Here is a 72,089-nt window from a genome sequence, read left to right on the forward strand (position 1 = left end):
CTAAGGACCACTGAAGACCACAGTATCAAAGATGTGGACAATAAAAATTATGATTATGAAGTTCCACACACATTTCTACACGAAATATATTGTAACCTATGCAATTGTTAAAAACCTTACATGACCCCTACCAAAATCAAGGTGAACAGGTATCAACAGAACTCCACAATGCTTACAAAAACTATGGTTCGCCCGTGGCATCAGGTTACTTTCTTTGGTTCCAGCATTGCCTTCCTGAAGTTTGAGCTGGCTCTACTACATTAAACCATAACAAACTACCAAACAAACTGACTGTGCAGGAGCGAGTTCTGAACTGCTCTCATTTGCTCGTTTTCTCCTTCATAAGCTCTCTGAGACTGCAGATGTGTGTGCAATTTGCGTTTATGTGAGTGTGTGTGTGTGGGTGTGCGAATGAGTGTGTGTCTGTGTGCCTACTGCTAACAAAGGCCTTAATGCCCGAAAGCTTTAATCTTTTTATTGTGCCTATCACGACTCAGCCTCTCCGCTATATGGTGAGTGGCAACTTTTCTTCTCTGGTACTGTTTCATTCCATCCTGGATTTTCCATTGTTTGATTTTTGTCGTCAGAGATTCACAGTGCCATATAAATATTCCGTGCAGTGGCAGCTTCAAACTATATTAATGTACTTGTTCTTCATTTTACTTTTCTGTTAGTCATTCCATGCTTTACATTGAGCAAACATTTGCGTATGTATAACTATAAGCTATTATCGAGTATTTGTGGGAATAAATATCTTGTTTTCTCCATTACCCACAAGGTGATCCAGTCTTTTGGGCTACAAAATCAGCAGTCTTCCTTCACATGACTTTTGTTTGTTGGATTACTTGAAGAGTGAAGTTTACAGTGAAATGCCAACAATGTGTGGTAACATGCATGATTCGGTGTTTCACTAATACATGTCAGCACATCGAAACACTTCTCAGGTGTGTCAAACCATTCCATGTGCAGATAAATAAGTGCATTGAAGTGGGCAGCTACGTTTTTGAGGCCTCACTGTGAAATAATTCTTACAAACAAGCATCCTCTTGGTGAGTCATGAGAGGATACACCTTGAATGAGCAGTGTATTGCTGAGAGGAGATGCCTCAAACAAGCTTTTTCAGAATTACTGGAAATATCTAAATTTCTGTTTTTGGTCCAATACATTTTTCTCAGATAATACCGTTTTGGAGCTCTATTCTGTTATTTGTCGAGCACAGAGCCATTTGTCATCCAACAACAAGAGTGTTACATAAAAAAAAGTTGCGTATTTTTGCCTGTGGAATCTGAATCTGCAATAAAAATGGCATGTTCATATTTAAGTATTCGAAGTCGTCCTCACCAAATAACATTTTTAAAGATATTGAACACATATTTTCCCATCTTTTAATCTGATGCATGTTTTTGGGTATATAGTTGTTTAAAAATAAAAAAACCGCACACTATGTGTATTTTACCAAATGAAATTCGTCATAAGTAATCCATTAACTCTGGAGAAAAACAGAGATGTCCACACTCACGAATCTAGAGGAAAAAAATCGCCTTTATTACTTATTATTAAAGATTTCATTAGCACAGAAAGGATTTCAGTATGTGCAAACAAAAATTTTTGATCATCTGTCCAGTAACACTAAGTGTCTGACAGGTAATAAAGCAAGTTTTAAATCAAACCTACAACCACTGCTTTACGACAACTGATTCTATTCCATAGACGATTTTTTATCTAAACCTGGTAACTTGGAAGAAACTTAGATTGATGTGTAAGTACATTAGTTTATCTGAAAGATATTATGTTCATAAATTTTAAATTAGGCCACTGTGGAATTTATAAAATTGTAAATGGCCAGGCATAGCCATTTACCAAAAAGTAATCATGTATACATCTCCTTTAAACTGACTTCCATATCATTTCAATAAAAAATAAATCGTTCAAATTTTTTGTGGAACATATAATTAACTGAGAGAGATTTGTTGTGGTTCTTGCATACATAATTATTGTTAGCACTTTTTGAGAATCAGGGGAGTAATGAGACCTATTGATAGTTATTAATGTCCATCTTACTGTTCATGCTATTGAAGAAAAGAGCTGCAATAGGCACAAACGAAGTTCTTGCAAGGTAGTTCCGCATGAGCAGCAACAATATTTGGGTAGATGCAAAAGCAGTATTGTGGGTGAAAGATCCATAGGGCAATACACGTTACTGAGCACATTAACAGGTTGTGTATATCACGAATTCCTACATGACAAATTGCCCATGTTACTGTAGAAGTTTACCATTGCAGAAAGATGATGGTTGTGGTTTATGCACAATGGAGCACCAGCTTATTTACTACACCTCATACGAGAGATAAAGGTACTGAGCAATGAATAGATTGAAGAGACCCATAGCATGACCTCCCCATGTGCTTTACCTTGGTCTCATAGATATATGGCTATGGCAACAAATCAAGGCTATGCTGTATTTCACATCTATTGACAATGTGCTTACAATAGAGGAACAAATGTCCAATGCAAGTGGTAAAATCTGAGGATCCCCAGTTGTGTTTGCATATGTTTTTGAATCTTTGAGGTAACCTGGAGCATGTGTAGGAACAAGTGGTTATCATATGGAGAATCTTCTACAGTGTCAGCAGATAGTTAGTTATCTCAGATGGCAAATCTCAACATGTGTTTGTTTCTAGACATATGTGTACAGAACTCCTTTTTCCAATGTCGACCAACTCTATCCCCTGTAAGGATATTGAAGACTTGCTTCTGTATAAATAAAATCATATAAAACCAATGATGTGAATATTGAATGAATTCAAAGCACAGATTAGACAAGAATTAGAGAAGTGAAACTTTTTCCATTATATTTCATGAAAGTACCTTTCTAGGATGGATAGTGTCACATTTTTAATGCAGTACACTGAAGATGCAAATTAAGAGTGTCATTTAACTGCAGTCATCTGGACATACACAGTTTAAAATCTTTGCACATGTCAATGTGCAGTTATCTTTTGGAATGGGACTGACAGCTTCCATTTGCAGTTTCTGATTCAAATGGAGCCATCAATGAACTTACTAAAATAGTCATTCACACCAGACATGGGCCATATAATAATGATTTAGTGAACAATTGTCTGACAAAATCGTTCATAGCCACCATTTTTGACAACGTATCAGAAACAATGAGGGAGAATGCAGTATTTGCTAATTTCTCACTGCCAAGTGGTGGTATATTCACCTTCATAGGTCCCCACATGTCAAATTTGGCACCTCGGGCTCTGGTAATAGAGAGTGGCTGCTGTGTTGAGGTGGTACTGCTGTTTGTCCATTGACAGTCAGTATGAACTGTTTACTTTTCTGGGTACTTTGAGAGGTGTTGCTAGCCCTGTGTTGTCTAATGATGCCCATAACACCAACTGCTTTTTGTGACATGTGAGCTTCCTCCATTCAGTGATTGTGATGAACTCTGCTATCCTGTTTGATGAACTTCAACACTCTGCATTCGCCATGGAATGTATGTAGCTGAATGTGGTAAGCCCAGATTTGGGAGACGTTGTCGTATCACAAGCATTTGCTAGGCTCTTTTTAACTGGTAAATTTGGTTCAGGTGTCACCTACATTGGCAGATAATTGATGATGATATCATCATCAAGCTCTGAATTTGGCTTTTGACTGTCCTGACTAGCTCTCAACCTCTGTTTTGATGCTGGACTGAATGGAGTCGTGGTCAAGTGTTTCAGTGGCTGAAGCTGTAGAAAGCTATGGGCCAATGTGTCAGACTATGGTGTGTGGTATCCCTTACATGGTAAGTAACTTCTCCGGCGACTGGATAATAGCTTGTAATAAGGTGGCTGTCATCCAAGCAGCATACTGAAAGTCAGAGAGTACATCTACAATTGTCAACCACACTACTTTCACAAATGGGCCTGCAAGGTACAGGTATATAGACATCCACTTCTATAGGCATTCTAGTGTGTGTCCTGGAAAGTACAACGATAGTGGCGACTCCTGTTTTCAGGCAGAAGAAGTGCAATTCAGGACTACCTGCTATTCGTAAAAGTCCATTTGTGGCCAATAATCGTGTCACCTTGAGAGGACCTTCATACAACACATCCCCCACATTGCTGTTAGAGCAACTGGAGCATCTGCTATAGGAGATCGTTGGGAAAGTACACCTTGCATTTCGACTTCTGTCGACAACAGGGTGACACTGATACCAAGAACCGGACGTTGGTAGAGTGACAAATGTTTGTGAGTGCTGGGATGTTCCTGCAGCAAACTCTCGGTTCCCAAGGCTTGACATTTTCCACTACTGCTATCCCATCATCAATTCTAGGCATTTTCTTTTGTATCTTGAAGATTCAGTTCACTCAGTGTTTCTTCAATACCTAAAATTTGCCCACACAACTGAGTACTCAATCTATTTGACCAACTTTGACGATAGAGATTTCATCTCTGACAATAGAGATGTCCCATGGATATGTATTTGTTGATCAATAAACTTGTTCTGGTGTTATCAGATTACTATATTACTTCCTGAATGAAGTGTAAGCATTACTTTATTATAAACAATGGACTAATTACTTATTAGTACCAATTCACACTGGCTATCACGTCACATCGAAATATTCCACAATGCATTTCAAATAGTGGCATTTACGAACCAATAGGTCACGTCACGTCACGTCATGTCACGTTATGTCACGTCGCGATTTCTCGGGACATTGTCTGCTGAGATCGAAGGTTAACCTTTTTTCGCCCAGATCACCCAAGTTTTAGTTGTTGATTTCTGTTTTCGTGTCTTCTTAGTTTTTATTTTTTATTATTGTGCTTTTTTTCATGGCAAACAGCAATTGTCCCGTAACTACTGGGATATTTTTCCACTGAGTGTTCTTCCGCAATATAGGTCAGATCTGCAAGCGAAAATTATTATGTATTCTCAGTAACATAACACAGCTGTTGGTCCTACTGTATATAAGTAAGAAGAAAAATTGACGAATCGATTTTTGAAATAACATTTTAAGTGAAAAAGTTAGATCTAATGAAGGAGGAATGTACAGTTGTTTATTGTGTTATTAATTTCACAACAAAACAACATGATGGATAAAATAAACAGACTCTACGTATTCTAAATATTGTTTCATGTTTTTGTGTGTATATACAGGGTGATTATAATTAAAGTTAAACTTCCAAACCGCTGTAGAAATAACACAGCTGGTCAAATGACGTCAAATTGCAATGGAATATTATCGGAGAAGGAGGAAAACGTATAACAGAAGAAAAAAAATACTGTGAAAACTGATCAATAGATGGCACTGTATGTGTCGAATATGTAAATAAAAACACCTGTCATGTGCACGACCCCTTGAAGTTGGTATGAACACGTCTGGTTTACTGCTTTTCCTCCTTTCTCGTGTGCAACGTTTTCCCTGACTGTCTCAATGCAGGATCGCCCTCTGCTTGTAAAGCTGTGTTACAAGAATGCCGACTGTGCACACGTCGCTCTGCAGAAGTTCTGGACACTGAATGGTTTGAAAAAAGGCTTGGTCCGATGAATGCAGTGAGTCTGGAGAAAAAGATTTGGAAATTCGAAACGATGGGTTCTTTTGGTGTGCAACATCATAGAGGGAGGAAACGAATTGATTCGACGTCAGTGGAAGCAGTGACCACAGCAATGTAGGAGGAGACAAGTGGTGGTGTGCAAACGTGTAGTGAGTGGAGAATTGAACAAACACTGGACATACCCATGAGCATGGTACATAAAATCCTATGAAGCATTCTTCCTTCCTATCCATTAAAAATTACCCATGTTCACGAGCTGCTTCCTGTTGACCTGCCAGCAAGAGAGACCTTTGAATTAGAATTTCTTGCTCAAATGGAAGTGGACAATGATTGGCCATGGAAGATTTTGTGGACAGACAAAGCCCACTGCCATGAGACAGGATATACCAGTACACAGAATTGTCGAATATGGGCACAGAAAATCCACACACAAAACAACCAGTACCACACTGTTTGGTGTGGGTTTATGGCATCATAGGGCCATGTTTTTTCGAAGAGACAGGTGCGTCCAGTCCTGTTACCTGTTCTGCCACTGGTAAGCACTATGAGTGTCTTTTGCGCAACCAAGTCATTCCAGCTCTCTAACAGCGTGATTGTGTGGATGGGATCATTTTTAAGCAAGATCGCACACCTCCGCAAATTGCAAATCCAGTTAAGCATCTGCTGAAGCGCCATTTCGGAAATGCTAGAATTATCAGCCACCATTTCCCTGCAGCCAGGCTGTCCCAATCACCTGATCTTAATCTGTGTGACTTCTGGTTGTGGTGCTATCTGAAAAATGTTGTGTTCAGTGTTACAATGGCAAACTTAGCTGCATTGAAGGCACACATTCTGAACGTGACACCCAAAACTTTTCGATCAGTTGTGGAACATGCTGTTTCTCGAGAATGCAGGCTTTCTCGGCGAATCTTGATGATGAAATCTTCTCAGGTTTCTGTTTCTCGATTTCAACTAGTTGCAGAAAACGGTGGACAACATATTTCACATGTCTTGCGCCAGTCACATGGAAATTAATAATCCGATTTGATTTTGACTGATACTTTTTATACGGTTTTTAGCCTCAGGACAATTAAAAACCGGTGTGAGTGATGCCTTTTATGCGGTTTTTGGTCTCAAGACAATTAAAAACTGATTTCTCCCATCCGATGTGATATGACCTTGCTATGGTGGCTGGGCTTACTTAGCTAACAGTATCAAACCTGTACATCCGTGCACACTGAGTACTGCAGTTTGTTTAATGTCAAGCGTACACGTTAGGCATTGTTGTATGATTCATTTGTCGGCCACTATTAAATTATGATGCTTACAGCGCCATCTGTTGTTACATTTTGTAACTATTTATTTTTCTTCTGCCATACGTTTTCCCTCTTCTCCGATAATATTCCGTTGACTGGTGGTGTTATTTCTACAGCGGTTTGAAAGTTTAACTTTAATTAATAATCATCCTGTACTTTCGATGGCAATTAAAGATCGAAGTTTTGAAGTGAAGTAAGAATATGCATTAAGCCGGGTTCACACAGGCAACAAATGTGTCGCCACAGCGAGTGGCATATTGGGGTTGCATTGCAGTTGCATGTGTGAGCTCCCAGGTTTTAGTGGTGCAACTTCAGAGACACAACTTTTGTCATTACACAAAAAGTTAAGCTTGGTTGAACTTTGATGCGCCACTTTCCTAACGGCACTGTTCCCTGGTGACAGTATTTCTAGACAGGAGTATTCTGTCGAAGTTATCGTGGTGTAATTGCTGTTGCACACCATTCGATTTCAATGTTTTTATTTATTTCTAAAAAAAAGTGAAAACAATGGTTGGCAGGTACACATTTGCAGCTTCTAGAACTTCACGATTGGCAACCTATGTCTGATTTTCAGCAGCAGCAGTGTGTGTGTGTGTGTGTGTGTGTGTGTGTGTGTGTGTGTGTGTGTGTGTGTGTGTGTGTGCAAATAAATTACATAACCCATAGTCTTAAAAGATGAATAAGGAAACTTAATATATTTAACCATAAAAGCGTGTCGTATAAACTTCGTAATTTGTGAGACCAAGCATTGTATAAATTTTGCATTATACGCAGGAAATAGTTCCAGAGTGTGATGTGGTAGTTGTGATACTAAAGTGCCTATATCAATGGATATAATAAGGATCTAAAGTCTTGGAAGACTGGCGTGTCTGCCGATGATACCTGCCAGCTGTCGGTTATTTTGCCATTGCAGACAGCATTTTCTTCTCTGAATATTATTTTGTTATAAATGTGTTTGTTTTCTCTGATTTATTCCTGAGCGAAATCTATTTTCGGATCTAACATTTAGGTTTCGTCTTCCTTGTATTTAACAGTCATCCTAGCTCTAAGGGCATAACCTCCACTACAACATTCATACTCGCTCATTTGATTTCAGTTGACACCACCCGCAGAATTTGTTGCGTCCCATGTAGACGGTAGCTTACGATGCCACTACAGCAAGTCACAAGCTGTGTCGCCACGTTAGATGCGTGTGTGAACAAAGCTTTATGAAGTTTGCTTTTTCCATTAATAAACTTTATCGTTGTTAGTTCCATAATTTCGATACTATACTCCGGATTTTGTATCCCGTGTGGCAATCTACACGTTGAATTTCACCGTTCAGTAGTAGGCTAAGCGAACTGACGTGATGGACAGCGTGAATACACCCTGACGTGGCGCTTCCGTGGCTGATAGCCAGTGTGAATTTTTCCACTTTTTTCCTCTAGTGGAAAACACAGCTGGGGGCCCTCAACCATTTATATCTTTGCTACCGACTGCATATACATAATCTTTAGCGCATAGTGATGGTATGTCAGCGCTCAGCATAGAAATGTTTGGTTATGTTTACGGAGGACGGAAACTGTGTGTTGCGTAGAATAAACCGCGGAGTCTAACGTCCAGACATGGTATGAGTAAAAGGACACATCATCATTTAGTAGTGTTATGTACAAGATTCGATAATAGCTCCAAAAAAACTGAATTTGTGGCTTGTCAAATGAATGTTCTTCCCGTGCTTGAAACTAGGAAAGTATTGTTAAATCATCTTGCAGCGAAAGTATGGCCTTTGTGTCATTCTAAATCATTAGGCAGAGAAATTGCATCTCGTATAGCTTTCAGCTTAACAGATAACGAAATTTTGCACCTTCTCGAAAATGAAAGACAGCTTGAAGAAGCCGTTGGAAGGTCACTGACATCCGTGTAAGTAAAATAATAGAGTTCATTGTACAAGATACATTCTCCACAGAGGTTTAGTGTGTTCAAAAATTTTCTAATATGTCATCTTTCCATGTTCAGCTGTCCAGAAGACAAGAAACACGTACTCGGAGAAAAACTGTTTGCTGCTGTTGCAAGTGTAGAAACAGAACTATGTGCACAAGTCACAGGGATGCTTCTAGAGCTAGATTTCAAAACCGTAGAGTTTCTCCTGAATGAACCAGATGCCTTGACAGCAGCTGTAAAGAAAGCAAGGAATGAATATTTGCTGTACACTCAGGTGATCTAGCTATGAATAGAATTCAGTATGTTTTAGGTTATTAATACTACAGTTCCTTGGATACACCTTTTAGTTTCTCAACAATCAATTTATTTAGTGCACTGCTTGCACTAGAAAGTAAAATTACAGAGAAACAAATTTGACTAACTAGTATTTACCTGCAGGAAGCAAAATTCCGTTACTTCAGATAGACACCTTTGGGAATGAAAACATTGATTTTAGTTTTTGGAACTATTAGTTCCTGCCTCACGGAGGAAAGATGAATAGGTTATGGACAGGAAAAACGGGCAGATCACTCAGCTTCCAGGATGAGAGGATCCCACAACCTGCTGTGTTAGACACTCTCACCTCCCCCTTAAGCTTTGTTTCTATTCCACCTCACGGTGGGTTAGTATCCCACACCCTACATTCCTAGTGATATAGTGTTGCTTTCTAAGTTTCTCATCTTTCATCCCTGCTGAGTGAACTAGGATTAGTGTTCTCCTTTTTAATTGTGTCTATTGACAGGGCTGGAATTTTGCCTCTTGAAAGTAATTCCTGGCTGGCCATTTTATGGTTTTTGAAATTTGAGGCTTCTAAACTGAATTTTGTTTTTGATGCAGTTAAAGTAACCAGTGTATTATGTACAATTTACAGGAAGGAAGAGTGAATGTTTTCGATCAGCAAATGTCATTGGCCTGAGCTGGTGATGGTGTCTTGTTGGTGCTACCTCCTTGACATTCACATAGTCTCAATCAATCCTTGAATCTCTCTGCTTACCAGAACTTACTATTAACAATATATTTATCAGTAATGTTCTAGTTAGATTCTATTAGTAATACACACATCACAAAAAGTTTTGCACCACCTCAGTTCCGAGAGTTCCGGAACCTGTACTGAAAATTGGAATAGAGGTCAACATAAACATCATTTCCGCCCTTTTTATTGCTCGTGAAAACCACACATTGCATGTTGTACCACCATTCAGTGAGACCTTCAGAGGTGGTGGTACGTCTAATACCCAGTAGCACATCCTCTTGCATTGATGCATGTCTTTATTCGTCATGGCGTACTATCAACAAGTTCATCAAGGCACTGTTGGTCCAGATTGTCCCACTCCTCAACGGCAATTCGGCGTAGATCCCTCAGTGGGTTGGTGAGTCACGTCGCCCATAAATAGCCCTTGTCAATCTATCCCAGGCATGTTCAGTAAGGTTCATGTCTGGAGAGCATGGTGGCCTCTCTAGGCAAGCGATGCCATTATCCTGAAGGAAGTCCTTCACAAGATGTGGACTATGGGGTTGTGAATTGTCATTCATGAAGACGAATGCCTCATCAATATGCTGCCAATATGGTTGCAGTATCTGTCGGAAGATGGCATTCAAGTATCGTACAGCCATTACAGCGCCTTCCATGGCCACCAGTGGCGTATGTCGGCCCCACCTAATGCCACCTCAAAACAGCAGGGAACCTCCACTTTGCTGCACTTGTGGACAATGTGTTTAAGGCGTCCAGCCTGACGGGGTTGCCTCCAAACACTTCTCCGACGATTGTCTGGTTGAAGGCATATGCGACACTTGTCTGTGAAAAGAATGTGAGGCCAATCCTGAGAGTCTGTACCGCGCAGCATGGTGTCGTGGCTGCTAAGATGGACCTCGCCATGGACGTTGGGAGTGAAGTTGCGCATCATGCTGCCTATTGCGCACAGTTTGAGTTGTAACATGACGTCCTCTGGTTGCACGAAGAGCATTATTCAACATGGTGGCGTTGCTGTCAGGGTTCCTCCGAGCCATAATCCATAGGTAGCGGTCATCCACTGCAGTAGTAGCCCTTGGGCAGCTTGAGCGAGGCATGTCATTGACAGTTCCTGTCACTCTGTATCTCCTCCATGTCCGAACAACATTGCTTTGGTTCAGTCTTAGATGCCTGGACACTTCCCTTCTTCAGTGCCCTTCCTGGCACAAAGTAACAATGCTGTATTTGACCGTCTAGGCATGGTTGAACTACAGACAACAAAACCCAAGTACCTCTTTCCTGGTGGAATGACTGGAATTGATCGGCTGTTGGACCCCCTCCATCTAATATGTGCTGCTTATGCATGGTTGTTTACATCTTTGGGCGGGTTTAGTGACATCTCTGAACAGTCAAAGGGACTGTGTCTGTGATACAATATCCACAGTCAATGTCTATCTTCAGGAGTTCTGGGAACCAGGGTGATGCAAAACTTTTTTTTATATGTGTATTTTGAAAGTGCAGTAATACATTCCATTCTGTGATTTTGTTGTGACTGTGAGAGTGTAAATCACAAACTGGTTAGCTAGCTATAATGTGAGCTGTTAACAGAAGACATGGTTGGTGCAGTATGATGTGGATATGGTGCTTTTTGTATTTCAAAAGATAGTTAAGAAAATAGAGTGACTGTGACAAGCAACATCAGACTAAGCTAATGCAGTGATAGAAACAACTTTACAGAGGAAATTGCTTGGAGGCCATGATGTTGATAAAGGCGTGAAAATACAAAAAACACGATGAAACAATTACATATACAGGAAAAGTGTGGCGTCTCTTGCCCAGTAGTGAAACATTTGAAAAAAAAATTATGTATTTTGTAGGACACTCTGAACAGTTTGAATAGCTGTCACTATCCATCTACCCGTAACACCATGTCACTTTCTTGCAACCAACATACTCTGAAGTTTGGTGTCTACCTGTCTGCTTTGACCAGTGACGTAACTGTGTTGTCTTGTGTGACATCTTGGTGGTGCGGTGAATCTGAAATGGATTGTGTTTGCAGAGAGCATGTCGGAGTCTGTAGTGGTGATCTCTTGTGTGGGATGTTTATGTTTCTAAATGCTTTTGTGAGTGCCATTTATGGTTCATTGGACTTCGCAAGTGGGATAAAGTGTGTTAATGGACTCTTTGGATATTTTGATTGTGGTGGTAAACTGACCTGTAATGCAGCCAGAGGCCTAGGTTAGGTTGGACAATGACAGTTTGTTTGTGAGTTGACATAGTTAATGAATGTGAAAGTGGAAAATCTGGTTATAGCAACAAATTGACCTGTAGCAAGGCTTAAAGTTTATGCCCACACTATAGTGGAAGATTTTTGTATGGGTTTATTAATCGATTATTTGGGTCAATGGAAGTGTCCGATTCCACCCGTCTGCTTTGACCCACGATGTAAGGGTGTTGTGGTATCTGATGTCATTATGATGCAGAGTTTGAGTTGGTTGTGTTTCTAGATGTCGTCTTGTTATGTTTGATGGCGTCCTCTCTCTCTCTCTCTCTCTCTCTCTCTCTCTCTCTCTCTCTCTCTCTCTCTCTCTCTCTCTCTCTCTGTGTGTGTGTGTGTGTGTGTGTGTGTGTGTGTGTGTGTGTGTGTGTGTGAGAGAGAGAGATATGGACGGCCGAAATTTGTTGGTGGTAAGTAATTGTTTTTTTGGGTCTATTTTTCTTGAGTTGTAATGTTTTGTGTATTTATTGTGTACTGAATATGTTTTAATTTACGTAGGGATGTTTGAGTTTTTAATTTTTGAGGTGTTGTGGTTTTGTTTTTGTTTTTCGTAGTTGTAGGTGTTGGTTTTGTCGTACCAGTAATTATAGTTGACCTATATAGGTCACGGGAAATGACCGATTCCAATTTTCGTATTTTTATATGTAGGTATAGGTGTTTTGGTACCATCAGTAGTGGTCAAGGGAAATGTCTGATTCTAATTTCCTGTTTTTTGCTGTAGGCATTGATGTTTTGGTATCGTCAGCTGCCGTTGACCTCTATAGGTCAAGGGAAGTGTCCGATTCCTGTAAATTTATTTATTTTGTATTTATTTTATTTTATTTATTATTATTATTTTTTTTTTTAATCGTGGTGTGTGTGTTTTTACAGGGGTAAAGTGAAATTTCTGAGACCAGATTTGTTTCTCCAGATTTCTTGTTATTGTTGTTTTGTTGGTAGTGTTTGCTTTATTTTTTGCATTACTATTTGCTTGTGTTGTCTTCATTGTTAGGACTGCCATACGTACTCATTTTACAGGTGTCCTTGCACTACTTCTCTGATGGGTTCATAGTTTGATTAATTCGCTCTTGCTACACTCCACTGTTAGCAATTCCCCAACACCAACTCTTCTCGCTACAAGCTTTCATCATTTAACACTTGTTTCATTACAGCTGTACAAATCTCTGTCTCTCAGTTCATTACTCATAGAGGATAATCATTTTAAAAATGAAACACACTGATCCACCAATAATTTTTGATAATTGCTCTTGCCTTCATCTTCTGAGACCTTTCTTTCAATAGTAATTGCTGTGATTTTTCAAGATTGAAATGATGAAAAGCTTTTACTAAACAAATTTAAATAATTTAGAAGTGAAGGAGACCACTTACACCAGCACCACTACACTGTGCCAGCTGTACACATATTGCATGGGTTGCTTTTTGGTGGGTAAACTAGGATGGGGTTGGGGCACTGGAAGATGAGTTGGCTCAAAGGAGGCAGCAGATTTGCAGCCCTGGTATTATTATTATTATTATTTATTTATTTATTTATTTTTTTACTCTAGCTTGACAGAGGATGTATTCCAAAAGCTAGCTAGTTTCTTTTTCTTTTTCATGTTCCTGTTGATGACTCGAATTCTGGTATTCAGTGAGTAGTCTCCTCTACTCCTAAATTAATTACATTCTACCAGAACTCTCCTAACATTTTATTACACTTGTGTATTCATGTCAGAAACGTATTCATGGTTTGTGAAGTGGAACTGTCAGCTACTTCAAACACTTTTACTTTCATTACTGGGAGAATACCTTTGTTGCATAATTAGTTAACAATTTGTTATTTTTATTATCTCCTTTTCTCGGTGACTATTAACTTCATTTTAATTTCAATTTCTGCATCATCAAAATAAGTGCTACATATAATCGGCACATATGCGACAGCATGCTTACCAATATGTTCCAAAATGCCACACATAAAAACAGGATTTTCTGGTGTTCATACCTCAGGGTCTGTTGGTGATAGAAAGGTAGGGGTCAAGTGTTTTGGATTTGGGCTAGGGACCATTCACATACTCAACACTAGGATTGTCTTAGTGTCGCTATCCTAGAGTACAAGGTCGAAGTATGAATATTACACACTTCCTCCTTCTTAGGTATTGAAGCAAATTGGTTGGTTCTTTTTGCATTTGATGTGATAACGGTGGGCTTGATGGGACTTATCGAGGTAGCATTAGTTCATGGATGGTTCCTCAGAAAATCCCCCCCCCCCCCAAAAAAAGGATTTGTTTACTACATTTTCACCATCATCAGTGGACCAAAACCCAGCTGAGGATTCGAAACTGGCTATGCACAGCCAGTGGTTGAAATTTTTGTGGTATACTCCCAAGGTCCTAATCTTTAACACCCTTCAAAATTTTCTTGCTATATTTATTCCTTTCCCACATACAGGGCTTCAAAGTTACGCAGCTCATACACACAAAATATACCTATAGAAATTAAATAGATTATTGATGACGGGTATACCCACTATAAACATATTCTCAATTTGAATATAATGAATTTTCTTGAGACCAAGAAGCTTTCATCCGTGAATTAGCATTGTTTTAGAGAGCATTGCTCGTGTGAAACTCAGCTTTCTCTTTTCTCACCTGACATACTGCAAACTATGGATGAAGGGCAACAAGCAACTTCCACATTTCTAGATTTCTGGAAAGCATTTGACACAGGGCCCTGTTACAGGCTCTTAAAGATGGTACGATAATATGGAACAGGTTCACAGATATGTGAGTGGACTGAAGACTTCTTAAGTTATAGAACCTAGTATGTTGTTCTCGACAGTGAGTGTTCATCAGAGATAAGAGTATCATCAGGAGTGCCCCAGGCAAGTGTGATAGGAACGCTATTATCTCAATATAAATAAATGATTTTCTGGACAGGGTGGGCAGCAATCTGCAGTTGTTTGCTGATGGTGCTGTGACATACGGTAAAGTGTTGAAATTGACTGACTGTAGGAGGATACAAGATGACTTAAATAAAATTTCTAGTTGGCGAGGTGAATGACAGATATCTCTAAATGGAGAAAAAAACAGTAACTTAACGTGTAGAAGTAGGAAAAACAAACCCTTAATGTTCGGCTACAGCATTAGTAGTGTCCTGCTTGACACATCATTTAAATATCTGGGTGCAATGTTTGTAAAGTGATATGAAATGGAATGAGCAGGTGCGGAGTGTGACAGGAAAGGTGAGTGGTTGACTTTGGTTTATTGGGAGAACTTAAGGAAAGTGTGGTTCATCTATAAAGGAGACTGCATGTAGGATGCTAATGCGACCTATTCTTGAGTACTGCTCAAGTGTTTGTGATCTGTACCAGGTCAGATAAAGGAAGACACTGAAGCTATTCAGAGGTGGGCTGCTAGATTTGTTACTGGTAGGTTCGAATAACACACAAGTGTTTGGAGATGCTTCAGGAAATCAACTGTGAAGGCCTCATTCTTTTTTAGGAACACTATTGAGAAAATTTAGAAAAGTGGCTTTTGAAGCCAACTGCAGAACGATTCTTTTGCCTCCAGCACACATTGTGTGTAAGGACCACGAAGATATGATATGAGAAATTAGGACTTATATGGGGGCATGTAGATAGTAGTTTCTCCCTTGTTCTGTGTATGAGTGGAACAGGAAAGGAAATGACTGGTAGCGGTATGGGATACCCTCTGCTATGCACCATAAGGTGGATTGCGAGGTATCGATGTAGATGTAGAAACTTGAGTTAATGTAATTGATGTGCATACAAGTGAATAAATGAATGATGCATTTTCATACTTTCACGGGTAGTTCCGGAGAAATTTTCACAATTTTTCAACATTAGCTGCAACCACATCCCACTCGTGTATTCCAAGATGGCTATGAATAGCAAATGGCTCTAATTTTTACGTTATATTCCTAAGATTCCAGTCTCAAACCATCGTGGAAATTTTGTAGATATGTTTATCCATTTGGGAGATGCCGAGTTTGAGTTACCCTATGTGTGCACGTACAATCTTGACAGTGACAACGAGTGAAAGAGGGATAATGACAGTGAGAAGAGACAGCAGCAGTGGAAGGAATGAATGAGATAGTAACTGTAAGAGAGAACAAGAGGGAGACAGTAACAGTGAGAGGAGGCATTATTATTATTATTATTATTATTATTATTATTATTATTAGTAGTAGTAGTAGTAGTAGTAGTAGTAAGACAGAATGAACATGACTGGGTGTCAGACAGGAGATAGTAACAGCTGGAGCACAAAAAGAAATAATGAGTTGGGTCGAATGAATGAGTAACAATGAGCAACTGGGAGTGGTTGGGCAGGAGAGACTTACAGCAATGGACTAGTGGGTGTGAGCGAGTTATAGTTATGGCAGCTTGTGAGAGTGAGAGGTGAGTTACATGTTAAGAATAACTCGAATATGTTGGGCATGACAATATTTTTGCAAAAATTTTTAAAGGCAGTGAGGAAGGTAGAATGAGGCAGCTGGTACCCACTTTTCAAAGCCTATGAATAAAGAGTAGCATTATCACCTTTTTTGTGCTCCGATAGCATTATTCTGCTGGTCATTACGTATGTGTGTGTTATATGCATATGCAAATTATTTGTAATATGTTTGATGCACTTGATATTTGTTGTTTTTGGGATGAGTAAAAATCATTTTATTATTTTTTGTTTCATTTTCAGAGCACAGGACCAGTTAATGATGATAATAAAAGTGATGAAATAGGAGAAGCCTTATATGATCTGGTAATCAAGGACTATCCAGATGAAGTGCTGGCAGCACGCTTAACAGGGATGATACTTGAGCTTGATGTTAAATATGTGAGACAACTTGTTAGAAATCCTGATGATTTAAGAGAGAAGCTCTTGGTGGCACATAAAGCTTTGGAAAAAGCAGAAGAAAGTATAACTGCTTAGGGTGCACAATGGCATCACCAGAACATCAGGAACTGGCTCTTTTTATTAAATCAGTACATCATTCTCTCAGAAGGCAATGCAGAAAATTAGGTCATGAACAAGCATGGAAGTACCACTGTAATCAGAAGAATATTTTAAAAAAATATGCATCAGTTATGCATACACTAGCTACCAAATTTTGGGAGCAGTCAAATGACCCACTTGTGAATGGTTCCAGCAACAGGATCCAATGGGTTGTTACAATGTGCATGAACTATTTTCTGAATGGTGGCAGGGTGGAAGAATTTATCAAAGAGGTTAAAAAACAAAGTTGTTATACAGAAAATACATCAAAATCATCATTAATATGCAAAAGCTCAGTTTTCAATGTTTCACCTGAAAAAAGCATGGAGAAACTGAAGTTATTGGATGTAGGAAGCTGCTATAACCCATTTAGTCAGTTCTCAGTGTTTCAAGTTGTCCCTATTGATCTGGCACCGGCCACCCCTGATGTATGGCAATGTGACTTCTTGAATGCAAAGATTTCTGATTACGGTCACAAATCTCTAACAGTTCAACAAATCTTAACTCAAGGAGAAATACCAGCAAATTTTTTTGATGTTGTAGTTTTCTCCTTATTCTTAGAATACATACCTTGTCCGCAGGAGAGATATAAATGTTGTCAGAAAGCATACACAGCACTTCGACCTGAAGGCCTGCTCTTTATTATTACGCCAGATTCAAGGCATGCAACAGCAAATGCACCTATAATGAAACATTGGAGAATTGTTTTGGGCAAAATGGGGTTTCATAGAATATATTATGAAAAACTGACCCATTTGCACTGTATGGCCTATAGAAAAAGCATTGATCACAATATTCCACTGAAGTGGGCTCAGAAAGTTGCAGTGAAACTGCCAGATTCTCTTCCTATTGAAGATAATGTCTTGTATATTCCTCAAGACAATAACTCTTATGAATCTGAAGAAAGTGATAATTCTGATGAGACTCTTCCTCAGTTAGAGAGAAATGACCAAGACAATGCACTAATGGCAGAAATGTTTTCAGAATTGCCGAGTTATGAAACTTAGAATTCTGAAATTTTAATAGTGACTGTAAATGGAAGAATAAAGAATGAAGAGCTTGAATATTTTTGTCTTTGTAGTTTCACATTTGGAAGCAATATGGAAGACTGGAATGTGTGCCTCCCATTCTGTTCTTTCTGAAATTGTTTTGTATAAATACAATAGTTTCATTAATAGTATGAATGTCTCAGGCATATTTTGTGTCTTTGTATTAAAGCATATTGTTTCAGAGTTCATAAAAACCGTTTTTGAAATGATAATTTTATTCTTTTAAAAACATGTTGTTGTTATATACAAAGACTTATTAAAATATGTTTGCCATAATTATGAGCTTTCCATATCATTTGACTGTAAGAAAGACTGCTATTGACACTTCTTCCATACATCTACAAACTAAACAAGAGTAATCAAAAAGTAATGGAAATATTTGTTTTCATAAAGAATCTTTATTTATTCATCAGAATCAACTTTGTCCCCATCAAAGTAATCCCTTTAGGAAGGAACTCATAATGCACTGTCCCATTGTAATCAAAGAAAACAGTGAGGAGAACCTTCACATGTCATTGATCTTGTAAAATTTTTTCGGTCTCGGCTCTTCAGGCAATTTCCATTGGGACAATTGGGCCTTGGTTTCGACATCATACCCATGTTTTATCACCTGTTATGATCTTCTTTAGAAGTTGTGGATCATTGTCGATGTTGTTCATAAATCCCCAGCAACGTCTATGTGACATTGCTTTTAGTCAAAATCAATAATTTTGGAACAAACGTTTGCTGCACTTTATTCCATTTTTCATGCAAAAGTTAATGCAAATTGTTTGATCCGTCTTAAAATTCGCCAAGTATTCGAAAATACATGTTGACTGTCAACAATTAATTAAATATTCAAAACAGATGAAAATGCAAACACATGTCACGAACATGTGAAAAAAAAACACCTGAAAATTGGATGTATAAAGCCCACAAAACAAAAAATTCCCATTACTTTTCAATCACACCTCCTACAAGGGCTCATGCAAATTTCTTTTAAGAGCTACTGTATTGGATGAACTGCTAAACATAAATACAGCAACAACTCAAAAAAATAGCTATTATTTGTTATGACACAATGTTATTACAGGTGTTCACTGATATTAGTGAAAACTGCAATGCCAAGGAGGATACATGCTTAATACCACAAAAAATTATACAAATGATCATGATTACAAAACTGTACACGATTTGTTGTTGAGAATTCAATCCATGTCTCACAATCAGAATTCTGAGACATCATAATATGGAAAGAAAGAGAGCCTATATATGTTCCTAAGGACTCATCCTCACCAAAGTTTATATTTAAATCCATAAAACATCAACTATGGTTGTTGAAGGAATGTGAATATTAAATTATTATTCTGCTCTATTCAGCTCACAATTTGATACTGCATTCTTTGACTTCCTGCATGCATACTCTGCAAACCCTGAGAATTGCATGGCAGATGGTACTTAACATGTTAGGGATTATTTCTGTTCCAATTGCACATGAAGAGCGAAGAGTGACTGCTTAAAAGCCTCCTTTTGTGTTGTAATAAGTCTACTGTTATATTCACTTTCTGTTTGGGAGCAATATGTAGGAGGATGAATTTCTGTAGATTCTTCACTTAATACTGGTTCTTGAAACACTGTATGTAGGCTTTTGTGGGATAATTGGCATCTGTCTTCAATATCGGTCAATACAAGGTTTTCAACATTTCCGTGATACTCTCCCAAAAGCCAAACAAAAGTGTGACCATTTTTGCTGCCTTTCTTTGTAAATGTCGAATAGCACTGTTAGTCCAGCACAACAGGACAAGACACTAAGATAGGAAACACATGTGGCTCGTAAGCAGTCTCCTTTATGAATTTCATTTTCCCAGCATCCTGCCAATGGACTGAAGACTGCCACCTGCCTTACCTATGGCTCAGCCTGAGAGACCATTCCATTTCATATCCCTACAAATCTTACACCCAGCTATTATTTACTTATTCTGATCCTAGCTCATTGATGTTGTAGTTGTAAGGTAATATTGTTCTTCATTTTATGAATTCCACAATTTCACATTTCTCAATATTTAAAACAAGCTGCCAAACTGTTCACCACTTTGAAATCTCCCTGGATAGTTGTGCAGTTTTTTTTCCAGCAAGGACATCATTATAGACAACTGCATCGTCAGCAAAAAGTCTGAGGTGACTACTACTGTTGTCTGCAAGGCTATTAATATACAACATTAACAGCTAGGGTCCCAACACACTTCTGTGGGGCATGCCTGAAGTTACTTCTTCCTCTGCCGATGACATATCATCCAAGATAACATGCTGTATGCTCCCAACCAAGAAATGTAGCTACTTCATCGAAACATCATGAAATTTTGGTATCTTCATGGAAGGTTGTTCAGTGGGCCATTTTTAGTGGCCAAATAACCGAAACATATCACCACATGTTAAGATAGGAACTTTACATTCAGAATTTTATTCTTAACTTTGATGCTTGACGAACGAGATCTGGGTTTTTATTTCGTAATAACTTGACACATTTTGCTTCCAACTTTTCTTTTCTTCAGGCACAAGACAAAGTTACAGACAGCTTCACAGCCATAGCTAGTCTCAACCACACACAAAATGAGACCCAGTTATCGATAATAATTACTATGACTCCATGTCCTACCTATTTATAAGATCTGCCTCTCAGCTTATTATGGTATATTGTTGTTTGGATTAAACACGCTTGCGTTTTTTTATTTTTTCACCAAATTACTGTATTTACTATATCATAAGACATCTAGCTTCTTGAATGAAATTTTCAGTCTGCAGCAGTGTGTAAGCTGATATGAAACTTCCTGACAGATTAAAACTGAGACTCAAACTCAAGACCCTTGCCAGATGAGATACTGGCAGCAGCAAAACTGTGAGGATGGGTCGTAAGGCATGCTTGGGTAACTCAGTCAATAGAGCACTTGCCTGCGAAAGGCTAAGGTCTCAAGTTCGATTCTCAGTTTGGCATACAGCTTTTATCTGCCAGGAAGTTTTATATCGGCACACACTTTGCTGCAAAGTGAAAATTTCATTCTGGAAACAACCCCCAGACTATGGCTAGGAGTGCTAGTCCTGCAACTTTCGCGAAAGAGCTGGGTGGTTTGGAAGGTAGGAGATAAGGTACTGGCGGAAGTAAAGCTGTGTGGATGGGTCATGAGTCATGCTTGGATAGCTTGGTTGGTAGAGCAAAATGCAAAGGTCTCATGTTTGAATTCGATCTGGCACACAGTTTTAATCTGTCAGGAAATTTCATCTATTTTTTTGTTTTTTGGTTATAATTAATATTTTGTTGTGATAAACATTATTATTAAATTTATTACATTTTTTTGAAAAGATATGAAGTATTTTATTAATACCATTCTTTGACAGTCACCCAAATGATTTCAATTATATAACATTGATTAGAATACAAAATTAATTTTGCTTTTCATGTTATTATTAGTTAACTTAAAATTGTTTCATAGTAAGACTTGGTATGGCATGAAAGGAAAGAAATACTGCATCCATGTAGTTGGTGTGATGCATAGCTTTCATGATTTTGTCTGAGAAAACCACAAGTTGGGTTTTGTGTGATTGAAGTTTTCAAAATTCTTGCTGGTTGGCATGGAGGAGGTCATTGAATCTGAGATTACATTTTAACTCGGAATGAGGTTGCAGCCATGGAGGTAGCGGGCATACTGGATGCTGTGTTCAAATCTTTGTCTGCACAATCCAGATATGTCTTGAGTGCTGTATGGTGCTGTGCACATTCATGTCATATTGCCACTAGCATCGTATTCCATGCTGAACTGAGTTCATGTACTTTCTCCCTGTTGCGGAGTTTCTTGTGAATTCATATTTGTATGGAATAATGTTGGGATGGATGGTTGCTCAGCATAGTGCCTTGGTGTTCTGAGTCAAAAGTGTGGTCTTCCTTTAAGGTATGCTCTGGTACCTCTGATTACTCCAAAGACCCAGTCATACATGCCCTTTGTACTCCTCAGCGTTTCAAGGTACAGCACTACATTTGCCTGACATACTGGTAGCCACATTCAAGAGAGATGCTTTATATCCCAGGTAAGTTCAGTTTCAGTGGATTTTTGCAGAGCTGAGATACTCTTTCATTTTAGGCAGTGGTCAGAAGATGGTTATTATGGTACGTTTTATTTTTCGAGCAGTCCCACCGTTTTGGTTGAGAGCAGTCCCAAGCAAGAAAGGAAACTGAATGTCGTGTCTATTTCCTTCTCATCTCAGTTTGCTGCATCTTTTCTTTTCTTGAACTCCCTACTAATCTATGCTTCACTGGACACATTTTAATGAAACACTTTGTGAAGGTGCTCAGTTCATCTCAGAGGATTTCCTTGTTCAGATGATACATAATCTATGTACCAGGATGATTAGCACTGTCTGCAATTGTTATGGATGGTGGCATATCACTGCATGCAGGTACAGGTCACTGTGGGTCTCCGTCCTAAATAGTGTATGGCCTGATATACCATCTCCCTTCTCATTTATTAGTATATCCACAAAGGGGAGATAACTATTCTTCTCTGTTCCCATAGTGAATGCAATGTTTTGATGGATGCCATTAAGGTGGTCCAGAAACTCAACCAAAACCTGTCTGCCATGCTCTCACACCACTTAACTATCATTGACATATAGGAAGTAGTGTTTGAGTTTTTGACAAGTGTTCCATGTAGAGACCTGAAATCATAGGAGCCACTTGGGATCAAATGGCTACACCATCCATCTCTTCACAAAAGTGTCCATTGTACTTGAAGTAAATTGTTGTCAGTGCATATTCAAAATGTTTAACTATTTGCAGATCAAAATGTTGAATAAGAGGTGCCAAGGAGTCGTGTAGATGTACTTTCATGAAGAGTGATGTAACATTATAGATTGCAAGCAGGTCATCCATTTGGAACAATATAATGAAAAGGATACCTGGTGTAGAAGTACAAAACCAGAATTTCTCTATAAATGGTGCTAGCTTTCAGTATAGGGCCCGTGAGACCACGTCTGCAGTGCCATCTGCTTCCCGTGATGGCTGATGACGAATATCAGTGCACAGTAACTCAAGTTCCATACATTGGTATCTGTTTCAAACCTGTAAACATGTCGAGTTTTATGCCTGTGAACTACGATTTGCAGACAGCATTGGTTTTTTGTCATCAGTTGAATAAAACTGTTGCAGAATCGCATCAAATGCTTGTCAAAGCTTTCGGTGAACATATTCTTGAGAAAACAGTGTTTCGAGTGGTTCAAAAAATTCAAAAGTGGTGATTTTGATGTGAGAAATGACGAGTGCAGGAAACAAACAAAAAAAGTTTGAAGACAATGAATTGCAGACCTTATTGGATGAAGATGATCCTCAAACTCAACAGGAACTCACAGAACAATCAAATGTGACACAGAAAGCCATTTCTCTTTGGTTGGAAGCTGTGGGAAAATGAATGAATGACAGCAAGCAACTTGAAAGACCACTTGTGAAATGCTGCTCGCTAGATACAAAAGAAAGTCACTTTTCCATCAAATAGTGACAGGTGATGAAAAATGGATCCTAAACATTGTAAATCATGGATGAATCCAAGCAAACCATCGACATCCACTGCAAGACCAAATCACTTTGGAAAGAAGACAATGCTCTCTGTTCGGTCGGGTCAGAAGGGTGTCATCTGTTATGAGTTGCTAAAACCTGGTGAAACCATTTACACTGATTGCTACCAACAGTAAATGATCAATTTAAATCAAGCATTACGAGAAAAATGACCAGAATATGGAGAAAGGTAACACAAAGTCATATTACTCGATGATAAGGCCCCATCATCACACACAGCGAAACGGGTCAGGGAAATGATCCAGGCATTCAGTTCGGAAATGTTAGGGCATGCAGTTTATTCTCCTCACTTGGCTCCGTCCAATTATCATCTACTTGCATCACTGGGAAACGCTCTCGCTGAACAATGCTTTAATTCACATGAAAATGTACAAAAATGTCTCACTGACTGATTTGCTTCAAAAGAAGAATTTTTTTTTTTTTGCTTGGCGTTCACAGCCTGCTGGAGAGGTGGGAGAAGTGTATAAACAGCAATGGAGATTATTGTGAATAAAATATTGTTTATCAGTTTCAAACAAAAGATGTCTAATTATTGCAACCAAATTCCGGTTTCATACTTCTACACCTGGTAGTTGCTACTCACCGTATAGCAGAGAGACTGAGTCACAGAAAGGCACAGCAAAAAGACTGTTGGAAAGTTATTCTGACTCCAGCTGCTAGAGACTGTGTGTGTGTGTGTGTGTGTGTGTGTGTGTGTGTGTGTGTCGCGCGTGCGGTCTATTTTTGACAAGGCCTTGTTGGCTCAAAGCTAACTTTGTAACAGCCTTTTTGTTGTGCTTTTCTGAGACTCGGCAAATCCACTATATGGTGAGTAGCAGCTATCCTTTTCGTTATATTGTTACATTCCATTCTGGATTTTCCACTGTTTGATTTCATCCATTTGTAGTCACATATCGTTAGTACTTGCCTGAAATCAGCCAATTTCTTCGTGTAGTGAGCGCAATGTCCCACAAGAGATTTCAGAAGTATCACCTGATATTTGGCCAGTCCATAAGTGTCGAGACAGTGGTGTCAAGTATTCATTACAAACAGATCACTTTCTTGTGGACTTTGGGAAGTCCTTACAGGTATGGTGTCACTGGCACCCTAGGATACAGGAGCTTCTTAACTTCCTCTGGTACTGGCTCTTTAACAGAGCACCATTTTCCAGGTCATTATTAAGGTTGGATCCTTTGTGTGGAATTACCACACCCAGTGAAATCGAAGATCAACCAGATATTATGATGAGCAGGCATGATCAAAGCGAAGGAGCATATATGCTTCACAGGGAAAGAGGTGGACAAAAATGTGTGTGTCTTATATGCCACCTGCATATGACAAGGGCATGACAAGCACACATTTGGGTTGGACTGAACCCCTTACAACAGAGCAAGGTTCACAAATGATGTGCTGCTGCAAAACAGCTTTGCAAATTTGATAGACTGTCAGGAGCTCCCCTGAATAATAAGGATGCAAATAACACTAGAGCTACTGTAAATTTGACAGAGGAAATACTAGGTTGAGCTATTACTTCAGCCCATGAAGAGGGGTGTTCTTGGCACCCATCTCAAGGACCATACTCAAATCCGACATTGTTGGGGGGCATGGAGAAAGCTGTTCAAGGTCCACCAAAGGAAGAGCCAGAGGAGATCAGGTAGGAAACCTGCAGGGTCGTTGGCAAGTCCCAACTTCAGACATCCAAAAGTGAACATGACTGCTGTGGAATGGGAGGCTCTCCGAATACTGAGGGATGATGCTGACACTAAGGTCCTTCCAGCAGAGAAAGGGAAAGCAACAATACTGACATGTATCAACTACTACCACCATAAAACTGGCTCAGTTTTGCTGCAGCACCCAGCTTACAAGAAGCTCAACAAGGACCCGACTTGTATGATGACCAGGAAAATGGTTGCTCTATTGAAGAGCTCAAATCTACCAGAGGAACTGAAAAGGTGGCTGTATCCCAGGGTGCCAGTGCACACCTGTACGGACTTCCGAAAGTCCACAATGAAGGTGTGCCTCTGTAGCCAATACTTGACACCTTTAAATCACATTATTATGGACTCGCCAAACATCCTGTTGCATTTCTAAAACCCTTCTGGAACACTGCAGTCACCATGTGAAGAAATTGTCCAATATCACGAAAGTACTTGCAGACATGTGACTACAAAGGGATGACCTGCTTGTGATCTGCAATATTTCACTCTTTATGAAAGTACCTCTTAAACACTCCTTGGTTCTCCTTACTCAACATTTAGTGCCCTAAGTAGTTGAAGTTCTTGAACATGCACTGACAACCTTCTACTTCAACTGCTATGGAGAGCATTATGAACAGATGGGTGTAGTGACCTTGGGATCTCCACTGTCTCCTGGGATTTAAAATCTCTACATGAAACACTCTGAGGGGGTGGCTCTTCAAACTGCTTGTCAAAAACTTGAGCACTTCTTCAGCTACATCGATGATACTTTTGTGGTGTTGGAACATGACAGATAGGTGTAGGATGAGTTTCTGGACCACCCTAAAAGCATCAATCAAAACATCAAATTCCCTATGGATATAGAGGAGGATGGTTCATTCCTGTTCTCCAATACTAACAAAGGAGGAGGCAGATGGAACACTAGCCAATGCACCATATAGAAAAAAGATTCACAAAGACATGTACCTCCATGCAACAAGAGGCCAACTTCCAGTGCAATGGCAGAAAGTGTTCACCATGTCGGTGCATAGAATGCGTATGATCTGCAATAAAAAAACAATCCCATTCTAACTACAACACTAAAGGAAGGGGTACATGAAAATGTGTATAGTGAAGCAGAGATTACTAAGGTATTCAAGCGAAAAGATATAGCAAATTGTGAAGAGAAGGAAAAAGAGAAGAGACTTTTCTTCTTTACTCTGGACAGCTCTGGGATACAAAGCATCCACATGAATGCATCGCATTTGAGCGTGATTTCCCAAAGGTAAATGTTTTCTGTGCCTTGTCACATAGAAAACTGTACAGGCCATTCTTCTTCACCAAGAGCACTGTCACTGGATATTCCTACTTGACATGTTGCAGCAATGGCTAATGCCTCAAATACAATTGGACTCTCCGTTCGTCTTTCAGCAGGATGGGATTCCACCCCATTTTCATCGTGAAGTTTGTGGGTACCTGAACATGGAGCTGCCACATTGATGGATCGGCTGTGCTACAGAAGGGGTCAGCTGTTTCATGAAATGCCCTCCCCGATCACCAGATCTCATTCCATGTGACTTTTTTCTGTGGGGACACATTAAAGATCTGGTGTATTTACCGCCTCTACCATGTACTAGAGCTCTGGGAGAGAATACAAGAAGCGACCGCCACAGTGAACACTGCCATGCTGGGATGGGTATGGCAAAAATTTGATTACCGTGTTGATGTCTGCTGGGTCACTCATGGTTCGCTTATCAAATGTTTGTAAAAAAAACTTTCAGAGTTTCTCTTCAAAATGCAATATGTATGACATCTGTACAATGTTTAGTTCTTGTTCAATAAATAATTGAAAGTGTTCCCAGACTTTATGTACACCCTGTATAACATGAAAGTCATTTTCTGGCAACCAACTGAGATGAAAAAGTACTTCAGCTCTGCATAATGAAATCAAATGAAAGAGTCTCTGGTTTTGGGTTGTAATTAAGTCTTCACTTCTCCTTCAATCTGTCACCTTGATGCTTTATGTGATCACCTTTAGCTTTCTTGAACTACTTCTGGCTATGTGACTTCGTTTCCATTTGCAGATGGTTGAAGGCTGTAAGGGAGCTCAGATCTATGCCAGCTCTTTATGAAAGAATGAAATAGTATATCATTAACTCTTCTGTATTTTATGTTACCTCTATATACAAGTTCAATGACAATGCCAGGTGAACAGATCTCCGACAGTTTTTTTGACATGCATACATCTTCCTTTGATGTCAGCCAACAGTTTCTGAATAAGTGACATTTCTTAAAACCAATTTCATTTATTTTCCACTTGTTTACATTTTTGGGTGTGTGTGTCTGTTCTTTGACTTCCAAGGCACTTCAAGCAGTGACATCCAAAGAAGAAGTGCTCCACCACAGCATGTGGAGAGGTTTATTCACTGTCATGCCTTACCAATGTCCGGAGATGTCGTGACTTACACGTTGCCTACAAAGACATAAAAATGAGAGAATGCACAGTGGGATGTTTTACCCTTACCAACTATCTAAACTAAGTTTTCAGCTCTCAAGAACATCTTTCATCAGCCTAAGAGGATAAGAGTGGAAAATATTATTCTGAAGTGTGGTTTCATACAAAAAAAAAAAGGGTGCGAAAGCAAGGTTGGCACCTCAAAGCAAAACCACAGACATGTAAAGTTGGTGAATGCCATATTGATAGATGAGTAATGCTGGCATAGCCATGCCTTCTAGAGCTTCACTACACCACTGCAACTGAGGTGTAATTATGGTTGAGCAGAGGAATGCTCGTCCCAGTTTGCATTCAATGATCAAGATGACATTATCATCTTGGATAGATTACCAGTGTATTAAATGTCTTATGCAGAACATTATATGAACATTCTGTCAGGTGGGTTTCATGTGAAGAGTCTTGTAAAATTGTCAGTATCAGCATCTTGTAAAATTGTGTATATCACGTGATGATTAAATATTCAGAAACAGTTGTAAATACTCAGAATACAGTTGTAAATACTCAGAATACAGTTGTAAATACTCAGAAGAGGGCCTTCGGAAATTCTCATTACAAACTTCTAGAATGTGTAGAGGGAAGAGAGAAGATAATATTCTGAGTTGGAACCTGTATCCAGAAACGTACCATTCTGTGCTACAATTATTTGAAACTATGTTGGTAGTGCAACCACATTTACAAGTAATTGATTAGGTGTGGCACAGTACATCACTTGTTTTACAATTCCACTAATTAATAGCCAAAGAAATCACTCATGTACTTGTTGATAGGTTCTCTTCAATGTGACGCTGTACAGCCTCTTCCAATTCAGTTGTGTGGCATATCCTTGGAGCACCACAGTCATGCTTGCTGACGGTGAGGTATCCTTTCTCGAAGCCAATGGGTAATTGTGGCAAAAAGGGTATGCGATGGAGTTGAACACTGTTAAGGCGACGAGCAGCTCTTCCATTACTGTGAGCTTCATGAATCAGATGAATCATGTTGGTGTATTATGCAAATGTGCACTCAGCCACATTGTTCTAACACTCACAGACACATGAATGAGGCTCGAACCAGATCAGTGACATAAGATAGACGTTAAATGACATCAATCTGACATAACTCTGCCCCTCCCCGAATTTATGACTACCTTGTTGCGTATCTAGCTAGGAAACATGTTTTCAAATAGATGTAGCATGGAAACATCGTTTCTGGACATGGGTTCCTATTCAAAATATTATGTACTCACTCCTTTCTAAAAGTACTAGAATTTTGTAACGGGGATTTCCAGACACCCTATATATTATAGTAAAGTGAACTAATATTGTGTATGTTACAGTTCCACTCCATATCCTTCCAGAGCAAATCAAAAAATCCACAGTCGTGCTGGCGAGTGTGTTTCTGTACAGCAGAACGTGAATATTATGAAAAGGATAGTTGCAACTTACCGTATAGCGGAGATGCTGAGTCACAGATAGGCACAAGACTACAAGCAGCAGCAGCAGCAGTAGTGCATGTTGGGAGAGGCAACTGGGTGGGGGTAAAGAGGAGGCTGAAGCGGGGAGGGGAGGGATGGCATGGTAGGGGTGGGGGACAGTGAAATGCTGCTGGGAAGTATGCAGGGACGAGGTGGAGAGAGGGTAAGGCAGCTAGGTGCAGTTGATAGGTTAGATGGAGGGGGGGGGGGGGGGGATAAAGGAGAGAAGTAAAAAGACTGTGGATGCGTTGGTAGAAATGAAGGCTGCTTAGTTCTGAAATGGGAACAGAGAAAGGCTAGATGGGTGAGGATAATGACTGACTAAGCTTGAGGTCAGAAGGATTATGGGAACATAGGATATATTGCAGGTTGAGTTCCCACCTGTGCAATTCAGAAGAGCTGGTATTGGTGGGAAGGAGCCATATGGCACAGGCTATGAAGCAGTCATTGAAATGAAGGATATAGTGTTGAGCAGCATGCTCAGCAACAGGCTGGTGCAGTTGTTTCTTGGCCACAGTTTGTCGGTGGCCATTCTTGCGGACAGACAACTTGTTGGTTTTCATTCCCACATACAATAGAGCACAATGGTTGCAGCTTAGCTCATTGATCACATGACTTTGGTGGGATAGGTGATGTCTGTGACTGGAATGGAGTGGGTGGTGGTGGGAGGATGTATGGAACAGATGCTGCATTTAGGTCAATTACAGAGATATGAGGCATGAGGTAAGAGGTTGGGAGCAGGGATTATGTAGACTAAGGTTCGGTGGACAGCAGAATACCACTATGGGAGGCGTGAGAAGGATAGTAGGCAGGTCATTACTCACTTCAAGGCATGATGAGAGGTAGTTGAAACCCTGGCGGAGAATGCAATTCAATTGCTCCAGTCCTGGGTGGTACTGAGTTGCGAGGGGAATGCTGATCTGTGGCCAGATGGTGAGATGTAGGGAGGTAGTGGGTGATGGGAAAAGATAAGGCAAGGGAGATTTCTTTTTGTACATGGTTGGGAGGATAATTACGGTCTGTAAATGTCTCAGTGAGACCCTCGGTATATTTCGAGAGGAACTGCTTGTCAATACAGATGCGATGACAGCAGGTGGCTAGGCTGTATGGAAGGGCACCTGTCGAAGTGGAGGTATTGCTGGTGGTTAGTAGGTTTGATATAGACAGAGGTGCTGATGTCACCATTTTTGAGGTGCAGTTAAACATCTAGAAAGGTTGCTTGCTTGGTTGTGTAGGATGTGGTGAAGCAAATGGGGGAAAAGGTGTTGAGGTTCTGGAGGAATGTGGGTAGGATGTCCTCACGCTCGATCCAGATCGCAAAGATGTCATCAATGAATCTGAACCAGGTAAGGGTTTTAGGAATCCGAGTGTTTAGGTGGGATTCCTCTAGATGGCCCATGAGTAGGTTGGCATAGGATGGTGCTATGCAGGTTCCCATAGCTGTACCCCGGATTTGTTTGTATGTAATGCCTTCAAAGGAGAAGTAATTGTGGCTGAGGAAATAGTTGGTCATGGTGACTAGGAAGGACGTTGTTGGTTTGGAATCAGTTGGGCATTGGGAAAGGTAGTGTTCAATAGTGGTAAGGGGGCACCAAGTAAAGGAACAGAAACTGTGGAGAGTCAGTAGAGGAAATGGTTGGTATCTTTTATGTAGGAGGGAAGGTTCCAGGTAATGAGCTGAATGTGGTGTTCTACAAGAGCAGAGATTCTTTCAATGGGGGCACAGTAACTGGCCACAAGGGGGTGTCTTGGGTGGTTGCATTTATGGACTTTAGGAAGCACATAGAAGGTAGGAGTGCGGGGAGCGGTAGGGGTGAGGAGAGAGATGGACCCCGGGAGTTGAGGAGAGACTGGAGATCCTGCTGGATTTTTGGAATGTGGTCACTGTGGCAGGGTTTGTAGGTGGCTGTATCTGACAGCTGGTGGAGTCCTTCTGCCAGGTAATCCTTGCAGTTCAAAATACCAGTGGTGGTGCCTTTCTCCACAGGTAGAATTATAAGGTTGGGATCAGCTTTAAGTGATGGACTGCTGTTCTTTCTGCAGATGTAAGGTTAGTTTGCATGTTGAGGGGTTTGTGGAATGATGGTGAGGGCCAAGGATTGGTGGAATCTGAACAGATGATGAAAGTGTGGAAGGAAAGATGGCAGCCAAAGATGGCTAATTTGATGGTAAGGCCATTTGAGGGGGATTTCATGAGCCAAACAACAACGCAGGAACAGTATGTGGGACTGGGTTCTGGCAAAGGGATAAGGAAACTATTCTGTATTCATGCAGATGGAAGGAACAAGTATTCATGGTGGTGGAAAAAATGCAAAAATTACATAAGTAACATAGAATTATGTCTGAAAAATTTTGCAAAAATACACACAAATATGTGTGAAAATTCACAAAAAGGATGCAAAAGGGGGAAACATGATGAAATCTGAGGGAGTCGACGACAGTGAAAGGTGAAGACCCACTAAAATTGGTGTGAAGTCACATTGGGATCAAAGTAAAGATAGGTAAAAATAAAAAAAATAAATAAAAGAAATTACTGCGAGTTGCAGGTCTGAGACTGGATAAGTGTGAAGGAGGACAGCAGATGTGACTGGATGAGGTGAAATTAGTAGGTGTGAATTGGCACAGAACAGAGGAGGAGTGGGGGGGGGGGGGGGAGGAGGGATTGGTAGGATGAGATACAAGATAGAGTGACACAGGGAGAGTGATCAAATTGAAGTTTTAGGATTAACGATATCAGTGAGAGTAATGTGGGACATAAGATGCTGCACCAACAATCAGCATGCTCTTGTAGCCGTGTGTTGTGCGGAATCTCGTGTTACACTACAATAAAACCCCCTAAAACTGAACATATCTGTTATGTACAATATCTTTTGTGAATTTGGCCAGCAATACATTGGGCAAATGCAACAGTGTACCTTAAAATATGTGAGGAGCACATCAGGCAAGTATGACTAGGTCACACGCAAAAATCAATGAGTGCACAGCATGGCACACATGTCGGCCACACACTAATTTCAAAACAGCAAGACACTATGCCAAGCAATTGGCTGTTTGGGTCAACACTACAAAGGAATCCATAGAAATAAGGGTCAAAATGGATGAATGATACTGACTTATTTAGACACAAAATGCTGTGCTAATGCCAATGCAGCACACAAGACACATCTGAAATACACAAACGAGATCTGCGCACAATGTCCCAACACCTCTGCTACTCCTCATCACATGCCCAGCTCCCCACCTGCTAACCAGACAGTATCAAACTGCCAGCAGTCAGACGGAGAAGGGCGGACTGCTAGTATAAATATCAAAACATCCACAGAAGCTAGACACTTCACCAGACGATGACGAGCATGACACTCTTCAAAATACCGTGGTAATTTAACACTGTCACATGGCTGGCAACCTGAGAGCTTTTCATCAAAGGATCTATGGTTTATTATGTTTACAATGGGAGCTAACTCAGCTGCAAAATATCAGTGGAAACTGACAGATTCTGCCACAAGCTCTGGAGCATTGCTCAGTTTCAGCAATTTCAATAGTGGTGCAAAAACCAAGCAGAGACGATACTTCTGTATCTCTCTTTATAAAGGAATATTTGGAAACTTTTTCTTTGCTACCCTCACTTTTGGTTCCTACGTCAGCTGCAAGTGTTTGAAAAGTAAATTTTATGTCACTGAGAGCCTTTCATATGATCAGGAATTTCTCTGGATTTTTGAGAGAGCTTTTGATAATATTCTGCTACTGTAGTCACTAAAGGCTTCACATAATGCTCATTTGACAACTAAATGTCTTTTGTTCAGTACCTCCCTATCCACAACCCTATATTTTGTTTTACAAATATCATACAGAAGTTGCTATTTCTTTATAAGTTTCTTTACAGGGACTGTATACCATGGATGGTCCTTCCCAACATGAACTGTTTTACTTGGTGCATATCTACCAAAGTCAACTATTCTTCTGAACTTGAGCCACAGTTCTTCTACATGCTCCAGTTCAGAGAAAAATGTTTTTGAGTTTGTCTTCAAGAATGACACAACTGCCTCTTTATCTAGTTTAATAAATATGCAAAACTTTCCCCATTTTTAGCTGCACTTTGTACTTTAGTAATCATTTTTGCTACAACTGTAGCATGGTCATTGATAATGGTTTCATTATTGACTGTCACATAGATGTCAGGTCTCTTTGTTGCTGGAAGGTCCAACATATTTCCATCATGAGCAGGTTTCTGAACTATCTGATCTTGGTTCTTCTCAGCGAAAACATTTTGTAGGGTGTCTTGTCATTATCACCATTACAAAACTTTAACTATCTATCCCAATCAATATGGTAAAGTCCCATATGTAATATAATTATTGGAAGTTAACAGCTAAACGTTTATTAGAATGGTCACTAGGCACATAAACAAGACTAGTACAATGCCAGCACAATGTAGCCATGTAGGACAAAACAGTGCTGGTAAATGTAGTTTGTGGAGACAATGTAGCTGTGCGGGTGTTTCCTGTAGATAGCTCTGAAGAATGCTCAGGAATATTTTCGATCTTGTTTTGTACCTATCAACCTCTCAACACCCCTACTATATAGTGAGTCAATACCTTTACTCCTTCTCTTATTTATAATCTTTGACATCTATAAGTCATATTGGCATTTGATTTTCACATTTCCATTTCAATTGACTTTTCACTCACGAGCTTGGCATAACATTTTTCATTCATATAAGAAAGGATGCTGCTGGGCCTACATGTATGCAATTTATCCACAATCTTTATCAATAATTGTTGGTACATTGTTCTATACATTCTACAAATATGAATTCATATGGGCAATTCTTGCTGGATGTTTCAATTTTGACAAACGTGTATTTTTGTATGCTGATTTACTCAAAATTTTCACTGTACGAAAACATGTTCCAAATTGGTAAAAATAGGCTCTGCTCTTCGTAATATTCAAGTGGGTTCTATTAATAGCGTGTTTTTCACAAAACAAAACAATACAGATCTTGCGCTTTCTTTTATCTCATTCAAAGCTGATGTTTGTTGTTGGTAAACTGGCGAATGAGAATGAAGCTAATAATCCTACATGGGTAAAGTTTATGTGCAATACTGTTCAACTGCAGATGGATTAAGTGGCAAATAACAATATATGAACACAGAATTTTGTGTTTGTGAAAGTAAAATGTTCAGTTATCAGTTTGCTGAAAAGATAGAACGAAAATGTTGCAGGTGTTACTGATATATACAAAATCTTCAGTGATAATTTATTGTATAATGTGGGTAAACTGAATCAAAACTTCCTGCACAGCACCAGTTACATGGGTGTTTTACAGAGCACTTTTTTGAACTACAGGAAGAAAATTTAGGGGATAAAGTCTTTGAGTGGGAAGTTTTATATGGTTATGATCAACTACCACATAAGATAGTAAAGATTTTGTGCACCCTACATTAACAGTATACTTAGTTGTTTTATTGACTAACATTGTATATGTACAGGGTGAGGCAAAAGTCTGGATACACCACTCTAAAAGTAGAACAATGTGAGGAATCATAATGGTGTCTGGTATGGGGTGTTTTTAGGTGGGGGACAATGTATAGGAGCTATGACGACAGTGGCGACCATCTTGAAGTCCACCATAGCCATACATGATTCAAATGGGAAGGAGGATCATGTGGCACATCATTTTGAGCTGCTTCTGTCTCAAGAATACACACGTGAACTCTGTTTTAAGGTATCTTTATTTGTGTGGGAAAGACCTATTAAAGTTTGAAATTGCAAGGAGATGATGAATCTCATTTATTGTTGCAGGTGATACACAATGGCACTTATACAAAAGGAATGAATGCATTGACACAATGTTAATGAGTGGTGGATGAAGTACCAGAGTGATTGATGCTGACTTCAGTGCCCGGCATCCTGAGAGAAACAACATTTCACATATGACAGTATCCAAGTTATTGGACAAATTTCGAGCAACACATTCTGTGCTGGACAAGCCACACATTGGACATCCAAGAACAGCCACCAATGAGGAGATTGCAACAGCAATTGTGGAATTGTCTATAAAAAGTCCACATTGCAGCACACGCTGGTTATCAGCGATATCTGGTGTCAGCCAGTGTTCAATCCCGCTTGTGTTGCACTCAAATCAGTGGCACCCATACAAGTTACAGCATCATCATCATCTCTCGGAGGGTGACCCTGACCGGCAGGTGCAGTTTACAGAATAGGCTCTGAATCAGTGTACTAGGAATCAAAACTTCATACGAAAGGTGTTGTTTAGTGATGAAGCTAATTTTCAAGTGCAAGGGGAAATAAACAAACAGAATCACCATTACTGCTCAGATGCAAACCCCCTGGGTGGATCCCTTAAAGGCACTGGTGGTGTGGGATTTGAGACACAAGCATCATGGGTCTAGTGTATATTGTGCAATCTTGAATGGGGAAGGTTTCTTAATATGCTCCAGGATTATGTACTCCCACGCTGTTGGTAACGACACTGCTAGCCAACTGGAAAATGATTTAAATCCAAATAGAGGTGTTTTGCAGGATATGCTTCCTGCAACCACCCTAGAAGGAAAACAAAGACAGAGGATGAGATGGTCAGATGAAGTTAATCGACACCTCATGTTCTGTTATTACCAAGCAACAAACCTGGGAACCAACACAACTGGATACAGATCACAAGTATACACAACATTTATTACCAGATACCCAGAATTAAAATTTTTAACAGAACAACAACTAGCTAATCAGATCCGTGTAATAATAAAAAATAACAGGATACCCCAGTCAGAATTAGAAAACATCAAACAACAAGTACAACAAATACTGGAACAAAATAATGTGCAATCAGAAGAAGAGGAAAATACAGTAATGGACTCAAACATCCCAGAGCAAACAAACAAAGAACAACACGCACCAATTAAACAATCAGAGGAAAACGAAATCTTAAGACAGCCACCAGAACAAGCACAAATAGAACACGAAGTGACACAGATGTTAGATATAGAAGAAAAATTTCAGCTAACATATATAGAATACAAAGACACAAATACAGACATTAGACCATTCTTGCATAGACCACCAAATAACCCACAAGTCGAAACAACAATAAAAACTATCAACACAATCATACGCAACAAAATAAATGAAAACACAACTATGGAAGAGTTACAACTACTGGTTTATATAGGAGCACTCACTACACTAAATATACACACTAGGCAGAGATCAGAACCAACCAACACACAGAAGAAACCCACAAAACCAGCATGGCAACACAGACTACAGATCAAAATAGAAAAACTGAGAAAAGACATCGGACAGCTAACACAATTTATAAGAAATGAAATCTCGGGAAAAAAACGAAAAAGGTTAGGTAAAATCTCACAACAAGAAGCGACAGAGCAATTAGACGAAAAGAAGCAGAAATTACAAGCATTAGCCAAACGACTCAGAAGATACAAAAAAAGTGAAAATAGAAGGAAACAAAACCAAACATTCAACACAAACCAAAAGAAATTTTACCAGACAATAGATAACACACACATTAAAATAAACAATCCACCAAACATAACAGACGTGGAACACTTCTGGAGCAACATATGGTCAAACCCGGTACAACATAACAGGCATGCACGGTGGATACAAGCAGAAACAGACACATACAAGATGATACCACAAATGCCTGAAGTGATAATTTTGCAACATGAAGTCACCCAAGCAATTAATTCTACTCACAGTTGGAAAGCCCCTGGAAATGATAAAATAGCAAATTTCTGGTTAAAGAAGTTCACCTCAACACATTCACATCTAACTAAATTATTTAACAGTTACATTGCAGACCCATAAACATTCCCTGATACACTTACACACAGAATAACATATCTGAAACCTAAAGATCAAGCAGACACAGCGAACCCAGCTAAATATCGTCCCATAACATGCCTACCAACAATATACAAAATATTAACTTCAGTCATTAGACAGAAATTAATGACACATACAACACAGAACAAAATTATAAATGAAGAACAAAAAGGCTGTTGCAAAGGAGCACGAGGATGTAAAGAGCAACTGATAATAGATGCAGAGGTGACATATCAAGCTAAAACTAAACAAAGGTCGCTACACTACGCATACATTGATTATCAAAAAGCTTTTGATAGTGTACCCCACTCATGGTTACTAAAAATATTGGAAATATACAAAGTAGATCCTAAATTGATACAGTTCCTAAACATAGTAATGAAAAATTGGAAAACCACACTTAATATCCAAACAAATTCAAATAATATCACATCACAGCCAATACAGATTAAGCGTGGAATATACCAAGGAGACTCATTAAGTCCTTTCTGGTTCTGCCTTGCTCTGAACCCACTATCCAACATGCTAAATAATACAAATTATGGATACAATATTACTGGAACATACCCACACAAAATCACACATTTGCTATACATGGATGATCTAAAACTACTGGCAGCAACAAATCAACAACTCAACCAATTACTAAAGATAACAGAAGGATTCAGCAATGATATAAGTATGGCTTTTGGAACAGACAAATGTAAGAAAAATAGCATAGTCAAGGGAAAACACACTAAACAAGAAGATTACATATTGGATAACCACAGCGACTGCATAGAAGCGATGGAAAAAACGGATGCCTATAAATATCTAGGATACAGACAAAAAATAGGAATAGATAATACAAATATTAAAGAAGAACTAAAAGAAAAATATAGACAAAGACTAACAAAAATACTGAAAACAGAATTGACAGCAAGAAACAAGACAATAACTAGAAATACTTATGCTATACCAATATTTACCTACTCATTTGGAGTCGTGAAATGGAGTAACACAGACCTAGAAGCACTCAATACACTTACACGATCACAATGCCACAAATATAGAATACATCACATACATTCAGCAACAGAAAGATTCATATTAAGCAGAAAGGAAGGAGGAAGGGGATTTATCGACATAAAAAACCTACATTATGGACAGGTAGACAATTTAAGAAAATTCTTTCTAGAACAAGCAGAAACGAGCAAAATACACAAAGCAATCACTCATATAAATACATTGGCTACACCACTGCAATTTCATAACCACTTCTACAACCCTTTAGATCACATAACATCAACAGATACAAAGAAAGTAAATTGGAAAAAGGAAACACTACATGGCAAGCACCCGTATCATCTAACACTGCCACACATCGATCAAGACGCATCCAACACATGGCTAAGAAAATGCAATATACACAGTGAGACGGAAGGATTCATGATTGCAATACAGGATCAAACAATAAACACCAGATATTACAGCAAGCATATTATTAAATATCCCAATACCACAACAGATAAATGCAGACTTTGCAAACAACAAATAGAAACAGTAGATCACATCACAAGCGGATGTACAATACTAGCAAATACAGAATACCCCAGAAGACATGACAATGTAGCAAAAATAATACATCAACAACTTGCCATACAACATAAACTAATAAAACAACGCATTCCCACATACAAGTATGCACCACAAAATGTACTGGAGAATGATGAATACAAATTATACTGGAACAGAACCATTATAACAGATAAGACAACACCACATAACAAACCTGACATCATACTCACCAATAAAAAGAAGAAATTAACACAACTAATCGAAATATCCATACCCAATACAACAAATATACAGAAGAAAACAGGAGAAAAAATTGAAAAATACATCCAACTGGCTGAGGAAGTCAAGGACATGTGGCATCACGATAAAGTTGACATTATACCAATTATACTATCAACTACAGGAGTCATACCACACAATATCCACCAGTACATCAACGCAATACAGCTACATCCAAACGTATAAATACAACTACAGAAATCTGTAATTATTGATACATGTTCAATTACCCGAAAGTTCCTAGATGCAATGTAACACATACCGTACAGTTAAAAGGAAGTCACGCTTGATCAAGGTCCGCGTCACTTTCCATTTTTAACCAGACATATAGTCTGAGAAAGGAAAGAATAATAATAATAATAATAATAATAATAAAATGGTGGTTTCAGGCAGGAACCACAGTACTCCAAAGTTTCAGAAACTTTTTATGTAGGCTTTTCTGGTATAGATGCAAACTATATTCAAGCACCAGCCAGTTCAGTTCTTTCAACATCTTCATGACACACTCTCACATGTCAAACAAACCTGTTGACCATATGTGCTGCCCTTGTTTATATCCATTCAATATCCCCTCTAAGTCCTATTTGGTACAGATCTACACATTTGAGCAATATTCTAGGGTGGACTACATGAGTAGTTTATATGCAATATCCCTTGTGGGCTAATTGCATTTCCTTAGTATTTTACCAATGAACTGGAGTCTGTCACAAACTTTACCTGCTACTAAGACTATGTGATTGTTCCATTTCACATTCCTATATATTTTTATGCCTAGGTATTTGTATCGGTTAACTCATTATGACTGTGACTCACTGATACTGTTGTCATACAACATTACATTTTTTTTCACTTTGTAAAGTACACAATTTTACTTTTCTGAACATTTAAAGCAAGTTGACAACCTTTGGACCACTACAAGTTTTATCAAAATTTGACTGCATATTGTGTTGCTCTTTTCAGACAGTACTTCATTACTGGTAATTTCATCATCTACAAAAAGTCTGAGGTTATTGTTAACATTGTCTACAAAGTCATTAATATACAAAATGAACAGCAAGGGTTCCAACATAGTTCCATTTGGCACCTGAGTTACTTCTAGGAGGTATATCCAGAGGATAAGTACCATTTTGGAAAAAAACATAAATACATTTTTTTCAAACTAAAATTTATTTTTACAAGAAAAAGCATTTTTCTACATAGTCACCACCACAGTTCAGACCTATGTCATAGCAGGAAGTCAAATTTTCTATGCCCTCTTCATAGAAAAATGTTGACAGTGATAACAGCCACTGCTGAACACCATTTTCTTTGTGTCATCATCGCTGTCGAAGCATCTTCCTCCAAAATCATGCTTCAAGTTCAAGGACAAGTGGTAGTCAGAAGGTGCGAGACTGGGACTGTACAGCAGGTGATCAAACTGCTCCCAATCAGATGGTTGAATAAGGTTTTGAATGACACTAGAAAAATGGAGATGTGGCGCCGATGAGGTCGACACCAGTATCGATATACGTTTGTCTCTAGACTCCGAGCATCGTCTTTGAACACTAAGCTAAGATTATCTTTGCTCTCTTCCGCCATGTCCAGTTCTTTGTAAGCCTTTGATGTGTTTAGGTGAATAAACGAACTACTGCAAAATGGGAGTGTTGTTTGGTGTAACCGACCCGAATTTCCTCCTCACTGGTGACCCTGAGTTGTAACGTCTTCCGTTTTCGCCGTTTTACTGTGTCTGCGACCTCCATGTCAGTTATTTTCGCTTGTATTACATTGACACAGCATTCAAACAATGACTTAGGCCCAATGCCTAACGCCGGATTTTGTGATCGACATGCATTGTGTTGCGCGTGATGTACATCCGCCAGGACTGCAACACGATGCCTCTTACTCGACGATTACGCCGATTTCGCTGGACGTTTTCGAGCCTGCAACAATAAGTGAAGTTAGGAGTATGCATGACTCCGGCTATCAAATGCCTTTGTTCCCACCACATGTGCCCTCTCTCATCGACTGAGCAGTTACCTCTTACGGATCTCCGTGCAGTGCAGCACCAACGCCGATTTCTGCAGATGCTTCGTTGGACAACCTACCACCGCCAGGACAACGATTTGCCACGCCACAATCCGTAACGTATCACGCGAATACCTGCCACGTGACCGGAACTGCTTCGTTCACAGGTCAACCTACTCAGCATCTGACCACGCCCGCGCCTCGGTTCAGCATCAGCACTTGCATTCCTACTTTGATACCTCGACCTGCAACAGGAACAATAACCTGTCCATTATGATTATCCGGGCTGTTATGCCGTGGTCGGTTGATGAATTTTGTCTCAATTTACTGTGTCCGCGACAAAATTCATCAACTGATGACAGCATAACAGCCCAGATAATCATAATGGACACGACATTTCCGGCCGTGAAAGTCTACATTTTAGTATCGGAACAATAACTTGTTATCTGTGCCAGACATCCACCTCCGTCCGATTGCTACGCCTCAGTGTTTTGCGCCATGACATTCACTTTATCTGCACACCGTTTTGAGTGGAGTGGCAATGAACAGTGAACTTTCACACATTCTGTCCCACGTTCGACATCATTTCCCACACTGTGCTCCTGGACAGCCTGCACCTCCGCAGCCGCCCTGTAACACATGTGGCGCCGGCTCTAATCATACGTCGAGCTTTCCACGGACTAACACGCGTTCTCAAACTTTGAACTTTTTCTCACCTGTTGCCCACATGCCGGCTCCAGTCAACTTCCGCTACCATTCTAGGCACTTCTCAGTGCCTCATCCGCATCGGTCTTCCGCGACGTGTCAATTCGAACACACCCGCAACTTGTTGAGCTTCTGCATCTGCAATCGACACATTATGGTCTCTCACCCACGTTCGCCTTCCGCATTGCGGCGGATCGCGCTCAACCACAACGTGTCATCTTCACGCTGCCTCCTGAAAAGCCATCGTTGCCACATCCCCTGGAGGCACACTCACCTGGAATACTACAGCAACAACAGCTCGTTTCCGGCAGTGCCCCGACGAACTCAACTCAACCTGTTCTTCCGAGCATTCTACAACACTTACCAACGCTGCCGCCATTTAATCCCAACAGAACTACAACCTGGTTCAAAATTGCAGAGGAAGTGGTCGACCATTACAAACTCGACGAGTCAACCGGATTTCTGTGCCTCATCACCCACCTGCACAACCAGGAGGACTTGATTGCTGACGTGGTCGATGCCCCGGACTCATCTACCCGGTACACTCTAGCCAAAGAGACAGTTCTACGTCACGCTCAACTGAGGCAGCAATACGACAAGTGCTCCACATCGAGCAACTAGGCAGCGACAAACCTTCCCAGCTCTGGAGACAGCTATGTGCCCCGGTCAGCGCCGATCTATTCTCTGACACAGTTCTCCTCGCCATTTGGCCAGATAAACTACCTCCTCACATCTGCTTTGCTCTAGCACAAAGGCCTCCTGAACCTGTCGAGCAAAGAATGACGATTGCTAACAAGCTACACAGTGCATCACTGCTCCACTTCACCAGCCATTGCCTACCTGACAAGTCTCAGGTTCAGGCTCATCGCCCTGCGGCCAGGGCTGTACTGTGCCGACCATTCCACTCACTCCAGGAAGCAGTAAACAAGCAACTGGGACGTCTCCGGCTCTTCCCGCGGTCACGCCCCCTCTTGTAACCAAACCTGCTGCGGCCACCGCCACTGGCAACTAACTTTCCGCAGGAAATGCAACTGCACTACCCGTACTGTTACTTCCACACACGGTTTGGTGAGGCGGCTCGGAACTGCAGACCACCTTGCTACTTCCCAAATGCCAATCGCAGGTAGGTTCGGGTCCTGCCTACTGCGCACAACATGACAGGCACCCTCCAGTGCTCCATTCTGTCAGGGAACGAGTGGATAATTGTGGACGACTTTACATTAAAGACATTTCGTCGGGATACCTTTTCCTAGTGGACACAGGCACCTATGTTTCACTGCTGCCCATGTCCTTAGCGTCATCGAACTTCCGCCCTCATCATACTTCACTTCAAGCCGTGAATTTAACTAAACTACAATGCTTGGGTTCAACTTCACACGTCGTCTCACTCTCCGCAAACTGCAAACTCGAGTGAACTTTTTTAGTGTGCAAAATAGACGAACCTATACTAGGCATTGACTTCTTGCGACACCACAAACTTTCCACAGGCCTAGTGCGAAACACCGTGTTGCACCATCTGTCCAAGACTCACTTCCCCTGTGCTCCGTCGACCAACCCCCCACGTGACACATCGGTCCGGGCTCATCTCATCCGTACATGCTTGTCTCCGTCAACGACGTTACAAGAAACCACGCATAAATGCCTTGTCAAGCTAACCACGTATAAATGCCTTGTCGAGCTCGAACATGTCGCTTGCCTATGCAAGAAAAACTTCGAGCTCTCCCTCTGGCTCCACAAAACACAGCTCCAGCTCTCCGATGCAGCAAAGGAATTACAGACACTACAGCAAGGACAAAGCAAGGTCAGTAAGTGCGCTGAATCTGCTTGCAATCCCAGCAATCGAGCCTCCATGTGTTTACCTCCCGCTACCCCTCGCAACTGTGCTATCAAGATTGCCATAACATGTACTGACAGCTCCATAGAGTCACACCCTCCTAACACGGCAGCGTTTGACACTCGGCCGGACACAAGTGTGCATGCATGATGAGTGTCATGTGTTCCCAAACTGACGGCTCCTACCCCGCCCCTCGTGGACAGCACCTCAAACTACACAACTTCAGCTCCTGCGCCCCGTCGTGTGACCGCCACTGATAACACAAACAGTGCACTTGCGCCTAGCACTTCGCCCACGGCCGTGCTGCCACAGGCCGTACCCTCGGACAATGGACTCACTAACAGCTCACGAGCTCTACCGAGCTCACCTGACTTTGGTGCCACTGCTTCAGGCCGCCTCGGATCCGTCGAGTGGCTCCGAACACCACGACCACGCCTCACCTGCCCCACCCGCCACACATTGTAAACAAACCGCCTCCCGTGCCGCCGGCAACATTTCCGTCGTCACCAATGGCACGGTTCACAAACTTCGCCTCACGCCAGGTCTCCCAATCTCCAGTACACTATGTCGACTTCGTCCCGAGCGCCTCTCCGACCTTAAAAAACAGATTTCTGAACTACTAAGCTCCAGTGTCATTGAACCCTTTGCCAGTAGCTGGTATATGCCCATACATATGACACCCAAGAAAGACGGGTCCTGGTGATTGTGCGGAGACTGCCGTCGACTAAACGCATGAACAATTATGGACACCTACTCCATACCCAACATTGCCGACTTTACTAGTTCCCTCGCAGATGCGATCACGTTCTCTGTCACTGATTGCAAACAAGCCTACCACCAGATCTCCATTGCACCTGAAGACATCGAGAAGACAGCAATCACCACCCCGATCGGGTTATTTCAGTTTTGATTCATGCCCTTCGGTCTGAAAAATGCAACCCAGACCTGGCAACGCTTCATCAACGAAGTCCTATTCGACCTAAAATTCTGCTTTGCATATCTTGATGACATTCTTGTGTTCAGCTCCTCCGTCGAGGACAACATTCGACATGTGAAAACTGTTATGAACACTCTCACAGTAGCAGGCATCGAGACCAACCAGGACAAATTGCAGCTACATCAACCTGCTGTCATTTTTCTTGGTTTTCGGGTTTCAGCCGACGGCATTTCACCACCCCCTGAGAAAGTACAAACAATACTAAACCTACCCAGATCTGCATCATTCAAAGAGCTCCGGCGCTTTCCTTAATCATTATCGCCAACATCTACCTCGGGCTGCAGAGATTCAGGCTCCACTGATGGACGCCTTGGCAGGCACCCACACTTCTGGATCTCGGCCCGTTCCATGGACCCCTGCTATGAGTGACTCTTTCACTGCCCTCAAAAATCTTCTTGCTGATGCCTGCACCATCGCGAATCCTCATCCTAATGCACAACTTTTCATCACCACAGACGCGAGCGATACTGCCATCGACGCTGTCCTTAGCCAATCGACGGCCAGACTTTGCCTCTGCAGTTCTTCTCGCGCAAGCTCACCAATGCACAACGGAAATATTTCGCGTTTGACAGGGAATTGCTCGCGGTCTACGAAGCGATCAAGCATTTTAAGACTGACATTGAGGGACGCCCTTTCTCTGTTTTAACAGACCACAAACCCCTGGCTGCGGCCATTACAAATCCACCAGCTGACCCGCCTCCTCGCCGCTTCAGATACATGGACTTCATATCTCAGTTCACCACCGATGTCAGACACATAAAGGGTGCTGACAATATAGTTGCTGATTTCCTTTCACAAGTCGACGCCGTTCATTCGCTGTTAGACCTCTCTGAACTGCCTAACTTCCAACCCGCCGACGAGGACACACAAAACCTGATTTCAGACTCTACCTCTTCACTACACTTCGTCCGCACCACCTTCCCTGGCATTTCTGGTGAGATCTGGTGCGACGACAGTACGGGCAAGTTACGCCCCCTCATCCCAACCACGCTCCGTCGAGCTGTCTTCAACGCACTGCAGAATTTAGCCCATCCCGGTGTTCGTGTGTCCGCCCGCCTCGTTGTGGAGCGCTTTATGTGGAGAAATGTCAACAAGGAGTGCCAGCAATGGGCACACTCCTGCGTCACATGCCAATGCTGCAAAGTACACAAGCACATTTCACCCCCCCCCCCCTCGGAGCCTTTTCAATCCCTCCTGGACGTTTCCAGCATATTCGTATTGACATTGTCGGCCCTCTCCCCCCCCCCCCCCCCATCTAACAGCTTTCGTTATGTTCTCTCGTCTATCAACTGAAAAACTCGCTGGATCAAGGGTGTCCCCCTCCCCAATATTATGGCAGAAACTGTTTCTCGAGCTTTCGTCGAGTCATGGGTATCGCATTTCGGATGTCCAGCTATCATCACGACTGACCAGGGCAGACAATTTGAGTCGGCCCTGTTCAACGATATTTGTAACATCTGTGGCATCCGGCGCATCTATACCACAGCATATCATCTGCAAAGTAACGGGCTAGTTGAGCACTGGCACTGCACTTTCAAGGTGGCTCTTCGATGCCATGACACTCTATGGACGGATGCCCTTCCCCTTGTGCTACTCGGCATTTGTGCGATCTATAAGGAAGACCTCAAAGGCACAATAGCCGAGTTCGTATACGGCCAGAACATTGTTCTCCCTGGCGAACTTGTGAGCCCTTCTGCTTCTCTCCCTCAGTCTGACTTACCTTCCTTTTGTGAAGCGTGTCAGACGCCACTTCATCACCCTCCATATCCCTCTGCCTGCCAGCCACTCCCGCCCTAAGGTTCACGTCCCGAAATCTCTGGACAATTGCGAATGCGTCATGCTCCGAGATGACACCAACCGTGCTCCCCTCCAATCTCCATATACCAGCCCGTACCGAGTTCTCCGGCGCTCAGCCAACACCTATGACATCCAGATAAAAGATTCAGTTGTCACAGTCTCTCTCAATACACTTAAGCCTGCTCATGTTGAGCCCGCTTCTACCCCCCTTCAGGCCACGACCACACCAATCACTGTTGTGGCTCACGACGCTCCGACCACTCCCTCCACATCAGACTTACACACTCGGTCAAGTGACTTCCAGCTCCAATCGTCGAGCTCTTCTCCGACCTCGGCCCTCTACTCCACTCTCACGCACTCGGTCGAGTGGTCACATGCTCCCCATGTTGAGCTTACCTACAATCACCCCCTCGCCGCCCGGCCCTTCGTAGGTCCCTTCGACCTCTCCCCCGTCGCCTGCCTTGCCCTGTCGAGGTTTCTCATGGCCCCCCCATCTTGAATGTGCCCTCGCTCAAGGTCTTTGTGCCTGTCCCCCCGGACATAATCCACGACATCTTTATATTACTACGTGATGATACACTGTTCGTCATGTGTTTCCCTTCATCCGGTGCTCATGACACAACCTGGTGAAATGTGTTCCCCTCTCGCCCGATGTCGACCTGGACACGCTTCGTGTGTTCGCAACACCCACCAGAGACATCGTACTCATCGCTCCATTCCACCTGCAAACCGCTGGCCTCCCTGTCACCACACGACCAGTACGACACCCGGTGTGCTTCAATGACTTCCACGTCCGGTGGCTGAACCTTCCTTCATGACATCTACCTACGCAGCTCCCCGACGACACTGTCGAGCTGACCGTGGTCCGTCTCCCGCAGACCACCCCTGCCGACGCCTTGTCACCCCCTCCCTGGCCTCTCAACAGTTCTCCATAAGGGGGGGGGGGGGGGGGGGGCTATGTGGCGCCGATGAGGTCGACACCAGCATTGATATACATTTGTCACTAGACTCCGAGCATCGTCTTTGAACGCTAAGCTAAGATTATCTTTGCTCTCTTCCGCCATGTCCAGTTCTTTGTAAGCCTTTGATGTGTTTAGGTGAATAAATGAACTACTGCAAAATGGGAGTGGTGTTTGGTGTAACCGACCCGAACTTCCTCCTCAGAGATAATGTCATGTAGGCAGCACAAGGCCTTGACTGAGTAACCCACAAATTTTATTTGGAATTGCCCCAATCTCACACCTTCTGACTACCACTTGTTCTTGAATTTGAAGTTGCCAGATCTTCCTATGACGATGGCATAGAAACGTTGGTTACCCGCTAAGAAAAATGTCTGAACAATGGTGCCAACAATGTAGAAAAACACTTACAGAAATGCTCTTTCTTGCAAAAAATCAATTTTTGGTTTGGCATGAAAAAAAATGTTTTTGCGAGTTTTTTCCAAAACGGTACTTACTTTCTGTACATGCCTCATACATCTGTCCAAGTAAAATAGAGGCCATAGGGGCGCAGAACCGCCAGAAAAAGTACACGCAGTGGTTTGCATGGTGCAAGTTACAGGCAGAAGGGGCCCATTGGCCAACCCAAGTGCTATGAGTATGTGACGCAGAGCGGCACGTTCAAGGAAACAGAGGCACACAGCCACATATAAATAGGTGCTGGTTCACTAACAAAGCATTGAAGTGTGACAGCTCTCCTGGATGGCAGGGCATGTCACAGCACCGGCTACATGCAGCAGCAGATGGGGCACCAGCATTCCAGTCCATGGCGGGTTGCTGGTTCGACCCTCTGAGGGCAACATGGTGTCAGCAGCCAGCCAGCGGCAGGCCATGCCACGGCTCACTACTGCGGGCAGTCTCGTTGGCTCCCAACACACGCCGCAGGCATCCCAAGGTGAGGGCTGCATATTCAGTCATCGGATCGCAGGCGCTTGTTGTTGCCCGCAATCTGAACCACAATGACGAAGAAGTGTGCAGCAGGACACCTGCGGCTCCTGGCGAGCGGTGCTGAGGCGGCAGGGGCAAAGATCACTGAGTCGACTGCCAGTGCATCCTGACATAGCAGCTGTACAAGGCCAACACACAGCAGTGTGTGCACGGTTCGCTGAGGCAGCCATTCTGCGCCAAGCCATTTGCAGTCAGCGAAGTGGTGTCCTCAGCATTGTGGGACTTGGTGATGCAGACCGAGGGGAACGCAGCACTGTAGCTGGAAACAATAAATCACTTGGAAACCTCGGATGAGCCTTACTATGGTGCCTTCTACCTCTTCCCACTACATATGGTGTTGCTGTTACATTCAGTTTCAGAAGTTGCTACTACACTATTCAAATTTCGTCTCCTTTAACTATTTGAATAATTTCTTTTATCTCATCATACAATTCTTCAAGCTCTTCATTATCTGTGGAGCTAGTTGGCATATAAACTTCTACTACTGTGGTGGATGTGGGCTTCATATCTACCTTGGCTACAATAAAGTGTTCACTATGCCCTTCATGGTGGCTTATCCACATTCCTATTTTCTTATTCGTTACTAAACCTAGACCTGCATTACACCTATTTGATTTTGTATTTATAACTCTGTATTCACCTCATCGTGACAATGAGAGATGGTTAAAACGAAGTCTTCGTTCTAATCATTGACACCCACAAGGGTGGGGGGTGGGGAGTTGCCCCCTCCTGGAATCTAAGGTACAGACTTTTAATCCAGAACAGAATTCTTATAATTTCAGGAAATAATTATCTATGATTTTGTTAAATTGCATATTTAGCTTTGCTGAGAACAATGTCTTTGTAAACCACTGTATACTTATGTTTGCTTGTGTGTCAGTCTGTTAACAAGAAATGTCACTATTTCCTTCACATGATGGCACTTTTGATGTGATGTTGCAGTCAAGGATACTGAGAACATTCACAAAACAGTGGTGAAGTAGGGTTCCCCTTATATTCTCTGATTTTTCCTCGTACAGCCCCTGCCAAATAGCAGAAAAGCACTGAACTACGTGTAGTATACCTGGCAGATATCCATTCCCAATTCTCACAAAGACACTCTCCATCTAATAGCTGCACAGCTTAATGACAATAGTCCAGCTTCTCTTACAAGAAAGACCTATGGTGCTTTGGGAGACTACATTTAGTTTTACATGGCAGAGTGATTTTACTGCACACTGAAGAACAGCACTGCTTTATACTGGGAGTGTGCTCATCGGTGCTTCATGTGTAGATCCAAAAGCAACAGCTGGAAAGATAAATAGCCATTTTATGTGCTATGAAAGAAAAGGAAAGTGAGACATTTCAGGGCTGAAAATGATGGCCGCTGCACTTGAATGATATGGAGTGCAACATAGGGAAACATGCTGCCGTACTGTTATGGTATCTGTTGTACTGTTATGGTTTCTATAACATTGATGGGACAGCTGCACAATAATGTGTGGAACTGGTGAGATAAGGATTGTCTTGGTACCTTGTGGCACATATGGTTAAAAACTTATAGGATGTGTGATGCATGTTTTGATTTACTCGTTAAGATATTTTATCATCTGATTATGAATTCTGTCCAGTCATGGAGACGTTTCAGCATTGATTAGCACACTAAGCAGCTCCCATTTCCTGCAGGCATCATTATATTGCTCCTCAAGTTTTGTACCAAAGATAGGTTGGCAAACTCTGCAGTGTGCACATGAAACAGGAATGCTCGGTGGCATCTGCTGAATACCCTCATTATTTTGATTGTAATCAGTTTAGACATGGACACATGCTTGTTGGCATCCCTGATGGCAGCTGTTTTGTTTTGTTTTAGGATACAAAAAACAACTGAGGTCATACACGCCCAAGTCAAAACTATAGAACACAAACACAGAGATGAGGGAAATGATTATATCTCAGTCCCAATGGCCAGAATAGGAGACATCTAAACAAGGCATGTGGAAAAAGGGCTAAAAAAACATACAAAAATGGAGATCCAAAACTAAAAATTAGATGGCTTTCGCCATATTGCTTAGATGGATAAAAAGAAAAACGCGGGCGGCAGCCCACGTGTCATCAGCTAAAACGGCTGATAAATCAGATGGCAAACCCAATATGGAACATAAATTGGTAAAAAATGGCTGTCCAGCAGGTAGTGGCAGACAGTTAAAATTTGGGTGCAATGCATACAAAGTAGTGGGGCAGTGCCACTGAGCAAATGATGATGGCTGAAAAGGCATTGCCCAATACGCAGCCAAGTTAAAATAATCTCCTCCTGGTGGGAGGGTTGAGAGGAGGTCGTCCAGCGCGTCAGGAAAGGCTTAATAAGCTGTAGCTTATTCCCGTGAAGGGAGGACCATTGGTGATGCTAAATGGACACCACCTCCTGACAGATGGCAATGCAGAGATCATCGGAGGGAATAGAGGTACTTGCGGGCTGAGGTACAAGGACTGCAGCCTTGGCAGCAGCGTCAGCAGCCTTGTTTCCTGGCAGACTGACCTGACCAGGGACCCACAGACATATGACATTAGCTCCACCAAGAGTGAACAAGTTAAAATTTTCCTGGACCCACTGCACTAAAGTACGGGCGAAGTACAGCACACACAGACTTCGAAGGGCGCTAAGTGAGTCTGAGCAGAGAACACAATTGAAAAGGCTGTGTCGCCAGATGTACTGCGAGGCCTGATACAGGGCAAAGAGCTCGGCTGTAAATACTGAGCAGTGTGCCGGAAGCCAGTATCGAAACATACAGGTGCCAATGACAAAGGCACACCCGACACCATGGTCAGTCTGAGAGCTATCAGTGTTTACAAAGGTACTAGCGCTAAGTTCCATGCGAAGGTCAAGAAACTGAAGGCTATACACCGAGGCTGGAGTAGTGTCCTTAGGAAGTGAATGAAGGCCAAGGTTAACATGGGCCTCTTCACGAAGCCAAGGCGGTGAAGTGTTCACACCCACTGGGAAAGTTGCAGGTAGTGTGAAGTTAAGCCACCATAGCAAGTGCCGAAAGTGGACTCAACGAGGTATCAGGTAAAAGGGACTGGCGATCAAAGGAATCATCGAAGAAGGAGGCATAGGGTGTGTGGCCACGCTTGGCAGATAAACAGCATGCATACCTGCCGAGGAGAACATCATGGCTGTAGGACAGTGGTAGTTTAACAGCTTCGGAATACAGATTCTCAACCAGGCTAGTGTAAAAGGTGCCAGTGGTCAAACGGATGCCACGATAGTGGACAGTGTAGAGATGGCGTAAGAGGGATGGATGTGCAGATGCATAAACAAAACACCCATAGTCAATTTTCGAACGGACAAGAGACTGGTACAAATGGAGAAGGGTGGTTCAATTGGCACCCCAAAAAGTACAATTGAGGACACATAGGACATTGAGGAAATGCGTACAGCAGGCTGCCAGGCAAGACACATGGGAGGATCAAGTGAGTTTCCAATTGAGAATGAGTCCCAGAAATTTCGTAGTTTTAACGAACAGAAGGGTAAAGATGGTGGGAGAAACCAATAGTGTCACCAGAAATTCATGCAGATGGTTTTGTCAGTGGAAAAGCGAAAACTATTGTCGATACTCTAAGAATAAAGATGATCAAGACGTTGCTGAAGATGCCACTTAATGAGACAGGTCCATGGAGAACTGCAGTAGACGGCAAAATCGTCAACAAAATGGGAGCTGGAGATGCCGGGTGGGTGACAGGCCATTATAGGATTAATGGTGATAGCAAAGAGGATGATGCTTAGGATGGAACATGGCAGGTGGCCAAGAAGGCCCATGTTTAAAAAGTACTGGGGATGCCAAGTTCTCCAGCAGGTGTCATAGGCCTTCTCCAAATCGAAAAACAGTCTGGTATTTCCACAGAAAACCATTCATGACATGGGTGGATAAGGTAACGAGATGGTCAACTGCAGAACACCGTGCTCAAAATCACCACTGTGCATTCGTCAGTAAATTGCGAGACTCAAGCCACCATACCAGCCGGGCATGAATCATATGTTTCATCATCTTGCAAACACAGCTGGTGAGAGAGATGGGGTAGTAGCCAGAAGGAAAGTTTTTGTCCTTACTGGGCTTAAGCATGGGTATGATGGTGGCTTCATGCCAGGAAACGTGTCCTCTGCCCAGATGCAATTGTACATGTTAAGCAGGAAGTGCTTTCCCACAAGAGAAAGGTGGTGCAACATCTGAGGGTGGACAGCGTCTGGCCCCAGGGCAGAGGATCGGGATGAACTGAGAGCATTTGCTCTAGCTCCCTCATAGTAAAGGCGGCATTGTAGCAGTCCCGATTCGGAGAAGAGAAGGTTAACGCTCAAGCTTCCTCCGCTCGTTTCTGATGGAGGAAGGCAGGGTGATAGTGGGAAGAGCTCAAAATGTCCGCAAAATGGCGGCCAAAGGAGTTGGAGATAGTGATAATGTCCATGATGACATTGCTACTGCCAGGCCACAAATTGGGGCATGGCTCTTGGTTCCAGAGAGTCACTGAAAGTTGGCCCACACAACAGAGGAAGGGGTGGAACTGTTAAAAGAACTAGTGAATGAAATCCAGCTAGCTCTTTTGCTATCCCAAAGAATGCAATGACACTTTGCACGCATGTGTTTATAATGAAGGCAGTTTATCTTCATAGGATGACTGTTAAAAACGTGGAGAGCACATCTCCGTGGACAAATTGTGTTGTGGCATTCCTCAACCCACCTAAGGACTGGGACACAATGTGGTAAAGAGGAAGTGCGAGGAATGGAATGTTCTGCAGCAGTAATGATAACTTTTGTGAGATATTCCACCTGGTCAAACTGGGGAAATCTTGTTGTTCAAAGGTCGCCAGGGAGGAGTAAAGCTGCCAGTCAGTCTTAGTAAGGTGCCATTTGGGTGTGCACGCAGATGGGGTAGGAACCAGCAAACGGATAGTACACGGGAAATGGTTGCTCGAGCAGGTGTCAGAAAGAATGGACCACTTAGGATGATGGGCAGCCAGAAGGATAGGTCTGAATGGGAATAGGTGAGTGGGGAGTCGGAAAGGAAAGTGGGTGCTCCAATGTTAGGGTAGAAGAGGTTAAGTTGGTTAAGAAGGTCAGCCAAGAGGGCATCTCTCTGACAGATCCTGGGAGAACCCTAAAGGCTATGAAGCACATTAAAGTGACCAAATAGCAAAAATGGGGGAGGTAGCTGCCCAATAATATGAAGGAAGTCTGCCATGGTGACATCAAATGATGGATGGATATAAATGGTACAGAGGGAAAACATCAGGTGCAGAAGGAAAAGGCAAAATGCAACAGCGTGAAGATTGGTTAGTCAGGGAGATGGATTGACTATGAATGTCATCCTGTATGAGCAGCATGATGCCCCCATGGGATGGGGTGCCGACCTCAGGGGGAAGGTCAAAACGAACCGGTAAGAAATGTGAAAGCTCCAAGCACTTGTGGGGGCACAATTTCGTTTCCTGAAGGCAGAGTACAAGGGTGTGTTGTGATGCTAAAAGCAGCCGTAAATCCTCTTTGTGGGACCGAAGTCCGTGAACGTTCCATTTGAGGAGAGTCAAGATGAGGAAGATATGTAGGGGTGTCACCTCGGCTGCTGCCGAGTGAGAGCCTTGGAAGAGTCACTACTACAGGGCACATGCAATGCTGAAAAAAGGTTGGTGGTGCACACCACGACACAGAGGGTGGGCGGGCTAAGGTATATCATGTGGCGACACCCTCGAAAAGGAACTTCGAGTCGGCGAAGAAGAAGACCATTTGCCTTTGGTGGACTTCTTCGAGCCTTTCCAGTTAGGGGAAGACTAAGGTGTCAGTTGGCTGGAGGGACACAGCAAGTCTTCACAGGAGTCCTTCCTTCTGTCCTTTCTGACCTACCGGTTGCCTAGCTGGTGGCTTCACCCCTTAAGGTGAGAATTTTATGGCTTGTTGCACAGCTGGATGGGGGATTGCAATGCTACCTTGACACTGGGTGATTTCACAACCTCAGAGCTGAATTGGAGGCCGCATGTCTATGTGGCCATGTCCTTCATGGAGTGAGGGATAACAAGAAGAGAACTATAGGTGCCAGACGGGAGAATGCAGGGTTTGCGACTAGCCAATAACTTGCGAGCAACTGGGTAAGGCACTTTTTCCTTTACCCGGATCTCTTGGACAGCCCACTCATCAAGATGAATGGGACAATCCCAAGAGGAGGCAACACAGCTGCCATTGCAGTTGATACTGTGGGGAGAAGGAGGAAGACAATCGCCCTTGTGTAAACCCCCCCCCCAGCGCAGGTTACACATTTGGCTGGGTGTCGACAAGACGTTCTAGTGTGGTTGAAACAATGACACTGGTAGCAGCACATCAGGTTCAGAATGTACAGCCGGACTCTGATAATTTCATAGCCTGCTTTGAACTTGGATGGAAGCACCACTCTATCAAAGGTGAGAAAAAGTGAGCAGATGGGCACCAAGGAGGAATCTACCTTTTTAATTACACGATAGATGGCAATGATACCCTGATTTTGGGCTTGGTTAGGCTATCGAGCAGCCTAGTGTAAATAACACCACAGGAAGAATTCAAAGTTCTATGGGCCTTGACACGAACAGGGTAGCCATGGAGAAACAAGGAGGCAAGCAGTTGTGCTTGGAAATCAGAAGTCATCTCCAAAAGTAAAGTGCCATTCAATAAATGAGAGCAGGATTTCACAGGGCTGGCAACTGCAACAACAGCTTTCTGAATAATAAACAATTTACCCTGGCGAAGGACTGACTATCTTCAGTACATGAGGAACCGTGATGCAGCGGGAAGGGACTTTGAAGCAATAGCCTCATTAAGTTTATGTTTTGTAGATGTTGATTGTGAAGATGATTAACTCACTGCAAGAAAATACCCAATGACTGCCAGCGTCAAGGTGGAGGTCTGTTGTGTTTTCTGATGAAAGCTGATTCTGCCACTGTACCAATAATGACTGTGTGTTGGTTAGGAGGAGGTCGGTTGAGGACCTGCACCCATACTGTCTGCACGCTAGACACACTGGACATACACCTAGAGTTATGGTCTGAGGTGTGATTTCATATGAGAGCAGGGGCACTCTCATGGTTTTTCCCATGCACCCTGAATGCAATATTGCATGACAGTCTGGTGATTTCTCTTCTTGTGCTGCCATTCATGAACAGCATTCCATGGGGTGTTTCCCAACAGCATAACACTTGCCCACATACCACTGTTGTAAGCCAACAGGGTCTACATTGTGTCAACATGTTACTTTGGCCTGCTCAATCACCAGATCTGTTTCCAATCGAGCACATCCTCGGATGACAACTCCAGTCATCCACAAACAGCATTAACTGCCCTGAATTGATTGACCAAGTGCAACAGGCATGGGACTCCATCTCACAAACTGACATCCGGCACCTGTACAACACAACGCATATATGCATATGAGCATACTTGCATTCAACATTCTGACGGTTCCATCAGCTATTAATGTTCGAGGCGTGTTTGGAAAGTTCTCGGAATCACCACGAGAGGTCAGCGCTAGCACAACTAATTGTTCACGTGATATTCAACGGACTGTTGCCATCACGTGCCATGTCAGTGCTCTTGGAAGACAGCTGTGGCAGTGATTGTTCCCGTGTAGTGATTTGTGTGTGTAAGGGGGGGGGGGGGGAAGGGGGGAGAAGAGGTCGAGATTCATGAAGTAATTAAGTACTTCATAAAAGAAGTTATGAAAGCAAAGGACATTCATGCTGATTTCCAGAATACACTGGGGGACTCTGCTCCTTCATATTCAACTGTTGCCAAGTGGAAAAATGAATCTAAATTTCATGACGAGTGCTTAGGTGATGATCTGTGCGGTGGTCGGCTAAGATGTGTCATTACTCCAGAAATCATTGCAAAAGTGCGTGAAATTGCTCATGCTTGCCAGATGTTATCTGAAAGGGTATATCACATTTTAACTGATGAATTACAAAGGAAAAGTTATCTGCAAGATGGGTGCCATGACTTCACGCTGGATGATAAATGCGTGAGAATGGACATATCAGAACAAAGTTTGGCCTGTTTTAGGAGAAACGAACAAGATTTTTTGCGCCAATTTGTGACCACAGATGAAACTTGGGTGCACTACTATACCCCAATTACAAAATAACAGTCAAAGCAGTGGAAACTGTGGTGTCATCGCCGGACACCACAGTTGCTAGGTGGTAGCCTTTAAATCAGCCGCGGTCCGGTAGTATACGTCGGACCCACATGTCGCCACTGTCAGTGATTGCAGACCGAGCGTCGCCACACGGCAGGTCTAGAGAGACTTCCTAGCACTCGCCCCAGTTGTACAGCCAACTTTGCTCGCGATGGTTCACTGACAAATTACGCTCTCATTTGCCGAGACAATAGTTAGCATAGCCTTCAGCTACGTCATTTGCTACGACCTAGCAAGGTGCCATTATCATTTGCTATTTATCTTGTGATGCATGTACCGTACTGATGTTCACCAATTATGGATTTAAGTTAAGTATTCCAGCAGCTATGTACCTTTTTTACTAGACTCAACTCCTTTAACTGTTCCAGACCTCACGCCAGCCTGCGTGAGCTTAAACGCGTGCCTTTTGGCTACCTCGTAGTGGCTTGGCTGTCTCGCCAAGTCACAACAATTTGGCGACGAGGATGGGATTGCGTTTGTCCCATTTCTGCCCTGATTTACTTGTGTAATGGCTTCGCCACAATCTCCAGATGTACTGTCCGAATTTTATCGCTTGCAGAATCAGCAGACGCAGGCCTTATTGGATGCCCTTGGACAGCTCGTCCAGGGTCAACGTGCAATGCAAAACGATGCGGCAGCCGCTCCACCGCTACCCCAGCCACAACACGCAGTTGCACCATCTTTTCGTCCTTTTGATGCTGTACTGGAAAGCTGGACGGAGTGGTCACGCCAATTTGGATTCCATCTCGCCGCCTACAGAATTCAAGGTAATGAGCGGCAGCCTTTTTTCCTTTCCGCTGTAGGCGTCCAGACGTACCGTGTGATAGTGAAATTATTTCCCTGACGCGACGTAGCAACTCTGTCCTACGACGAAATTTTGTCTGCATTGGATGCTTATTTCAAAGAATCAGTCAATGTAGTTGCAAAAAGGTATACCTTCTTTCGTACAAAACGTACGGCAGGTCAGACTAATAGGGAGTGGGTTGCAACTTTGCAAGGCCTTACTAGGGACTGTGCTTTTGAGTGTGAATGTGGACTCCCTTATTCAGATACTATGGTACGTGATGCAATTGCACAGAACGTTTCTGATGTTTGTATACGGGAACAGATTTTAAAACTAGTCAATCCCTCTCTTCAACAAGTGATGGACATATTGGATCGGCAGGACACACTTGACTTTGCTCAGAAATCATTTGAAACTTCGTCACCCGTGTGTCAGGTTAACCGGCCCGCCGGGCGAGCTGCACGGAACAGTAAACAGTCCTTGCGCCCGGCCGCGCCAAAGCCGCCAAGACCTCAGCCACGTGTGCCGCACAAGCAAGCAAATGCAGTGCTAAAATCATGCCCGCAGTGTGATACTAGACATTCGCGTGAGAATTGCCCGTCACGCCAAGCTATTTGCTTTTTCTGTAATAAAAAAGGGCATATTCAAAGTGGTTGCCAGAAAAAGCTCCGATCGGAAGCTCAAAACCATTCCAGGCCCTTTGCTTCGCGCCGGAATTGGAATCGGACCAAGAATACTCAGGCTCGTGAACCTTCGCCCATGCAAATTCATGTTGTTCGTTCCACTCCGCCCAGTGCCAATCTCTCTAACAGTGACTGTGTTCGTCCCACAAATAGTGTGCGTCGACGTCGCCGGAAATCACATCAAGTCACAAGTGATTCTGTACCAGTGTCAGTTCACGTTGCACGAGACAGTCGCTCTTGTCATCAGCAGGACAATAAACTTTTTGTAGACTTGGGCATTAATGGCAATGTGATACCATTCCAGATCGATACTGGAGCTGCAGTTTCCTTGATAAATCAAGACACGTACAAACAGCTGGGCACACCTCCGTTGCGTGCCGCAAATGTTAAGCTCAGTAGTTATTCAGGACAAGCAATCCCTGTGTTAGGACAGTGCAGCCTTCTTGCAACATACAAGGGACAAACAAAACTTGTGTCATTGTACGTCCTGCGTTCTTCTTCTGCAGTGAACTTGTTTGGTTTCGATTTGTTTCAGTTGTTTAACTTGTCTATAGTCAATCAGGTCCTATCAGTGAACCAGACAGTGCCTTCAGACAGTGTTTCTCGTCTATGTGAAGAGTTTGCAGACATTTTTGCACCGGGTCTTGGTTGCGCTAAGAACTATACAGCACATTTGGAACTGAAAGCAAACACGCAACCGAAATTTTTAAGAGCGCGCAATGTTCCCCATGCATTGCGTGATGAGGTCGCACGAACATTACATGATTTGGAATCACAAGGTGTGATTGAACGTGTGCAGGCTTCTCTCCGGGCATCACCCTTAGTAATTTTGCAAAAACCTTTCGGAAAATTGAGACTTCAAGGCAACAGTGAATCCCCAACTAGTGACTGCAACTTTTCCTTTACCCCGCCCGGAAGATCTTTTTGACAAACTGTGCCCGGGTACATATTTTTCGAAGTTGGACCTAGACGATGCGTACTTGCAAATACCGGTGGACGAAGAATCCCAGCGCATTATGGTGGTTAACACGCATCTTGGTTTGTATCAATTCAAACGACTGCCCTTTGGGTGTGCATCCGCCCCTGCATTGTTTCAGCAATATTTACAAACTGTTTGTGCGTCGGTCCCTACTGCAGCAAACTATCTGGACGATATTGTGATCTCCGGAAAGACGGAAGACGAACATTTAGCCAATCTCAGAACATTATTTCAGGTCTTGCGACAAAATGGTCTTCGCTTGCGGAAGGACAAATGTGTGTTTTTGCTCGCGACTTACCCTATCTGGAACATGTAATCAATGCCCAAGGCATACATCCCAGTCCAGAGCACCCCCGTGCCATACAAGACTTACCTTCGCTGCAGAATTTGAAGCAGCTACAGAGTGTGCTGGAAAAATCAATTACTACCATAAATATGTGCGCCACGCCTCTTTCATTTCAGCTCCGCTTCATCGCTTAAGCCGTAAAGGTGTTCCGTTCATCTGGACGACGGAATGCGAACGCGCCTTTCGCCAGTTGAAATTGGCGTTGCTTTCCAATACTTGCCTTACGCCATTCGATCCCAGGAAACCCCTTTTGTTGATGGTAGATGCATCGGATTTCGGGATCAGGGCTGTGCTTGCGCACAAAGATGGTTCGCACGATCGCCCTATTGCCTTTGCGTCCAAATTGCTCTCGTCTGCGCAAAGAAATTATTCACAGATCGAGAAAGAAGCTTTGGCTCTCGTATTTGGTGTTACTATGTTTCATGATTTCTTGTATGGTCGTCGCTTTACCATCATCACAGACCACAAACCTTTGACATTGCTTTTTCATTCGACCAAGCCTGTACCTCCACGTACAGCGCAGAAATTCATTCGCTGGTCTATTTTCCTCTCGCAGTACCGCTACGATATCTTGTATCGGTCCAATGCTAAGCACAGAAACGCCGATGCGTTGTCCCGTTTGCCTCTTGCTGAGGATAGAGCATTCGATTCTTCCGAACTTGCTTGCATGTTCATTGATGCGGAAACCGATGACGTGGTTGAATCGTTTCCGATTGATTTTCGTCGTGTAGCTACAGCCACAGCTGCCGACCCTGTCCTTGCTACCGTTCTGCGTTTTGTTGCTACACAATGGCCCTTGTCAAAGTCACGGATCGAGGATCCGTTGGTTCGCCGATTTTTTGCTCACAAGGAGAGACTTTTTGTACGACGTGGTGTTTTGCTGGTGCGTTCTGATAATGATCAGTCCAGGGTCGTGGTTCCACGTTCGTTACAGTCCTCTGTCTTACGGCTTCTCCACCAAGGACATTGGGGTATAGTGAGAACGAAACAACTTGCTCGTCAGCACTGTATTTGGTTCGGAATCGATGCTGCGATTACGCATATGTGCTCTTCTTGCATGGCGTGTGCCGAACAACAATCCGCACCACCGCGGAAATTCTTTGCATGGCCGAAAGCCACTACCCCTTGGCAACGCTTACACATCGATTTTGCTGGTCCATTCTGGAATGCTCGATGGTTGGTTCAGGTGGATTCATTCAGTAATTTTCCTTTTGTTGTCCGGATGTCTTCCACGATGTCATCTGCCACCATCCAAGCGTTATCTGCTATCTTTTGTATTGAAGGTCTTCCACAGACTGTTTCCGGCAATAGCCCACAATTCATGTCCGCAGAATTTCAGTCATTCTGCACGGCCAATGGTATTCAACATCTGACATCCGCGCCATTTTCGCCACACTCAAATGGTGCCGCTGAACGATTGGTCCGGACTTTCAAGTCCCAGATGTTGAAGTTGAAAGAGTCGCATTCTCGGGAGGACGCCTTATTGCTTTTTTTGTCCTCGTATCGCTCTCAGCCTTGAGATGGTCGTTCGCCGGCTGAGTTACTTCACGGTCGCCCTCATCGCACCTTGATGTCTTTGCTACATCTGCTACATCAGGTTCCTGTGCAGCGGCAGACACCTGATTTTGCCCCAGGCGACGTTGTCTACTACCGCAACTATCGAGGTTCATGGCATTGGCTCGCAGGGCTCATTCTTCGCTGCCTCGGCCGCGCTATGTATCTGGTTTTGGGGGCCTCTGGTGAGGTGCGTCGGCATCTCAATCAGCTGCGCCTCTGTCGTCGCACGGGTTCTGCCGCTCCCCGTCTGCTTTCAGCGACAGTGCCGTCCGGTCAGTGCCCTGGGGACCCATCTACTGGCTCGCCTCAGCCCCAGGTGTTACCGACGATGCCTTCCATTTTGCCCCATGGCGACGCGCTGCCGCCTGTTCTTCCGCCGGCGACGCCCGCAGTGGACACATTGCTGCAACCGCCGGGTGCCTCCCTGGGTCACGTGCCGCCGATCGCTTCCCGTGACCAGCTGTCCTCCAACATGGAACTCTTGCCCGCTCCGGACCACATGGCGTCTTCACCCGTCGGGTGCCCCGACCCGATGGAGGTCGACCCTTCGGCCCCTCCTGTCTCTCTACGGCCACATACACTGCATGTTGGTGTGCACCCTGGACTAGGTTTTCAGGCGTTTCCTAGCTCCCCTCGGACCGAATGGCAGGGTGCGGGTGGCACAGCCTCGCCTGTTGTTAGGCTCCCCACCTCGTCGCATACGTCAACATGGGGTCCTCCCCACGACGGGCGGAAGCCTTATAACACAACCATACGCCGATTTGTGGGGGAGGAATGTGGTGTCACCGCCGGACACCACACTTGCTAGGTGGTAGCCTTTAAATCGGCCGCGGTCCGGTAGTATACGTCGGACCCGCGTGTCACCACTGTCAGTGATTGCAGACCGAGCGCAGCCACACGGCAGGTCTAGAGAGACTTCCTAGCACTCGCCCCAGTTGTACAGCCGACTTTGCTAGCGATGGTTCACTGACAAATTACGCTCTCATTTGCCGAGCCAATAGTTAGCATAGCCTTCAGCTACGTCATTTGCTACGACCTAGCAAGGCGCCATTATCACTTGCTATTTATCTTTTGATGCATGTACCGTCCGACTGATGTTCACCAATTATGGATTAAAGTTAAGTATTCCAGCAGCTATGTACCTTTTTTACTAGACTCAACTCCTTTAACTGTTCCAGACCTCACGCCAGCCTGCGTGAGCTTAAATGCGTGCCTTTCGGCTACCTCGTAGTGGCTTGGCTGTCTCGCCAAGTCACAACAGAAACATGCTGATTCTCCACCACCAAAGAAAGCAAAGACAATTCTTTCGGCCCGAATGGCCATGGAATCAGTGTTCGGGGATAGGAAGGGGATTCTGTTTGTAGATTATCTGCCCACTGGGCAAACAATTACTTGAGAATACTACGCTAACCTCCTGGACAAATTGCAACAAAAGGTACGCGAAAAAGGTCAGATTTAGAAAGGAAGAAAGTCATCTTCCATCAAGATAACACATGCCCGCACAAAAGTGCCATCGTCATGGCAAAATTACACGAACTAAAGTATGATGTTGCCACACCCACCTTATTCACCTGATATGGCTCCGTCAGACTTCCATCTCTTTCCAAAAAAGGAAATTTATCTTGGTGGACGAAGATTCACTTTAAACAAAGAATTGATAGCCGGAGTTGACAACTATTTTGCAGATCTGAAGGGAACTCATTTTCGACATGGGATCAAGGCACTGGACCATCACTGGAGCAAGTGCATTCATCTACAAGGAGATGACATTGAAAAATAAAAATGTTTCAGTGATGTAAGTACTTTTTTCTATTCTGTTCTGAGAATTTTTGAAACCACCCTCGTACCAGCATTTAATATATGCAATGGCTTATCTCGCACTAATGTTAACCTGTTAGCTTGCAATGTTAAATCACTTGAGCATGTTATCTAGAAAATGTAATCCTATAATTTCATTACCTACAATAATTATTTCTTGGTTTTGCATTCCCCCCCCCCCCCTCCCCCATCAGTGTATATATAAAAGAGACATTTTCCTTGCTTCAATGTCTCAAACTTTATTATTTCAGGACCAGTAGTTATCTACATTCATCAAAGATTTGATATCACTACAAGAAATGAAAGGAGAAAGAATGATACATTCACTGCTATCAGAGCTATTGTCAATCACTGCTTGTTAATTACAATCCTCTTTCACATCTTACAGGAGATGAACATTTTGCTTCTTTTTGGGGGCATTGTCCATTTGCTGTTTATATGGAGTCAAAACCCTTTTAAGTACAGGGTGAAAGGATGGGCTTGTTTGATGCCAAATAAAATTATGCACTAAGCTTACAAGTGTATGACAGAAAAGAAGGAAATGCTCCAGAAAAAAAAGACAAATAGCAGTGCTGGATCTAATTGGCTCTCTTACAGGAGGATAAGGCACCACCACTGATAATTTTTTTACATCTCTTCCACTTGCACTTGGACTTTACAAGAGAAATTTGACTCTTTGTGGAACAAAGAGGAAGAATAAGCAAGAAACACCTAATTTTCTGTTGTCGAATACAGTAATGTTGTCTGTCTCGTAATGAGGTTACCTTTGAATCTTTGTGAGATTATGCTTAGCACCGACAAATGTAAGTGGTGATACTTAAAGCTACAAACCAGATATCATTTTGCATTATAACATCACCAAAGTTGGTGTTGATACTATGGACAACACGGTCAATGAATGTTCTGTGAAAAGAACAAGAAGAAGATGGTGTTATGTCTAACATATCAACTTTGTTGACATAGGGTGTTTGAATGCTTCTGTCTTACAGAAGACACTAAAATCATCATCTTCCATCAAGTACTACGCATGGAATGATAAACTTTCTGCTAAATCTCTGCAAGGAGTTAATTGTACCCCAAGTCAAACGACGACTTTAATGACCCAGAGGACTTACAAAGATAGTGGTAATTGCAAAATGGAAAATCTTGTTCCAGAACAAGGGTTATGTGAAGAGAAAATGATGAATCTCCTGCTCAAGTCCAGCTTTGAAAAAGAAGCTGGTATCAGTGGTGTCCAAGAAATTTTGTCGAAATGTAGCATATCCTGTGAGATGTGCAAAAATGTATATGCACAAAACATTTCAAGAAAATTTTGTGTTCCATGCAGTGACAACATGAAGTAGACACATACTTGGAAATCTGAAGATTTGTTTTGTTTCATTAGGGATAGTTTAACTAGAATAACATTTTTCTGAAGATTAATTCAATTTTTGTGTGTGTAGAGAGGAGAGAGAGAGAGAGAGAGAGAGAGAGAGAGAGAGAGAGAGAGAGAGAGAGAGAGAGAGAGAGAGAGAGAGGGGGGGGGGGGGAGAGGGGGAGAGGGGGGGGGGGAGAGAGAGAGAGAGAGAGAGAGAGAGAGAGAGAGAGAGAGAGAGAGAGAGAGAGAGAGAGAGAGAGAGAGAGGGGGGGGGGGGGAGGGAGAGAGGGGGGGGGGGAGAGAGGGAGAGAGGGGGGGGGAGAGAGAGAGAGAGAGAGAGAACAGGCATTATTTTAAAACTTCGTAACCACATCATTGTAGCCTTAATTAATTGTTTAAATGTGTTACATTAACAAATAAAGTATATTCATCAGTTACTAAACATATTTTGTTCCATTTAACATTCATTTCTGTTCAAAGATCATTATAGTGTGAAGTCCCATTTCACCCCTCTAGTTAGTTGCTGTTGATGCTGGAAAGTGTTAGTCTGGGGGTTAAAGTAATACCCCCCCCTTTCCCCCTCCCCCCCCTCTCTCCCTCATATACACACACAAAAATTGAATTAATCTTCAGAAAAGGAGCAAAATGAAAGGGGACATATACACAAAATTAGGAAGAGTGAATGCCAGATTTAAATTTCTTGGGAGGGCTCAGGAAAAGATCAGTTATTTGTAAAGAAAACCACGTAGAAAACGCCTTTGGACCACGTAGAAAACGCCTTTGGATCAATTCTATTCTATAGCTCCAGTGTTTGGTATCATTTCAAGTAGGCATGACAGCACACGTTGAACAAATTCCGAGATGTGCTGCTAAGACCTTAACAGGTATTCCCTATGAAAGTGTGTCAGAGAAGCTCAATTAACTTTAGTGGGAAGATCTGGAAAAAGACTATGTAGTTTTCGTGGAACTTACCAAGTTAATTTACAGAACCGATATTTGAGGAAGACTGTATGACAATACTGTTGACACCATAGTCAGAGAGAGGTCATGAAAATAAGATAAAAAGAGATTATGGCAAGTGCAGAAAAATACAGCCCTTCCCCCCATCCCCTCACTCAATGCAGGGAAAGAAAAGGACAGAACATTGCCGATACTGGCACAAAGTATTTCTTTGCTATGCATTAAACAGAGCCTTGCAGCATGTATTATGTAGATGTAGAAGCTTGCAATTTAGTTAAATTAAATTTGCAGTATATTCAAAACACAAGACCCAGGTCTGAATCCCAGTTCGGCATAAATTTCAACTTGCTCCATTGATATAAATGAATGCCCACTGGCAGCTAGTCTCTGATTCCTTTGTTGTCGCAGCTCTAGTAGCATGTTTACTATAAATTGGTGACCCCATTCGGTAGTGCTGCCCCGGCAGTGATGTTCTGTTTTCATCTAAGCTTTCACCCCACCATCTAGTCCATCCTGGATTAGCCAGATCTAGGGCATTAGCTAAGGGGCACGCGGTTAAGGGGCACGCGCTCCAGGGTCTTGTTCATGTTAGGGTTACCTACGCGTGCAGAGGCAAAGGTCAGTGGCTAGGATCCCCTACAGGGTGCATTTTAACTCCAGTTTTTCCTTTGTTTTGTTGGACATGGATCCATATTCCATAACCAATTGTAATTTGTTGGTCTGCAACTTATGAGTGTATCCAAACAACGGAATCAGGACTTAGTTTTAAAATTATGATGACAAACGGCTCAGAACCAACAACCAATCAGATGGCAAATGCCAATGCTGACACCATAGATCCTGGGTTGGCCAAACCACCATATTATCCAATGGCAGACGATGCTTTTCAAACCAAATAAAAAAAAGATGCAATGTAAATAAAAAGCAAGAAATACCAAATAATTCTGATCTGCCTACACAAGTTGAATCGAAGAAGACTACCAACTGGAAGACACAAGAAACAGATGTGAAAACAAAATGGACTTTGACAAAACCCAATTAAAAAGAAGGTATTTACTTGTAACTGAAGAGTTCATAGACAAAGAGAACATCTTAATAACTCCAACTGGAAGGGAGGTTGCCTTGTATATAAGTTACTTGGAAAATGAAGAAAACCAGAGAACTTTGACTCTGCATTTAAGAGATTTGGAGTGTCAAACTATATCCATAGCTTTAACTTTCAGAGACAGACAGATCTGCCAAAGTAATAAGTTACTATCCAGACATTTTAACCAGACTTAAAAAATTCCTATAAAACTGACGAGTGGAAGCTAAAGTTACACCATCAAGATTATAACAAGCCCGCAATCAAGATGAAAAAACTAAGAAATACCTGCCTATTTATATGTACTCATTAAAAATGTTGATCTGGACATTAATCCCAAAGAAATAGTGGAGGTTCTAAGAAGTAACTCTATTTTGAGCAAACTGAATGCAGTAAGGGTAAAATCTAGATTAACTAACAAAGAACAAAGAATGTGTTGGGTATTTCCACATGAGAAATCTACAGCAAATTATTTACTCAAGAACCACCTTAAATTTTTGAGATAAATTCATAAAGTTGAACCAACCCACTTCCCCTTTCCACAACACAGATCCTGCACTGATGTACTAGATGTTATGAATTTATCACCTAATGGAAAACTGTAAAAATAATGTCCGATGTAGTAAATGCTCTGGAGACTATTTTTCTTGTAGGTGCAATTCAGAAATAAAGCAATCTGTATATGCCAATTGCCAGGGAAATCACCACTCAACAAATGTAAAATGTCCAAAATACCCCAAGCCTGCAAGCATTGAAACTGCAGCTGCTATTAAATGTGTTGATTCCCCAGCGGTTCCAGAGCCCAAAATAAAACCAGAAGACATATTTCAACATACTGATGTTTTATTGTGTGCAATTACTACTGCTCTTGTCAACTTCTTTCCAGATAGTAAGGAAAAAGTTCTTACGGCCATGAATCAAGTTGCGAACATCCTCTTTAATAGAAAAATCCATGGCATCCAGTCTGGTATTATTATATAAACAAAGCAAGACCAGAAAAATTTCAAACTCAAGGATTCCAAAGACCAACATAGAGTTCTAGAGAATGGTCTGCTCTCTCCTAAGGAAAACTAACGTAACTATAGGCTTTGTTAATGCAAATGGCCATCGAAGCAAACAACTCATAATGGAGTATGTTGCTGATAAATAAAAAGCAAAAATTTCTGGTGTCACAGAAAATACCGCAGAAGACCTCCCTATTGCACTAAAAGATTTGTCACTGCAAAAATTCGCAAAATCATGCTGGATGCATAGCAATTTTTCAAGACAAAACAATACCAGCTATCAGAATTATGTCTTCTGAAGAATATAGTGATATTCCATTATTAATTTAAAGATTAGTACAAAACAATTAACAATTTATACACTTGGTACTAATATATAATCCCCCAAGAGATCAAATAAACGCAGAATACATAAAGTATTTAGTAACATTGGACCTAGTAATAATTATGGGAGACTTTGATACCAGATCTACAGTCTTTGGTGATGCAATCTCAGATAGGAATGGCAACTTGCTTGAAGAGTTAGTATGAGAAAACTACCTCTTCAGATTTCACAACAATAAACTTACTTTTATTGGACCAATGGGTAGTACCATACATGACCATGTTATATGGTCAAATGAAATTAGAAAGCAATGTAGTGAAATGTGGATAGGAGATGGAATAGGTAATGATCATCTCCAAATCTTTTTTAATACTTCCCTGGTCAAAGTCAACATCTAACATTAAGAAGTAAAGCAAGTTCCAAAAACTACTTATGACTTCAATAGGCTGGACTCGTTAAGATTTAAACAAACATTAGTAATGTCTCTTCAGGAGGTTGAACAGTCGATAAGCAAAGAAGATATAAATGAATAAAATGACAGAATTGTGAATGATATAAATAGTGCTATGCATCATTGTTCTCCACATATGAACATTATTCCTGGAAGACAATGAATTCCCAGATATATTTTGAATAATATAAAAAAAAATCAAATGGAAAATGTATAATCTTTATAAACAAACAGCCAACCCAGTTTATAGGACTGAGTGGAATAGAGTGTACACATTGATCAGAAACCAGCTCAGGCAATTTCGGTCGCATAAGTGGATTGAGATCACATGTAAACTGGACCACAAGAATTCATCTCTCTTTTGGAAAACTTTAAAAAAAAAAAAAAAAAGAAAGAAAGAAAAAAACTGGCAATACAATGAAAGAGAGTCCCGCCATTATTGCATGAGGGAAACATTGTAGCAAAAAAGCTGAAATTTTTAAAAATGTGTTAGAGAAAATCCATCAACATCCAGAAGATGAAAGTTTCGAATCAAATTTCGAGAAACAAGTAAAAGAAGAGATGCAGGCCCCTAATGCACGAGGACACTAAACTAGATGAAGATCAAACAATTATTAGCCGACATAACTAAGCAAGAAATTACGACTGCCATTAACAATGGAACAAATAAGGCACCAGGTACCGATGGAATAACCAGAAATATACTAAGAAAACACCAACAGTTCAAGTAATACAATCCTTACATATCTATTCAACGAAGTTATAGGACAACAGAAAATCCCTTTACTATGGAAGACAGCTGAAGTCTTATTGATTTTGAAGCCAGGAAAGCCATCAAACAACCCCATCATATTGCCAATAACTTTATTGTCAGTTATTGGCAAAACATTCTATGCAGGTCTAAGATCCAGACTGCAAAAGTTCATTGACAAAAAACAACTAATACCATCAATACAAGAAAGTTTCTGTCAAGGGCACTCAACAATGGATCCAATATTTAGAAAAACTAGTAACATTATGCAGGCCCTAAATTTTGGGGATTGTGCTTTAGCACTAATGCTGGATATAGAGTGAGCCTATGATAAAGTGTGTCACTCTGGGCTACACTACAAATTAACAAAGATGAGATTTCCACATAAATTTGTTTTGAATCACGTTCACACTTTTACTTATAAAATACTTTATTAAAATATACATATGTTCACTTTACAAAAGACACACGAAGACTATCTATTGCGCCTCATCACTCACGCATATATCCACAAACATAGCTGTCACAACAATCGATACTTCTCGAACATACTCGATATAACTTATTCTAGAACGATGTTCTGGAACTTTCTCATATCCGATATAAATGTATTACATAATTCCAACACACCTCCTTACATTTATATCGCGATGTTTAACATATTCCTAATTTTAATGAATTTTTCTTTACATAACGACTTTGTGAATATATCTGCAACATTTTCATTTGAATCTACTTTAACAATATCAATGAGTCCCTGTAAATAATACTCATTCACAAAATGGTAATGCACTTCTATGTATTTTGAATTCTTTGTAAAATTACCAAACTTCGCTATATTTAATCCTCCTGAATTATCTTCATATATGACAATAGGTTTTTCAAATTTAACATTAAAAATGTCTAAAATATCATGTACAAGTTTCACCTCGCTTACAGCTTCAGACAATGCTACATAGTCTGCGAAAGTTGAAGCCTTTGTAACACTCGCTTGTTTTCTTGACTTCCAAAATACAACATTACCAAATAATCTAATTACATAACCAGAAGTTGACTTTCTATCCACACTATCACCTGCCCAATCTGAATCCACAAAAAATCTAATATCTTAGCACTTTCACTCCTACAATAGTTTAATTTCAAATCTTTAGTTAAATATAAATATTTCAAAATTCTCAAAGCATATTTAAAATGAGTACTACTGTAACAACTTTGGAATCTGCTCAAGTAATTCACACTATAGCTAATATCTGGTCTAGTACCCGAACTTACGTACAAGAGTGCACCTATCAAGTTTCTACACTCCTGGAAATGGAAAAAAGAACACATTGACACCGGTGTGTCAGACCCACCATACTTGCTCCGGACACTGCGAGAGGGCTGTACAAGCAATTATCACACGCACGGCACAGCGGACACACCAGGAACCGCGGTGTTGGCTGTCGAATGGCGCTAGCTGCGCAGCATTTGTGCACCGCCGCCGTCAGTGTCTTCCAGTTTGCTGTGGCATATGGAGCTCCATCGCAGTCTTTAACACTGGTAGCATGCCGCGACAGCGTGGACGTGAACCGTATGTGCAGTTGACGGACTTTGAGCGAGGGCGTATAGTGGGCATGCGGGAGGCCGGGTGGACGTACCGCCGAATTGCTCAACACGTGGGGCGTGAGGTCTCCACAGTACATCGATGTTGTCGCCAGTGGTCGGCGGAAGGTGCACGTGCCCGTCGACCTGGGACCGGACCGCAGAGATGCACGGATGCACGCCAAGACCGTAGGATCCTACGCAGTGCTGCAGGGGACCGCACCGCCACTTCCCAGCAAATTAGGGACACTGTTGCTCCTGGGGTATCGGCGAGGACCATTCGCAACCGTCTCCATGAAGCTGGGCTACGGTCCCGCACACCGTTAGGCCGTCTTCCGCTCACGTCCCAACATCGTGCAGCCCGCCTCCAGTGGCGTCGCGACAGGCGTGAATGGAGGGACGAATGGAGACGTGTCGTCTTCAGCGATGAGAGTCGCTTCTGCCTTGGTGCCAATGATGGTCGTATGCGTGTTTGGCGCCGTGCAGGTGAGCGCCACAATCAGGACTGCATACGACCGAGGCACACAGGGCCAACACCCGGCATCATGGTGCGGGGAGCGATCTCCTACACTGGCCGTACACCACTGGTGGTCGTCGAGGGGACACTGAATAGTGCACGGTACATCCAAACCGTCATCGAACCCATCGTTCTACCATTCCTAGACCGGCAAGGGAACTTGCTGTTCCAACAGGACAATGCACGTCCGCATGTATCCCGTGCCACCCAACGTGCTCTAGAAGGTGTAAGTCAACTACTCTGGCCAGCAAGATCTCCGGATCTGTCCCCCATTGAGCATGTTTGGGACTGGATGAAGCGTCGTCTCACGCGGCCTGCACGTCCAGCACGAACGCTGGTCCAACTGAGGCGCCAGGTGGAAATGGCATGGCAAGCTGTTCCACAGGACTACATCCAGCATCTCTACGATCGTCTCCATGGGAGAATAGCAGCCTGCATTGCTGCGAAAGGTGGATATACACTGTACTAGTGCCGACATTGTGCATGCTCTGTTGCCTGTGTCTATGTGCCTGTGGTTCTGTCAGTGTGATCATGTGATGTATCTGACCCCAGGAATGTGTCAATAAAGTTTCCCCTTCCTGGGACAATGAATTCGCGGTGTTCTTATTTCAATTTCCAGGAGTGTATATCTAACGTCATTACAACCTTCATACGCTGGTTCTAACTTTAAATTTACTTCCATTGGAGTTTTGTACGAGACCGAATCTTCAATTTTATATTTCGCAGCTAACGAATCAATATATTTTTCTTGACTCAAACTCATAACTCTTGTTTCACAATCATAATTAATATCGATGCCAGGATATCTTTTTTTTTTTTTTTGTTTTTGTGGTCTTCAGTCCTGAGACTGGTTTGATGCAGCTCTCCATGCTACTCTATCCTGTGCAAGCTTTTTCATCTCCCAGTACCTACTGCAACCTACATCCTTCTGAATCTGCTTAGTGTATTCATCTCTTGGTCTCCCTCTACGATTTTTACCCTCCACGCTGCCCTCCAATACTAAATTGGTGATCCCTTGATGCCTCAGAACATGTCCTACCAACCGATCCCTTCTTCTGGTCAAGTTGTGCCACAAACTTCTCTTCTCCCCAATCCTATTCAATACTTCCTCATTAGTTATGTGATCTACCCATCTAATCTTTTACCTCACCTAAATCTTTCATATTAAATCGTTTTGACAATAAGTTCTTAATATTAACAATTTTTTCTTTTCTCACACAGCAAATGAGCAAATCGTCGACAAAAATAATCAAATAAATCAAGACATCTCCATCTCGCAATACATAAAGACAATAATCATATTTGCTCCTTTTAAAACCTAAACTTCTTAAAAACTAGTCAAGACAATTGTACCAAGCTCGTGAGCTTTCTCGCAAGCCATACAATGCTTTACACAATTTACAGACTCTATCCGTACCATCATCATATCCTCTTGGCTG

General features: G+C 42.2%; 1 protein-coding gene across 1 annotated transcript; it reads left to right on the top strand.

Moving 5' to 3' along the window:
• Positions 1 to 8,228: 8,228 nt before the first annotated feature.
• On the top strand, positions 8,229 to 18,341 carry LOC126473944 (S-adenosylmethionine sensor upstream of mTORC1). Its single transcript, XM_050101309.1, has 3 exons — positions 8,229 to 8,744; positions 8,841 to 9,039; positions 16,720 to 18,341. Exon 3 carries the CDS (start codon positions 16,962 to 16,964, stop codon positions 18,021 to 18,023), a length of 1,062 nt encoding a protein of 353 aa, XP_049957266.1. The 5' UTR covers positions 8,229 to 8,744; positions 8,841 to 9,039; positions 16,720 to 16,961; the 3' UTR covers positions 18,024 to 18,341.
• The last annotated feature ends 53,748 nt before the right edge of the window (positions 18,342 to 72,089 follow it).

This window comes from Schistocerca serialis, chromosome 1 (genome assembly GCF_023864345.2).
Source record: "Schistocerca serialis cubense isolate TAMUIC-IGC-003099 chromosome 1, iqSchSeri2.2, whole genome shotgun sequence".
Classification (NCBI taxonomy): domain Eukaryota; kingdom Metazoa; phylum Arthropoda; class Insecta; order Orthoptera; family Acrididae; genus Schistocerca; species Schistocerca serialis.

Excerpts from the sequence above, each read along its gene's own strand:
- LOC126473944 (XM_050101309.1), top strand. The coding sequence starts at position 16,962 with ATGGCATCACCAGAACATCAGGAACTGGCTCTTTTTATTAAATCAGTA.